The sequence below is a fragment of the Geotrypetes seraphini genome, chromosome 16 (genome assembly GCF_902459505.1).
Source record: "Geotrypetes seraphini chromosome 16, aGeoSer1.1, whole genome shotgun sequence".
Classification (NCBI taxonomy): Eukaryota; Metazoa; Chordata; class Amphibia; order Gymnophiona; family Dermophiidae; genus Geotrypetes; species Geotrypetes seraphini.
Genome location: NC_047099.1, coordinates 7,416,508 through 7,488,596, shown reverse-complemented (window position 1 = coordinate 7,488,596; position 72,089 = coordinate 7,416,508). Strand labels below are relative to the sequence as shown.

Here is a 72,089-nt window from a genome sequence, read left to right as displayed (position 1 = left end):
TCCAATCCTTTCTTGAACCCCAGTACCGTACTCTGCCCTATTACGCCCTAAAACCGGAATCACCCCCACCTTCCAGACCTCCCTGGACCTTACCTAGTGGTCTAGTGGTCTTTCGGGGCAGAAGCGATCTTCCTACGCTCCTGCCCCATGCAGATCACTCATACAAAATGGCTGCCGTGAGTTCCCATCATAGTCACCAAGTAAGGTCCGGGATGCCGGGGGGAAGGTGGGGGTGAGTCAGAGACGGCCCAAAAGTTATTCACGAATTTTCAATATTCGCGGGCCGGCTCTGCCCCTCACCTCCGCAAATATTGAGGGAGGAGTGTATCTCTGATCCTGAAAACTCTGTGCATGTATCATTGTAACCCATTCTGGGCTCCTGGGGAGGACGGACTATAAAAAGGAATTAATAAATTTATCGTCTCTTTTCTAACGACATTTGATTCACAAAATCATCTAGTATCCCAGATCATCATGTTTAACACACGTATGAACCACAATTTCATTGTATTTACTATGGAAATGCTCTTGGCAATGTTCAGCTACAGCTATAATACGATGAGATATCTTAACTTTCCTGGCTGCTCTTCTAGGGTTTGGAGATTCATTTTATATGTTATCACAAGGTTATGCAAATCAATTCACTGCTTAAAAGATTGCACAGCTGCTTTCAAGACTGAGGACAGTAGATCTGGCTTTGTGCAGCGAGGGAGACACTGTTGAAATACTTATCATTTTTAGAAAAATGATATTTTTCCTACAGGTACTTTATATCTTGATGGGCTTTTCAGGTAAGTATCTTCACAGATCACTACAAAAAAAAAGCAGAAATCATTTCACAATTTATGGTCCTAATGGTTTCATCTTTTTTCTTTAAACAGGCGTGCGGTCAGCTGTGGTGCTTGAACAGTCAGACGCAGAACTTAAAAAGCCCGGAGACTCTTTCAGACTGTCCTGCAAAGCCTCAGGGTTCACTTTTAGTGATTATTGGATGGCGTGGGTTCGGCAGGCTCCTGGGAAAGGACTGGAATGGGTGGGAGAGATCAATCAGAATTCAGGCACTATCAACTATTCACCGACAATGCAAGGAAGAGCCACAATCTCCAGAGAGAACGGCAAGAGCATGCTGTATTTGCAAATGAGCAGCCTGAAATCCGAGGACACGGCCTTGTATTACTGTGCACGATACACACTGACAGGAAGTCTATGAGAATCCTGGCAAAAACCTTTCAACACAGAAACTGCTCTCTCCTGTGTTAAGCTATATTTATTTATTAGGATTTCTTTACTGCCTTTGTCAAGGAATTCACTCAAGAATAACAAAAATATTACTGTATATGCTTAGTTAAAGACAATCAGGTAACAGCAATTAAGAAACTCTCTGAAAGGTACTTTAAAAAAAGCTGAAAATGATCAGACTTCATACACTGTGATCCCCTCTTCCATGACCTAAAATGATTCACTTGGGATTCACTTGGGATTCACATTGGCTCCCTATTACTCATCGTATTACTTTTAAAATTTTACTTTTAGTTTTTAAAACATTGCTTACAAATGAACCTCAATTCATCAATAGATTACTCATTCCATATAGCACTTCACGCTCTTTAAGATCCACTGATCAAAAACTTCTAACAGTTCCATCACTAAAAATCATTGGAACTGGTCGCACTGACATCTTCTCTGTTATAGCCCCACAATTATGGAACAGTTTGCCCCAGTATCGTAGAGTAGAAAGCGATCTAAAACAGTTTAAAAGCAGTTTAAAGAGTTTCCTTTTTAAAGATGCGTTTGATGTGTAAATTTAATTAAGGATTTTTATTAAAATCTTTCTTTTTTATCTTTTTATTTCCCTATGATTTCCCTTACCTGATGTATTTTCCATTTATGTTTTCTTTAATATATACGATTGTAGTTCTACCCTTTCTTTCCCCATGTGTCTGTTAGTTTGTATGACTTTATTTATTATTCTGTATGATGTGTTAAATTTATGTATTCTTTTATAATTAATCTGTTGTACCTATTTTTTTTATCTGTAAATTGCTTAGCAATTTAAATTAAGCGATTCAACAAGTTAAAAATAAACTTGAAACTTGAAACTTTAAAGCTGTTAAAAAAGCTCCTGGACCGGGAAGGGTGTTTTTGAAGACTAAAAGGTTGAAAATGAAGCCTTTAAATGGTCCAGGAATGGTGCTTTATTTTCTAAAAGGATCACAGCAAGTATTCTTCTTTTTTTTTTTTTTTTTTAAGTTTTCACATTTACAGATCAAGTAAACACTTATACAGAAAGTTGGTTAGACACAACAATTCTCTCAAGGTATAAACCTTAATACCTTGAAGGTCCTTAAAAGGAAATAAAATTCAAAGGACATTAATAATTTCATCTAACACAGCTCAAGTCCTCAACATAAGATCCAAGATTTCTTATAAGCGAGAAAAGAAGATAAATTATAATTAAGAAATATGCTAAACATAGTGCTGATAGAAAAAAAGTTATTATGAAATGGATGATAGGATCAATTAAATTGGGAATATGAGTTGAAAAAATTGTTTTGAAATATTAAGCATTAGAGTACCAGCGGGTAGATTTTTATGCTGATGAAAGAAGGAAAGGGGCTTTGGAGAAATTCTCTGTGGAACTCTGAGGCTTTTCCTACCCTTGGACTCTATTTAAATCTGGTGGCAATGATGATATTAATAAGATTAATATTGGATTTTGATAGGTGATTTCTCCTATTTTGTAGTAGATATATAGGGCCTCTTCTACTAAACCGTGCTAGCGGTTTTAGTGCCTGGAGCCACGCTAAATGACCCATGCTGCTCCCGACGCTCATAAGAACTCTATGAGCGCTGGGAGCAGCACGGGCAATTCAGCGTGGCTCCCCGCGCTAAAACCACTAGCACGGTTTAGTAGAAGAGGAGGATAGAGTCACTTGGACACTGCTGTGAACTTCACAAAAAGGGTGCCAGTATTAATAACTCTGTATTGTAACACCACCATAGAGCTCCGTGTATTCCAGTATAGAGCCCATGTAGTGCAACATCTCACAGAAGCTCTTTGTAAATCTGTATAGTAACATCTCTACAGAAGCTCATGTAGTATAACACCTTTGCAGAAGCTCATGTAAACCACTCAGAATTGACTCCCCAGTCATTAGTAGCGGTATAGCAGCTCTCAATAAATGTAAACATTATATTTACCATCACAATAGGATTTCCATTGAGATTAATTTAATTAACTTATATAAAAATATTCTGTGATACATCTAAGTAGTTGTGGGAGCCCTTTTACTAAAGCTTAGACTAAAAACTAAACTAAACTAAAACTTAGTTTGTTTGTTTTTAGTTATATTTTTATTGAAAATGGCAAATGGTCCAGACAAGTATAAACCGGGTCATCAACCAATTTGGAGCTCGACTCGGTTAACATTAAGAATAAAAAAAATACAGGAGAATAAAGTGAAGGAAGTCTAATTTGGAAAGGCAGAGAATTAATTTCCAAAATAGCATGCTAATAGACATTCTTGTGTGTTAAGTCTCACATGGCGCTTGGTAGAAAATAAAACACGTGGAGGGGGCATAATCAAAAGAAACGTCTAAGTCCTTTTTGGGCCTAATTTGCTAGTCGCCCAAAGTCGGCAGTGACTACAGTCCATTCCCAAAAAATACGTCCAAAATATTTTGTTTTATGGCCAGACCGCTAAGTCGTTCATCTTTATACCCCATTCTCGTCCAAAAATTTGTCCAATTCAAAACCGCCTAGAACTAAGAACTTTTGGATGTGAAAGGGATCAGCAAAGTGATGGACTGGACACCCAGTCATGGCAACACAGTAGTGGCGCACCTTACAGGGCACTGCTGTGAACTTTACAAAAAGGGTGCCATATAAACATCTCACCACAACTCCCTTATAGGTCATGGTGAGCCCCCCAAATACCCCCAAAACCTACTGTAGAACCACCTGTCTACAACCCCAATAGCTCCAGACTACTTAAGCCACCTCTGTGCTGCTCTACTAGGCTTTCCTATGCCAGGTGCTGATGTTCTGGAGGCAGGTATGTAAATTTTTTATTACGATTTTTTGGTGGTGGGGGGGGATCAGTGATCACTGGGGGAGTGTTTGTGGGTCTGTTCCATGTCTCTACAGTGGTTATCTGGTCACTTTGGATACCTTATGGGAACTTAGACCTGGTTTTCAATCGCCTAAGTTGCTACGTATAAGTTCCATCTAGGCAGCCTCGTTAAACTTTCGGTTATACTTGCAGTACGACTAAGTCTAGGTTGGCCCATGTCCCGCCCAAATCCCACCCTCACCACTCCTCCTAAAACGCCCCTTTTAACTCTGGGCGTACGGCAGCACTGAAAAGGCCTAAGTCATTTTGAGATACATCTAAAACCCGGTTCGATTATCGGCACTTGGACGACTTGTCTTACTGATCATCCAAGTGCCGATTTAGGCCGGTTTTTAGACGTATATCCGTTTCGATTATGAGCCCCAAAGCATTTAACTCACATTAATTCTGTTATTGCGAACACTCCCCTTATTACTTGTATCATGTCAAAGAAAGCTTCTCTCTGGAGTTCATAAGACGTAACACATATAGGCAACCTGTGATGAGGAAAAAGCAAATGTGCTAAATAAATACTTCTGTTTGGTGTTCACAGAAGAAAAACATGGAGAAGGACTGCAATTGGTCAGCAAAGTTACACCTGAGAATGGAATGGATACTGCACCGTTCACGGAAGAAAGTGTCTATGAACAACTTGAAAAATTGAAGATGGACAAAGCTATGGGACCGGATGGGATCCATCCTAAGATATTGAGGAAACTCCGGGAGGTTCTGGCGGATCCTCTTAATGATTTGTTCCGCGGGACTGGAGAAGAGTGGATAGGGTCCCTTTTCACAAAAGTGGTTGTAGAGATGAAGCGGGAAACAACAGGCCGGAAAGCCTCACTTTGGTTATTGGAAAAATAATGGAAAGGATAGTGAAATTATTTGAATCTAATGGATTACAAGATCCGAGGCAACATGGATTTACTAAAGGTAAATTGTGCCAAACAAATCTGATTGAATTCTTTGACTGGGTGACCAGAGATATGGATCAAGAACATGCGCTAGATGTAATTTATTTAGATTTCAGCAAAGCTTTCGAAAGGGTTCCTCATAGGAGGCTCTTAAACAAACTCTGTGGGCTGAAGTTAGGGCCCAAAGTGGTGAACTGGACTAGAAACTGGTTGACAGACAGATGCCAGAGGGTAGTGGTAAATGGAATGCACTCGAAGGAGGGTCAGGTGAGTAATGGAGTGCCTCAAGGCTCGGTGCTGGGACCAATTCTGTTCAATATGTTTGTGAGTGCCATTGCTGAAGGGCTAGAAGGTAAGGTTAACCTTTTTGCTGATGATACTAAGATTTGTAACAGAGTAGACACCCCAGAGGTAGTGGAAAACATGAAAAAGGATATGCAAAAGTTAGAAGAATGGTCTAGCATCTGGCAAGTAAAATTCAATGCAAAGAAGTGCAGAGTGATGCATTTGGGGAGTAGAAATCCGAGGGAACCGTAAGTGCTGGGAGGTGAGAGGCTGATATGCACGAATGAAAAGAGGGACCTTGGGGTAATTGTGTCTGAGGATCTAAAGTCATCAAAACAGTGTGATAAGGCAGTGACTGTAACCAGAAGGATAGTAGGCCATATAGAAAGAGGAGTAACCAGCAGAAGAAGGGAGGTGCAGATGCCCCCGTATAGGCTGTTGGAGAGGCCGCACTTGGTGTATTGTGTTCAGTTTTGAAGGCCGAAGGATAAAAAAAGACTTGAAGCGATCCAGAGGAAGGCGATGAAAATGGTAAGGGGTTTGAACCAAAAGAAATATGAGAAGAGACTGGAAGACCTAAATATGTATACTCTGGAGGAAAGGAAGAACAGGGGAGATACGATACAGATGTTTAAATACTTGAAAGGCATTAATATAGAACTAAACCTTTTCCAGAGAAGAAAAAATGATAAAACTAGAGGGCATAATTTGAGGTTACGTGGAGGAAGACTTAGGGCAATGTTAGGAAATTCTTCTTCACGGAAAGGGTGGTAGATGCCTGGAATGGAGAGGAAAACGGTGATGGAATTCAAAAAAGTGTGGGATAAAAATAGAGGATCTCTAATTAGAAAATGAAGGATGCAAATTAAAGAACTAAGGTCGGTATTGCACAGACCTGCACAGTCTGTGTTCCATATGTGGTATTTCGGTGTAGGATGGCCTGGGGTGGGCATCAATGGGAACTCCCCTAATATGGAACATGAAGATGTTACTGGCCAGACTTTATGGTAGATATCCTGCAAACAACAGGAAGATTGGATAGGCTAGTGTGAGCTTGGACAGCAACTCCAGCATTTTGAACCTAGGACAATACCAGACTTTACAGTCTACGGCCCAGAAATATCAAAGAAGAGACAAGTTAATCTAATCATCTAGCCAAACTGATCTTCTCAAAACGCAAATCTGACCATGCCTCCCCACTCCTTGCCAAACTTCACTGGCTCCCAATAATCTCCAGAATCCATTTCAAATGTTCCTGCCTGGCTTTTAAGATCATTCATGGCATCCTCCCTCCTCTTATCCCACTGTCTTTCAACTCCTCCAGTCCCGACTCCTCCAGAACTGCCCAAAGGTATAAACTAGCCTTCCCCTCCCTACGCGGCATCTACTTTGCAGGCAAACTGGGAAAATCCCTTCTCTTCAAAATCACAGGTCTTTGGAATGACCTCACCTCCCCGTTGCGGAACCTGAGCTCCCTTCAGTTATTCCGCAAACAACTGAAAACCTGGCTTTTCAGCAAATTGTAACTCTATCCTTCCCCCCTTTCTCTCCCCCCTTCTACACATAAGTTCATGTAATCCTTTTTCTTCTTCTCTACCCACTATTTTTAAGTTCTTGTAAACCGTGTCCTGCATCCAGAAAGTAATTCGGGGGAAAGAGGATGGTGCAAGCAACAGGCAAGAGAAGTTGCTCGTACTAGTGAAGATCTACAGAGGTATGGGGGGAGGGATGGCACGAGCATGGCTTGGTGTGGCAGGGCAGGGAGCAGAGGCGCCAGTAGAGGTACTCTTAGAGGTGACTGGGGTGGTCCGCATCCCTTTACTATGTATGCATAGTGTCTATACTGTTGAAACACTATATGCATTTCTCGCATACCGCAGGGTGGGAATTCACCGGGTGGTGTAAGTGCTCACTCCAAAACACAACCCATGACCTCTGAAAGATGAGCACAGGGCTTTTACCTGGTGAGCCACAGCGCTTCCTTTAGGGTGTGAGGGTTCCTACCATGAGAGCTTAGTGATCCTAGTCATGTGAAGGTGAAAATACCTGAGAAAATCATAGCTTAGCAGATCCATAAGCTATCATATCAGATGTGAGGAAGAAAGATGTTAGCGGAAGCTGCTGCAACTCAAAGGGTAAATGCCCTGTTCCTATCTTCCAGAGGTCATAAGTTCAAATCTCAGCACATTCTACCTTGCAGATGCATCTTGATGATCTCACAATGAGGTCATTATTTTGCAGGTGCACACCTCCATTTGCAATGAAGTAGAAGCTATGCTATGGTCCGAATCTGTTTTTAAGCTTTTGCAAATGAAGTTATGTATGCAATCTATATTTTTTTCCGTGTGCTTTCTCTGTTTTCAAGACTGAGCTGATTGGAGCAATGTTTAGTTAAAAAAAAAGGTAGCTTTTTGCAAGAAACCTAAAGCTGTGTTTTTCATGTGTTGTGCTTATGTTAATGGATGTTTTCCTCTAATTAGCAAATAATATTGCTGTTTGTCCACAAAAATAGTAGGTTTTGCATGCAATATATCTGTTTTGATGTGCCCTGTTTATGTGGTGCCTTATTAAATGTATTTTGAGCTTAATAAATCAAAAATAAAAAAAACAGAAAACTATTTATCAGATAGCATTAAGGACGTCCAAACTGTGCCAAAGTTCCGTACATAGAACTCAGGTCTATCTGAAGCCCAAATTATGCTGAAAAGTAGACCTGGTTTTCATTCACCTACAATGTAGGCATGAGATGGATACCCTAGGTCGCTCAGAATTATGTATATGAATCAAAGCACATCTATATTGAAGCCTCGCCCAAACCACGCCCATTCTATGCCCTATTGAGTTAAGCATGAGTTTTAAACATGGGCGTCCATAAAATTGTGGATGCATCTATAAAGTGACATCCACGTTCTTTGGATGCCTAAGTGCCAATTATCACTCGTTAAGGCTCTTTAATGGTTCATTATCCACTTACTTTGGACGCCTAAGTCATGCTCAGCATTAGGCTTGATTGAGGCAACCTTTATAGAATCAGGACCTAAGGGCCCCTTTTACAAAGCTGTGGTACTGATGCTGCCACAGCAACACACTGAAGCCCACAGGGATTGAATGGAGTTTGGTGCATTTACCTGTGGCAGCATCACTACCACGACTTTATAAAAAGAGCTCCAAGGGGAAAAAGCCAACTTTAACTTCCATGGTCCCATTCTCCAAGACTCCAAGATTCTTATTATAACATGCTTTTTAGAGTAATTTTAAAAGTTCTCTCCATCCAACATTGCTCTTGAGTGCTATATGAAGTTGTTGTTAACTTATTCCATAGCAAATTCTTCACCAACCTTTGATTCAAGAAAGACCCCTTCATTATTGTATACAGTAAGTTTCAAGTTTATTAAAAATTTGATTAATCGCTTATTCAAAATTCTAAGCGATGTACAAAACAGTAAAATTACAAATTTATGGGGGAAACAAAACAAACAAATAAGACTAACCTGACAAAACATATTAAACAAAAGGAAGAAATGGGGAAAGTTATCATTTTATAAGCAGGTATCAGGAACATTTTCTAATTTAAACTAATGATGGAAATTCCCTTAGAAGCCAAATAAATGCATTTCAAACAACACCTGGGCAATTCTCCCCATCACGCAATTTGAATGAAAGCAGGTTTAATTGATCAAAATCCATCTTAAACCTAACTTTCAGAGCCTTTTATCTATCATCGCATGCAAATTCAGAAACACATTTCCTGTTAAATATGTTGGAGGTGTCTTTGAATTCAGACATCACTGGAGCTGGAGACTGGCATTGTTTACTGAGCCCAGCAGAAAACAGCACGAATGGGGAACTTGAAAACGATGCTTTTGATTGGTTGCGTCTATTTCTTTACACTTTGCACAGGTAAGCAGCGACAATGGGTTATTTGGCTTCAACTTCAGAAATGAAGCACAGCTAGAAACTAATATATATTTTAAATACAAAAAATTGTCCATGTTTGCAGGTGTCAAGTCTGACTCTGAAGTTCTACTGGTCCAGTCAGATCCAGAAGTGAAAAAGCCTGGAGAGTCTGCCAAGCTGTCCTGTAAAACCTCTGGGTTCCTTCTCACCAGCTACTACATGCACTGGATTCGCCAGTCCACGGGAAAGGGACTGGAGTGGGTAGGATGGATTGATCCAGCAGATGGAGAAACAAAGTATGTGGAGGCTGTTAAAAATAGATTCATCATCACCACAGACAATCCCAACAATATGGTTTATTTGGAAATGAACGATCTGAAGACTGAGGACACAGCTGTTTATTACTGTACGAGAAGCACAGTGGTAAACTCTGACCCTGCATCCTGCCACAAACCTTCCAGTTTAAATCTAGCTCACGGCACTAGGGGACAGAAGAACACAGAGGAGTATTTTCTGTATATTCATGAGCTCCCCAAATTGTCTTTATTAACACTTGACTCTTGTGGCTTTTTTTCAATTATGTGTTTGATATTTGTTATTAGGGATGCCAACCAGATACGAAAAGAGGAATATGCCATCAACACTCAAGGCCAAACAGAGTCATGACTAAACCGCTTTTACAAAGTGTTATCCCCATCCTATTGTTCTTTCCACCTCCCCCCTCCCCCTTTTACCTCTCTTTTAATTTATTTTATCTTGACGTATTTTACTCCTCCTTACCCACGGACCCCTTTGTCACCATATGACTTTGTCTGATCTGTCCTTGATATTTTAACTATGAATGCCTCCCCTTTTTTATTTATATTTTTTCTTCTTTTTAAAATTTAGCATTGTAAGCCGTCTAGATAATCATTGATAAGACGGAATATCACGTATGAAATAAACTTATTTTATACATCCCTGCTGCTAGAATTCCAAAGGTGGTCATCCAAATTAATGAAACAATAAACTAGAGTAAAGACACATTATTGATTTATTTCCAGGCACAACCATTAAAAGTCTTTGGCGAATGTGTTTTTTTATTGTCATATCTCTACTGTTAAGAAAGTGGCTCCTAAAACTCCTGTTTGGCCATACAGTTGGAAATATTTTTCAAAGATGAACATTACCTGCGGCGGGCTTTCCAACTCGATTTTTATAGGAAGCTTTTCAAAACCCAAAGGAGAACATGCCCGGGAAAATAAAAACATCTGGTAACCCTAGGCATAGTATACCAGCACCTAACATTATGTGCCCACTGGTGCCTAAGTGGAGTTAGGCGCTGATAGGAGCAATTCTATAAACGGTGTCTACCTTTCATTGACCTGTGGTAGGAGGTGTTTTCAACGGCACCTATCAATTTAGGCACCGTTTAAAGAATCAGGTCTTTCCTGTGCTACACTGAGTCATTCAGATGGAGGGTCCCAGGTACATAATGGCCCCAACCCCATAATTATAGAAAACAGAGCATCCAAGTTCACACTGAGGGCCTGATTCTATCCATGATGCCAAAATAATCAGCGTCATTCCGCACAGTGCTCAGCATGATTCCATAAAAGGCTCCCACTATATTCAGATTCATGCTTAGAAACATTGAAACATGATGGCAGATAAAGTCAAATGGCCCATCCAGTCTGTCCATCTGCACTAGCCATTATCTCTTCCTCTCTCTAAGAGGTCCCACGTACCTATCCCAGGCTTTGTTGAAATCAGACACAGCTTCTGTCTCCACCACCTCTACCGGGAAACTATTCCACACATCTACCACCCTTTCTGTAAAAAAGTATTTCCTTAGATTACTCCTGAGCCTATCACCTCTTAGCTTCATTCTATGCCCGCTCATTCCGGAACTTCGTTTCTCATGAAAAAGACTCAACTCATGTGCATTTACTCCACGTAGGTATTTAAACATCTCTATCATATCTCCTCTCTCCCGTCTTTCCTCCAAAGTATACAGATTGAGATCTTTAAGTCTGTCCCCATACGCTTTATCATGAAGAACACACACCATTTTAGTAGCCTTCCTCTGGACCGACTCCATCCTTCTTATATCTTTTTGAAGGTGCGGCCTCCTGAATTGTACACAATATTCTAAATGAGGTCTCACCAAAGTCTTATACAGGGGCATCAATACCTCCTTTTTCCTACTGGCCTTATCTCTCCCTATGCAACCTAGCGTCCTTCTAGCTTTTGCCATCACCTTTTCAACCTGTTTGGCCACCTTATGATCATCACATACAATCACATCCAAGTCCCGTTCTTCTGTTGTGCACATAAGTTCTTCACCCTCTAAACCAGGGGTGCCCACACTTTTTTGACTCGCAAGCTACTTTTAAAATGATCAAGTCAAAATGATCTACCAACAATAAAATTAAAAAAAAACACAATGCACACTGTACGCATAGAATTGTTAATTATCATTCCTATTCCAAGGTTTTTTCAAAGAGGTCAAAGCAGATGACTCTATGCACTGTCACCTCAGTAACAACCATACAAAAATAGACAAATACCCACCCCCCTCCCTTTTTACTAAACCACAATAGCAGTTTTTAGCGCAGGGAGCTGCGCTGAATGCCCAGCGCTGCTCTCGACGCTCATAGGCTCCCTGCGCTAAAAACCACTATTGCAGTTTAGTAAAAGGGGACCATAAATAAAATATAGACAGCAGATATAAATTCAGACACATTTTGATCACTAAATTTAAAATAAAATCATTTTTCCTACCTTGTCTGGTGATTTCATGAGTCTCTGGTTGCATTTTCTTCTTCTGACTGTGCATCCAATCTTTCTTTCAGCCTGTATGCTTCCTCTCCTCCAAACCTCATTTCCTCCCCCAACTTTTTCTTCCTCTCTCCCTGCCCTTTCTTTCTTTCTCTCTTCATGCCCCCTTTCTTTTTTCCTGTTTCTCTTGTTTCCTTCTGTCTCCCTGCCTGCGCCCCTTTCTTTCTTTCTCCCTGCCCTTCCCCAAGCCACTGCCGCTGCCATCGGGGAACAGGACCCAAACCGCCACCAATGGATAACAGGCCCCAAAGCCGACGCCACCCCATGCTCTCCCTGCTTCGGGCCGACCAGCATTCCTCTCCCCGACGTCAATTCTGCCGTCGGAGAGGAAGTTCCGTCCAGCCAGGCAGTGATTGGCTGGCCCGAACTTCCTCTCTGACGGCAGAATTGATGTCGGGGAGAGGAAGACTGATCGGCCCGATAGATCGCCAAGGCAAAGTAAGTCCTGGGTGATCGACTCACTTTACCTTGGCGAGCTATCCGTCGAACACAATCGACCTATTGGGCACCCCTGCCCTAAACTGTACCGTTGCCTCTGGTTTTTGCAGACGAAATGCATTTCTTAGCATTAAAATTTTAGCTGCCAAATTTCAGACCATTCTTCAAGCTTGGCCAGGTTTTTCTTCATGTTATTCACAACATCCGGCGTGTCTATTCTATTGCAGCGTCTTCCCTATTGAAAATATCAGCAGTATTTCTTTCAGATTTTCTGCCAGAACAAAACTGGTGCAAAAGTAAACAAACAGACAAACAAACATATCTGTCCTTTGGAGAAGTATGAGAATCTGCCCTTTCAAGTGAATCCAAGATGCAGAAATTGCTGGATCCGCCATCATTCCTAATTCTGTGTAGAACCAAGCACAGTGTTTTGTGGTGGGTGTAACCGAGGCTGGAGAAGAGTTGCTAGCATTCACCGTCTCCTCGGTTATCAATTTCTGCTCTGTCAACCACAAAACATGAGGGAAACACATCGTAGACAACTAACTCAAAATATTTAATATCACTAAATCCCACCCTCTACTCAAGAAACCTCCATTCTCTCATCTCTATTACCCTATTTATAATTCTGTCTTCCTAACATTACTATAATGTAGTATATTCATTCTGTAATTTGAAATATTGTAAGTCGCCTTGAACCTGTTTAGGCATAGCGTGACTCAGAAATTCCGGATTAGATTAGATTAGAGATAGGTTGTCATTTGAAAAGAATGTTGTCCGCTACTAATAGTTTGCCATCTTCTTACCCTGTTTGTAGGGTTACCAGATTTTACTCTCATAAAACCCGGACCCCTAGCCCCGCCCAGTTCTGCCCAGCCCCACCCCTCAACCTGTTCTCGTCCTCGGGACCGTGTCAGGAGGGCATCTGCATAACCACAGATGCAGCGCGATGATGTCAGACACATGCCCACATGTGTGTGATGTCACTGCGTTGCATGCACAGGTACCCTCCCTGAGGTGGAAGCTTTTCGAAACCTGGACAAAGTGCCAGGTTTTGAAAAGCCGGGTAAATCCAGTTGTCTGATAACCCTATTTCTTTGCAATGAAAGTGTAGTAGTGTACACTCTTCCTGATATAGCACAGGTGCTTGTGCATGTGCAAAGCATTGTGTGTGCATTCCCTATTGGGAGAGAGTGGGCATCATGTACAAAAGGAGTGTACTTGTTAAGAGCATTCAGTCAGGGAGAAAAAAATCCAACCTAAACACCATGAACATTTACTGGCTGCCCAACCCTACTCCATCTTATATCTACAATGAGATTGAAGCCCAGCAAACGTTTACATATAGGTGCCTTTTTGAAGTTTTCATATAGGCAGAATGTGATTTTCTGTTATTAAACCCAGTATCAGGTCAAAACCGCGGAAGACAAAGGCACGCGCCGACAACTGAGTGCTTCTGCGCTGGAGGCATGCGACGAAGAAAATAACTGTTTTTAGGGGCTCCGACGGGGAGCCCCCCACTTTACTTTATACAGATCGCGCCGCATTGTGGGGGTGTTGTGGGGGGTTTGGGGGTTTGTAACCCCCCCACATTTTACTGAAAACTTCACTTTTTCCCTAAAAACAGGGAAAAAGTTAAGTTTACAGTATAATGAGGGGGGTTACAACCCCCCAAACCACCCACAGCGCCGCCGCGATCTGTATTAAGTAAAGTGGGGGGCTCCCCAACAAAACCCCCCGTCGGAGCCCCTAAAAACTGTCATTTTCTTCGGCGCGCGCCTCCGCCTTGCGCTCAGTTGTCGGCGCGTGCCTTTGTCTTCCGCGGTTTGTCTATGAACCATTAAACCCCAATGATTGTCAAGGGGGGGGTGAGTCTAAAGGTGTTTGAATTGCACAGAGGAGATACAAATAAATCACCTTAAAGGATATAAACAATGATCATTTTATTCTTTTAAGAGCTAGCAGGATTTTCAGGCACTAGAAACATAATTCTTGGTTTGTCACATGATAACTTGAGTGGAAATGTGGGTACATACCAAATTTCAGAGTTATTGATGTTATTATATGATTTACCATGTCGTAATGCAGTATTTCCTTCCCCAAAGAAACACAGGAAGAAGCTACCACATAATAGAGACACAGTCAAATGGGAAAGTTTTATAGTACAAAAAATATAGGTACTCGTTGGATCAAACTCTCTAAATGTGCTTAAGTCCTGTTAGTGCAATACTGAAATTCATATACCAGGGAGATAAAAGAGACTTCAAGTGCTCAAAGATGCTGAACATTTTTTAGTCAGAACAGCCACTCGTGACCAACACTAGTCTCAAAAAAAACCTCCCCTTATGGTACTAAATATCAAAGAACCTCGCTACTGATCAAATTATATTTCAATTTTATTCAATTTACTATCCAATATTCAGTAGTGAGTATAATCCATGACCAATTATGGAAAATTGCAGAAAGAGGCTTATTTAGGTTGAGCAGGAAATTATCAGTCCTCTCTATGGAGCTTCCCTGTTTCAGCAGCAGGGTTATTTCATATTTATAGTAACATAGTGGATGACGGCAGATAAAGACCCGAATGGTCCATCCATTTTGCTCAACCTGATTCAATCTAAAAATTTGTTGTTGTTTTTTTCTTCTTCTTCTTCTTAACTATTTCTGGGTAAGAATCCAAAGCTCTGCCCGGTACTGTTCTTAGGTTCCAACTACTTAAGTCTCCCTCAAACTCACTCCAGTCCATCTACACCATCTCAGCCATTGAAGCCCCTCCCAGCCCATCCTCCACCAAACAGCCATATATAGACACAGACCGTGCAAGTCTGCCCAGTCCTGGCCTTAGTTCTTCAATATTTACTATTATTTTCTGATTCTAGATCCTCTGTGTTCATTCCACGCTTTTTTGAACTCCGTCACCGTTTTCATCTCCACCATCTCTCTCGGGAGCGCATTCCAGGCATGCACCACCCTCTCCGTATACAAGAATTTCCTTACATTGCTCTTGAGTCTACCACCCCTCAGCCTCAAATGGTTTTACCATTTTCCTTTCTCTGGAAAAGATTTTGTTCTACAGTTATACCCTTCAAGTATTTGAACGTCTCCCCTACCCTTTCTTTCCTCTAAGGCATACATATTCAGGGCTTCCAGTCTCTCCTCACACATTTTTTGGCGCAAACCTCCTATCATTTTTGTCGCCCTCCTCTGGACGGCTTCAAGTCTTTTTGTGATATGGTCTCCAAAACTGAACACAATACTCCACGTGGGGCCTCACCAATGACCTGTACATAAGGGGAGTTTTTTTGAAACTAGGGATAGCTCATGAATGGCTGTTTTGACTAAAAAACATTCAGCACCTGTGAGCACTTGAAATCTTTTTTCTCCCTGGTATATGAATTTCAGAATTGCACTAACAGGATTTAAACACATTTAGAGAGTTTGATCCAACAAACACCTATATTCTTTGTATTGAGTTGTCATAGCTTGACAGTAGTAAATTTTGAAAGTTTTATAGTAAACCGTCAATCTCATCTGTGAATGTGAATATACGAGTCTTCCTTTGACCTGCCCAGTTCCACTTCAAGACATTTCAAGGGTAAGTTATGCAAATTCATAGGCAAAACTTCTTGATTAAAAGTCAGGCGCATCCTTGGAGCTCAATGATCACTGGAGTGACAGAGATAGTTTATGGCCTAGAGAAGAATTTTGGTGCTGGAATTGTTTCATTTTTTTGGATTCAATATGAAGCTTTTGTTCGGTTGTCTGGTTTTCCTGGCAGCCTATCCAGGTAAGCGAATTACAGGAGAAAAATTAAGTGTCCACGAAAGCGAATAATTGCAGAATTTCTAATTAAAATTTGATTTGTTTCTTCCCTCCCACTCCCCAGGTGTCCAGTCCAATGTTCAACTAATTCAATCTGGGTCAGTAATTAAGAAGCCTGGAGAATCTGAGACATTGTCCTGTAGAACCATCGGATACACTTTCACCAGTTACTGGATTAGCTGGGTTCGTCAGGCTCCTGGGAAAGGTCTGGAGTGGGTTGGAGCCATTGATCCTGAAGATGATGACACAAGCTATGCCCAGTCTTTTCAAGGAAGATTTAAAATCACTGTGGACACTTCTAGCAGCTCGTTGTATCTACAAATGAACAGTCTGAAAACCGAAGATACCGCCACATATTACTGTGCGAGAGACACAATGAGAATCAGGAAGCTCAAAGCAATACAAAAACTACTGTTATTTACAACAGAAAGGTAGTTCTCCGCTGAACCAAAAGGGGGCAGCATCAACTTGTAAAACACCATCTCTCTTATAATTGTGCTATCAGTTCCAAGCACTCTGCTTAATTCATTTATAAATTAATCAGCAATCCAAAGTGAAAGCTAGCTGGAACATAACACTTATTCCTGACTTCTTGTATAGATTCTTTATAACCTTGTCTGAAGTGACAGATAGAATCCTAAACAAGAGCATAGATAAGGTTACCACATTTTAAAAAGGAAAACCCCAAACACATGACCCTGTCCCATACCACCTCCAGCCCAGCTCCCAGAAACCCTCCTCTCTTTGTAATGAGCTCTGGCTGCATCTGGAGGGCCTGGAGCATTTGCAGATGCTTGTGATGTCATCCATGCATGCTCAGAGGTCCTCCAGATGCAGCCAGAGCTTGTAGGGGCTTTCCAAAATCCAGACAAACGCCGGGTTTTGTAAAGTTCAGTCCTCTAAAAAGAGGACATGACCGGGTTTTCCCAGACATCTGGTAATCCTAGGCATAGAGAAGGTAGCCTGTAAGTTTTGCACAGAGCAGGACAGGGCTTTTGTGAGGGGGTACGCAGGGATACTTTCCCGTTGCTTGATAAAAATGACCTATGTTCCTTAAGTATTAACAAAAAAGCTCAGGTTCTGCACAATTAGGGCCTGATTCTGGGAAACGCGTGTCTCGATGGCAGGCAATGGCAAGCGTCTTACCGCTGTCTGGCAGCCAATCAGGATGCATGTTTCTTAGGTGGCCGACGATACCGGCATCCTGTACAGAATCAAGCCCTCAATGCCGACTGTTCATGGATTTTGTGACTGATTGCAGGGAAGCTTGGCTACTGTAGGGTGAGTCCCTATTTGAGTTCCGGCACCTTTTATGCCAGAAAAAATGCACTGGGCAGGACCGACAGTAGCCATCTGCTGGATAGATTAGATGGACCCTACTGGTCTTTATTTGCTCTATGTAATATGGTAGTGTCCAACATTCAATGAAAGCGTAGCCTTCAGGGCAGAAAGGAGGATAAATTTAGGGAAGGGGATCTTTAGTGTGGGCAGACTTGAGGGGCTAAGGCCCTTTTCTGCCGTCATTTTTCTATGTTTCTAAAGATACATAATGATAATCTTTAACTTTATATCAGGAATGTTTTAATAAGGTATCCTAAAAACTATTAATACAAACAAAACTACGTGAGTATCATTGAAAAGTAATGGCAAAATTACAAAAAGAAATCAATATAGGACCAAATGTTTTCCAGATGCGGGAAATTGGTACAACTAGAGGACATACATTGAGGTTGAGGGGTGGCAGACTTAAGAGTAACCAACAGGTCTACAGCAGTCGGATTTTAGGATCATGAAACCTGATGCAAAATAGCCAAGTAAACGTTAGTGAATCAGTCTCTTGGCTATTTTGCATGGGGTTTTACAAATTTGCATGGCCGGATTGTAAAATGGGCAATCAAGGGAAAAACATGTGGTGGGCCGTTTTGTGAATCGGGTCGGTTAGCAGCGATCATTTAGTGATGGTTTTGCGACGATCGCGGACTTTAGTGAATCGGGGCCTATGTTCCCTCACAAATACCGTAGCTTACCTTTTCATTCATATAACTTGTTCATTAAACTGAACCACTTATTTTCTTCACAGGAAACCTGCAAGGGTTTATTTTATTTTATACTTAACATTTATCGTGCTTTGCCTCTCGCCCTTGCATCACCTGGAACAACTCCACTCTGATACCCCAATACCAAATGTTCAGCATAGGAGTTACACTGGATGCTGGTCTGACTCTATCAACTCAAATTTCCAAGGTAGTATCTTCCTCCTTCTACTACCTAAGACCCATTTGCTGTTACTTCACCAAATCTGACTTCACCCAACTGTCCCACCTGGACTATTGCAATGGTCTTTACACTGGTCTGCCAGCCAAAGAGCAAATCCAACTGCAGAGAGTCCAAAATGCTGTAGTGAAGCTCCTAAAGAACATTGGCCTTTTCAACAATATCTCCCCAGCACTGAACTAGGCCAACTGGCTCCCAATATACCAGCGCAACATCTTCAAGCAACTAGTTTGGGCATTTAAATGCTTCCACGACATGATACCTGACTATGTAGCGAGGGAACTCCCACTATACCATTCCCAGTGGACCCTCCGATCGCAACTGGAATTCAGACGGTCTAACCCTCCAGCAAATAGCCTCCACGTAGAGACAGTCCAAAATCAATCATATTCCTACAGCATACCCAAATTATAGAATTAACTCCCTCCTGCCATCAGGGCAATTGATAATCTCTTGCCCTTCCAGAAAGCAGTAAAGGCACTACTTTTCAAGAGCTGGTACTCTCCTGATCTCAAACTTTTAACAGACCAAGCCTCAGAGCACCTGAGCCTGCCTTTCAGTTTTTCTCCTGTCCACTGAAGACATAGAAACATAGAAAGATAAGGGCCATAGCCCATCAAGTCTGCCCACACTATTTACCCACCCTCTTAAGTCTACTGACCCCCTACAGTATAATTGTGATTATACTGTCACTCTACTGACCCTCTCATTCAGTCCTAGTGACCCTATCCCTTGGCATGACCTCGCAGGGATCCCACATAGGTATCCCATTTGTTCTTGAAGTCTGGGATGCTGCGTGCCTCGACCACCTGCACTGGAAGCTTGTTCCAGTGTTCAATCACTCTTTCCGTGAAGAAGTACTTCCTGGCGTCTCCACGAAACTTCCCTCCCCTGAGCTTGAGTGGATGTCCTCTTGTGGTCGAGGGTCCCTTGAGAAAAAAGATATCATCTTCCACCTCGACCCGTCCCGTGATGTACTTAAATGTCTCAATCATGTCTCCCCTCTCCCTACGCTCCTCGAGAGTGTAGAGCTGCAATTTGCTCAGTCTTTCCTCGTACGGGAGACCCTTTAGCCCCGAGACCATCCTGGTGGCCATCCGCTGAACCGATTCAACTCTGAGCACATCCTTACGGTAATGCGGCCTCCAGAATTGCACACAGTATTCCAGATGCGGTCTCACCATGGCTCTGTACAATGGCATCATGACTTCAGGTTTCCTGTTGACGAAGCTTCTCTTGATACAACCCATCATTTGCCGTGCTTTAGATGAAGCCTTCTCCACTTGAGTGGCTGCTTTCATGTCAGCACTGATGATTACTCCTAAGTCTCGTTCTGCCGTAGTCCTGGATAAAGTTTCTCCATTCAGGGTGTAAGTTCTGCAAGGATTTCCATTACCTAGATGCATGACCTTACATTTCTTGGCGTTGAAGCCCAGCTGCCAGATCAAGGACCAACTTTCTAAAGTACGCAGGTCTTGCTCCATAGCATTTTGAAGATTATAGCCGTTTACTATATTGTATAGTTTGGCGTCATCAGCGAATAAGGTTACCTTGCCTTGAAGCCCTTGAGTTAGATCCCCAATGAATATGTTGAAGAGGAGTGGGCCCAGGACCGAACCCTGTGGCACTCCGCTGATCACCTCCGACATTTTAGAGAGGGTACCGTTGACCACCACCCTCTGAAGTCTGCCACTGAGCCAATCTTTAACCCATGCAGTTAGAGTCTCTCCTAATCCCATCGATTTCATCTTGTTCAGCAGCCTGCAGTGTGAGACGCTGTCAAACGCTTTGCTGAAGTCCAGGTACACGACGTCCAAGGACTCTCCTGAGTCCAGTCTTCTTGTTACCCAGTCAAAGAAGCTGATTAGGTTGGACTGACATGACCTACCCTTGGTGAATCCATGTTGGCTGGGATCCCGGAGATTTCCCTCGTTCAGGATCGTATCTAATCTATACTTAATTAGTGTTTCCATGAGTTTACACACTATTGAGGTGAGGCTTATCGGTCTATAGTTCGCAGCCTCAGCCTTGCAACCCTTTTTATGTAGAGGAACGACGTTGGCGTTTTCCAGTCCAACGGAACTTTCCCTGTACTTAGTGAGAGATTGAAGAGCACTGCCAACGGTTCCGCCAAGACATCTCTCAATTCTCTGAGCACTCTTGGGTGTAAATTGTCCGGTCCCATGGCCTTGTTTACCTTTAGCCTTGCCAGTTCATTGTAGATATCCATCAAAAGAAAAAATTACAATACGAAGTAAAATTAACCCTGATAATTTTTTGTTACATTTAAAACAAAACTTACCTGACTCTCTTCTTGATTTTAATGTAGAAAGGTCTTTGGAAATTGGATATAAAATTTTGAATCAATTTTTGACTCACTAGCACCCATTAAAACAAAGGACGTTTCTTATAAACAAAAAGCACCTTGGTACTCTGAACATCATCGCCGATTAAAGCAGATGTGTAGAAACTTAGAAAAAAAATGGAAGAAAAGTAATTTAGAGATAGATAAGATAAAGTGGAAAAAGAATATAAAGGAATATAGTTATGAGATCACTAAAGCTAGGAAAATATATTTCGGTAACAAAATTAATACAGCAAAAAATCAAAGTAAGGCATTATTCTCATTATGGAAATCAATAACAACAATACCAGAACAAATGAATAAATCAATCAAGCCTTCTGTAGATGAATTAGCTACATTCTTTAATGACAAAATTATAAAAATAAGGTCATCTTTTCCCACTACCTCTATGCCTTCTATTCTTTCATGCACTGAAAAATTTCCTAATGAAATTCCAGTTGATAGATACTGGCATATGTTTGATGCCATAACAGAACACCAACTTGTATAATTTTGTACTAAATTTAGTTTTAAAAAATGCTTGCTAGACACTGTCCCTCCATATCTGATTAGTAATGTTTCTTCTTTTGTTAGTCCTTGGTTTACAATGTTGTTTAACTATATCCTTTCCAGGGGTTTTTTTCACATTAGACATGGGATGAATTGTACTTAATCCATATTTGGGACTAGATTCAGTACTGACCTCTAACTAGCAAATATACTGTTATTAACAAAGATTATAACAAGTAACTAGCAAAGATTATAGCAAATAACTAGCAAATATACCGTTATTAACAAAGATTGTAGACGCCGTTTCAAAACAATTATCAGAATATTTGGATAAATTTTCTATACTTCTTCCATTTCAATATGGTTTTCTTTCACCCGAATCATAGTACAGAAACTCTTCTTATTTCACTGGTTGCAAATTCATGGCCACTATGCTATTTTGTTACAATTTGATCTTTCGGCTACTTTTGATGTCATGGATCATGATATCCTTATGGAACTATTGAACAATATTGGATTAAGTCAGAAGTATTTAACTGGTTTAATGGCTTTTTAAAATTAAGATCATATCAAGTTCATGCCGAGAATAAATATTCTTCATCCTGGACACCTGTTTGTGGAGTGCCCCAAGGTTCCCCATTATCTCCCATATTATTCAATGTATATATGACAACATTGAAATATTTGAATTTATCTGCCTCAGAATCGATTTATACATATGCTGATGACATTTTTATTTTACTTGAAGTCGATCCATCATTGTCAAATTTAACAGCTGACATTAATTCTTGTATTCTACGACTCCAAGGGTGGGCCTCTTCCGTTCTTATGAAGTTAAATGCCACCAAATCCAAACTTTTGTGGTTTTGGACTTCTCAAAAATGCATTATAAGAGCACAAGAATTTCTGCTGTTTCCATCATGGGAGTAACGCTGTGGAACAAATTAACTGGACCACTGAAGGCTTTATCTGATATTCAGATGTTTAAAAAAATACATAAAACTACTCTATCTCTAGAAGCTTTTCAATAAATGATACGTTGTTTAATGCTGGTTTTAAGCCGAATGATTCTGTGAAACTGAAGGGAGATAGGTTCAAAACGAATGCAAGGAAGTTTTTTTTCACCCAAAGGGTCGTGGACACTTGGAATGCGCTACCGGAGGACGTGATTGGGCAGAGTACGGTACAAGGATTCAAACAGAGACTGGACGGATTCCTGAGGGATAAAGGGATCGTGGGATACTGAGAAAGCTAACCAGAAAATAAGTATAGAAACCCGACCAGGTCGTGCATGTGCAAGACCGGAGGGCTAGGACTTTGATGGGAAGATAGGACGCAATAGGAAACCAAGGTGGCATGGGGGCCCCTTCTGGTGATTTGGACAGGTCGTGACCTGTTTGGGCCGCCGCGGGAGCGGACTGCTGGGCAGGATGGACCTATGGTCTGACCCGGCGGAGGCACTGCTTATGTTCTTATGTTCTTATGATTTTTTATTAAGGGGTCCTATTATCAAGCTGCGGTAGGGGTTTAATACCGCGCGTTAAACTGCCTGCCGCGCTAACCACTAACACCTGCATTGAGCAGGCATTAGTTTTTTAGCCGGCCGCAGGGGTTAGCACATGATGAAATGTCCGACGCGCTAACCCCGCTAGCGCAGCTTGATAAAAGGACCCCTAAACCTTGGTTTTAAGATGTAACTATTCATTTGTACTTTAAGATATGTGTATAAGTCATGTTTGTTTTACTCAGACCCGATCCTACCAAGAGTGTGAACTCTTCCCCCTCTGCAATCCGCTATGAAGATCGACTGTCGGCTCCGGGCGGCTTTCCCGCTGAGGAGAGAATCCTGCATTCACCGTGGGCCTCATCTGGGGCAGCCTCCTTGGAGCGGCTGGGGCACGGGCAGTGTGTCTGGGAGGGAATGCATGGATGGGAGAACATCGCAGGGGAGGAGACATAGGCATCCTGGGACTGTCGGCCAAGTCTCTTCCCTGAAGAAGCCCTTTCTGGAAACGTCAATCGCTCCTCCTAAACTTACTTGCTCCACTTCATCACTGACGCTGACCCATTCTGCTTCTATTCCTTTCTCTCCTCTCCTCTACCTTCCAAAGTATTTAGATCAATGCTATCTTTTTAAAATGTTTATTTTATTTTTATTTTTCCTCTAACTCTACTTTTCACTTCTCTATTATCCTCCAGGTACTTTAGTTAGATTGTGAGCCTTCGGGACAGTAAGGGAATTTTCCAAGTACCTTTCTTATTTCTAATCTTAATGTATATTTTCTGTAAACCGCTTAGAACCTAACGGATGTAGCGGTATATAAGAAATGAATTACATTACATTACATTTATTTATGTTATTTTTGTAATGCTGCTTTGGAATAGGCGGTTGACAAATTTTTAAAATAAATGTACACTTTCCCCTCCCGATTCGCGGTTTTAGAACTCGTAAGAACATAAGCAATGCTGGGTCAGACCTGAGGTCCATCGTGCCCAGCAGTCCGCTCACGCGGTGGCCCAACAGGTCCAGGACCTGTGCAGTAATCCTCTATCTATACCCCTCTGTTCCCTTTTCCAGCAGGAAATTGTCCAATCCTTTCTTGAACCCCAGTACCGTACTCTGCCCTATTACGCCCTAAAACCGGAATCACCCCCACCTTCCAGACCTCCCTGGACCTTACCTAGTGGTCTAGTGGTCTTTCGGGGCAGAAGCGATCTTCCTACGCTCCTGCCCCATGCAGATCACTCATACAAAATGGCTGCCGTGAGTTCCCGTCATAGTCACCAAGTAAGGTCCGGGATGCCGGGGGGAAGGCGGGGGTGAGTCAGAGACGGCCCAAAAGTTATTCACGAATTTTCAATATTCGCGGGCCGGCTCTGCCCCTTACCTCCGCAAATATTGAGGGAGGAGTGTATCTCTGATCCTGAAAACTCTGTGCATGTATCATTGTAACCCATTCTGGGCTACTAGGGAGGACGGACTATAAAAAGGAATTAATAAATTTATCGTCTCTTTTCTAACGACATTTGATTCACAAAATCAACTAGTATCCCAGATCATCATGTTTAGCACACGTATGAACCACAATTTCATTGTATTTTCTATGGAATCAATTCTCTTGGCAATGTTCAGCTACAGCTATAATACGATGAGATATCTTAACTTTCCTGGCTGCTCTTCTAGGGTTTGGAGATTCATTTTATATGTTATCACAAGGTTATGCAAATCAATTCACTGCTTAAAAGATTGCACAGCTGCTTTCAAGACTGAGGACAGTAGATCTGGCTTTGTGCAGCGAGGGAGACACTGTTGAAATACTTATCATTTTTAGAAAAATGATATTTTTCCTACAGGTACTTTATATCTTGATGGGCTCTTCAGGTAAGTATCTTCACAGATCACTACAAAAAAAAAAGCAGAAATCATTTCACAATTTATGGTCCTAATGGTTTCATCTTTTTTCTTTAAACAGGCGTGCGGTCAGCTGTGGTGCTTGAACAGTCAGACGCAGAACTTAAAAAGCCCGGAGACTCTTTCAGACTGTCCTGCAAAGCCTCAGGGTTCACTTTTAGTGATTATTGGATGGCGTGGGTTCGGCAGGCTCCTGGGAAAGGACTGGAATGGGTGGGAGAGATCAATCAGAATTCGGGCACTATCAACTATTCACCGACAATGCAAGGAAGAGCCACAATCTCCAGAGAGAACGGCAAGAGCATGCTGTATTTGCAAATGAGCAGCCTGAAATCCGAGGACACGGCCTTGTATTACTGTGCACGATACACACTGACAGGAAGTCTATGAGAATCCTGGCAAAAACCTTTCAACACAGAAACTGCTCTCTCCTGTGTTAAGCTATATTTATTTATTAGGATTTCTTTACTGCCTTTGTCAAGGAATTCACTCAAGAATAACAAAAATATTACTGTATATGCTTAGTTAAAGACAATCAGGTAACAGCAATTAAGAAACTCTCTGAAAGGTACTTTAAAAAAAGCTGAAAATGATCAGACTTCATACACTGTGATCCCCTCTTCCATGACCTAAAATGATTCACTTGGGATTCACTTGGGATTCACATTGGCTCCCTATTACTCATCGTATTACTTTTAAAATCTTACTTTTAGTTTTTAAGACATTGCTTACAAATGAACCCCAATTCATCAATAGATTACTCATTCCATATAGCACTTCACGCTCTTTAAGATCCACTGATCAAAAACTTCTAACAGTTCCATCACTAAAAATCATTGGAACTCGTCGCACTGACATCTTCTCTGTTATAGCCCCACAATTATGGAACAGTTTGCCCCAGTATCGTAGAGTAGAAAGCGATCTAAAACAGTTTAAAAGCAGTTTAAAGAGTTTCCTTTTTAAAGATGCGTTTGATGTGTAAATTTAATTAAGGATTTTTATTAAAATCTTTCTTTTTTATCTTTTTATTTCCCTATGATTTCCCTTACCTGATGTATTTTCCATTTATGTTTTATTTAATATATACGATTGTAGTTCTACCCTTTCTTTCCCCATGTGTCTGTTAGTTTGTATGACTTTATTTATTATTCTGTATGATGTGTTAAATTTATGTATTCTTTTATAATTAATCTGTTGTACCTATTTTTTTATCTGTAAATTGCTTAGCAATTTAAATTAAGCGATTCAACAAGTTAAAAATAAACTTGAAACTTGAAACTTTAAAGCTGTTAAAAAAGCTCCTGGACCGGGAAGGGTGTTTTTGAAGACTAAAAGGTTGAAAATGAAGCCTTTAAATGGTCCAGGAATGGTGCTTTATTTTCTAAAAGGATCACAGCAAGTATTCTTCTTTTTTTTTTTTTTTTTTTAAGTTTTCACATTTACAGATCAAGTAAACACTTGTACAGAAAGTTGGTTAGACACAACAATTCTCTCAAGGTATAAACCTTAATACCTTGAAGGTCCTTAAAAGGAAATAAAATTCAAAGGACATTAATAATTTCATCTAACACAGCTCAAGTCCTCAACATAAGATCCAAGATTTCTTATAAGCGAGAAAAGAAGATAAATTATAATTAAGAAATATGCTAAACATAGTGCTGATAGAAAAAAAGTTATTATGAAATGGATGATAGGATCAATTAAATTGGGAATACGAGTTGAAAAAATTGTTTTGAAATATTAAGCATTAGAGTACCAGCGGGTAGATTTTTATGCTGATGAAAGAAGGAAAGGGGCTTTGGAGAAATTCTCTGTGGAACTCTGAGGCTTTTCCTACCCTTGGACTCTATTTAAATCTGGTGGCAATGATGATATTAATAAGATTAATATTGGATTTTGATAGGTGATTTCTCTTATTTTGTAGTAGATATATAGGGCCTCTTCTACTAAACCGTGCTAGCGGTTTTAGTGCCTGGAGCCACGCTAAATGACCCATGCTGCTCCCGACGCTCATAAGAACTCTATGAGCGCTGGGAGCAGCACGGGCAATTCAGCGTGGCTCCCCGCGCTAAAACCACTAGCACGGTTTAGTAGAAGAGGAGGATAGAGTCACTTGGACACTGCTGTGAACTTCACAAAAAGGGTGCCAGTATTAATAACTCTGTATTGTAACACCACCATAGAGCTCCGTGTATTCCAGTATAGAGCCCATGTAGTGCAACATCTCACAGAAGCTCTTTGTAAATCTGTATAGTAACATCTCTACAGAAGCTCATGTAGTATAACACCTTTGCAGAAGCTCATGTAAACCACTCAGAATTGACTCCCCAGTCATTAGTAGCGGTATAGCAGCTCTCAATAAATGTAAACATTATATTTACCATCACAATAGGATTTCCATTGAGATTAATTTAATTAACTTATATAAAAATATTCTGTGATACATCTAAGTAGTTGTGGGAGCCCTTTTACTAAAGCTTAGACTAAAAACTAAACTAAACTAAAACTTAGTTTGTTTGTTTTTAGTTATATTTTTATTGAAAATGGCAAATGGTCCAGACAAGTATAAACCGGGTCATCAACCAATTTGGAGCTCGACTCGGTTAACATTAAGAATAAAAAAAATACAGGAGAATAAAGTGAAGGAAGTCTAATTTGGAAAGGCAGAGAATTAATTTCCAAAATAGCATGCTAATAGACATTATTGTGTGTTAAGTCTCACATGGCGCTTGGTAGAAAATAAAACACGTGGAGGTGGCATAATCAAAAGAAACGTCTAAGTCCTTTTTGGGCCTAATTTGCTAGTCGCCCAAAGTTGGCAGTGACTACAGTCCATTCCCAAAAAATACGTCCAAAATATTTTGTTTTATGGCCAGACCGCTAAGTCGTCCATCTTTATACCCCATTCTCGTCCAAAAATTTGTCCAAGTTACAACCACCTAGAACTAAGACCTTTTGGATGTGGAAGGGGTCAGCAAAGTGATGGACTGGACACCCAGACATGGCAACACAGTAGTGGCGCACCTTTTAGGGCACTGCTGTGACCTTTACAAAAAGGGTGCCATATAAACATCTCACCACAACTCCCTTATAGGTCATGGTGAGTCCCCCAAATACCCCCAAAATCTACTGTAGAACCACTTGTCTACAACCCCAATAGCTCCAGACTACTTAAGCCACCTCTGTGCTGCTCTACTAGGCTTTCCTATGCCAGGTGCTGATGTTCTGGAGGCAGGTATGTAAATTTTTTATTACGATTTTTTGGTGGTGGTGGGGGGGGGATCAGTGATCACTGGGGGAGTGTGTGTAAGTCTGTTCCATGTATCTACAGTGGTTATCTGGTCACTTTGGATACCTTATGAGAACTTAGACCTGGTTTTCAATCGCCTAAGTTGCTACGTATAAGTTCCATCTAGGCAGCCTCGTTAAACTTTTGGTTATACTTGCAGTACGACTAAGTCTAGGTTGGCCCATGTCCCACCCAAATCCCACCCTCACCACTCCTCCTAAAACGCTCCTAGTTCGATTATCGGCACTTGGATGACTTGTCTTACTGATCATCCAAGTGCCGATTTAGGCCGGTTTTTAGACGTATATCCGTTTCGATTATGAGCCCCAAAACATTTAGCACACGTTAATTCTGTTATTGCAAACACTCCCCCTATTACTTGTATCATGTCAAAGAAAGCTTCTCTCTGGAGTTCATAAGACGTAACACATATAGGCAATCTGTGATGAGGAAAAAGCAAATGTGCTAAATAAATACTTCTGTTTGGTGTTCACAGAAGAAAAACATGGAGAAGGACTGCAATTGGTCAGCAAAGTTACACCTGAGAATGGAATGGATACTGCACCGTTCACGGAAGAAAGTGTCTTTGAACAACTTGAAAAATTGAAGATGGATAAAGCTATGGGACCGGATGGGATCCATCCTAAGATATTGAGGAAACTCCGGGAGGTTCTGGCGGATCCTCTTAATGATTTGTTCCACGGGACTGGAGAAGAGTGGATGGTGTCCCTATTCACAAAAGTGGTTGTAGAGATGAAGCGTGAAACAACAAGCCGGAAGCCTCACTTTGGTTATTGGAAAAATAATGGAAAGGATAATCTAATCTTGTAATCTAATGGATTACAAGATCTGAGGCAATGTGGATTTACTAAAGGTAAATTGTGCCAAACAAATCTGATTGAATTCTTTGACTGGGTGACCAGAGATTTGGATCAAAGACATGCGCTAGATGTAATTTACTTAGATTTCAGCAAAGCTTTCGAAAGGGTTCCTCATAGGAGGCTCTTAAACAAACTCTGTGGGCTGAAGTTAGGGCCCAAAGTGGTGAACTGGACTAGAAACTGGTTGACAGACAGATGCCAGAGGGTAGTGGTAAATGGAATGCATTCGAAGGAGGGTCAGGTGAGTAATGGAGTGCCTCAAGGCTCGGTGCTGGGACCAATTCTGTTCAATATGTTTGTGAGTGCCATTGCTGAAGGGCTAGAAGGTAAGGTTAACCTTTTTGCTGACGATACTAAGATTTGTATCAGAGTAGACACCCCAGAGGTAGTGGAAAACATGAAAAAGGATATGCAAAAGTTAGAAGAATGGTCTAGCATCTGGTAACTAAAATTCAATGCAAAGAAATGCAGAGTGATGCATTTGGGGAGTAGAAATCCGAGGGAACCGTAAGTGCTGGGAGGTGAGAGGCTGATATGCACGGATGAAAAGAGGGACCTTGGAGTAATTGTGTCTGAGGATCTAAAGTCATCAAAACAGTGTGATAAGGCAGTGACTGTAACCAGAAGGATAAAAGGCCATATAGAAAGAGGAGTTACCAGCAGAAAAAGGGAGGTGCAGATGCCCCTGTATAGGTTGGAGAGGCCGCACTTGGTGTATTGTGTTCAGTTTTGAAGGCCGTATCTGGCGAAGGATAAAAAAAGACTTGAAGCAATCCAGATGAAAGCGATGAAAATGGTAAGGGGTTTGAACCAAAAGAAATATGAGAAGAGACTGGAAGACCTAAACATGTATACTCTGGAGGAAAGGAAGGACAGGGGAGATACGATACAGATGTTTAAATACTTTAATATAGAACCAAATCTTTTCCAGAGAAGAAAAAATGGTAAAACTAGAAGGCATAATTTGAGGTTACGTGGAAGAAGACTTAGGGCAATGTTAGGAAATTCTTCTTCACGGAAAGGGTGGTAGATGCCTGGAATGGAGAGGAAAACGGTGATGGAATTCAAGAACACGTGGGATAAAAATAGAGGATCACTAATTAGAAAATGAAGGATGCAAATTAAAGAACTAAGGTCGGTATTGCACAGACCTGCAGTCTGTGTTCCATATGTGGTATTTCAGTGTAGGATGGCCTTGGGTGGGCATCATTGGGAACTCCCCTAATATGGAACATGAAGATGTTACTGGCCAGACTTTATGGTAGATATCCTGCAAACAACAGGATGATTGGATAGGCTAGAGTGAGCTTGGACAGCTCATTTTGAACCTAGGACAATACCAGACTTTACAGTCTACGGCCCAGAAATATCAAAGAAGAGACAAGTTAATCTAATCATCTAATCATGTATTTTTTAATGGATATAACTTATGAGCAGACTGGATAGACCGTTCAGATCTTTATCTGCCGTCATATACTATGTTACTATCCAGGTGTGTTTGGAAATTCTTTTCGATCAGGCCTGTGGCATCCAAAATGATGGGAAATTTTCTTATTTTTTTTTTTAATTTTATTTCGTTTTTAATGCCGACAAAAAGTACAATACAATTTACATACAAATAATAATAATCAAATAAGCACTTATAAACAATCAGAATCTATACACAAGATAAATATTCCCTCTCCATCCATCATTACCATCAGGAAAAATACCAAAACAAAAGATATACCCCCCTCCCGCTATGGACGCGCTAGCGTTTAGTGCGTGCTAATTTGATTAGCACGCGCTAGTCGGTTAGCGCACCTTAGTAAAAGAGGGGGCAAGTTTTCTGCTCATAAAAAAATGAATGTAGTATACTTCGTTATATTTGAATCTTAAGTGTATTCGATCCAAGTTACCTATTTCTGATTTTGCATGAAGAACTTGGTTTGTGTAGCGATGCCTATTATAGCAGTGCTCATGTCAATCTCACAGATTCATGCAAAGCGGCATCAGATACATGGGAGGGGTTTTGCTATTTAAAGGTGATACCGAAGGACAGATTTCCATCAGCTGTTGATGTCCCATTCTTATCATTTTCCTTTGGTTTACATAAAGAGCGTGATATGGAAGTCTTTTTGTTGGGTTGTTTTCTGTTCTTTTTTTCACAAGGTAAAGTTGTCTTTTTTCCTCCACACTGCATACAGCTGCAAGCTCTTTGAATTAACAGACTAGAATGAAATCTTAACAGAATATCTATTTATCTTTTCTAGGTGTCTTTTCTGCCGTTATCCTGACGCAGTCTGATGCTGAAGTTAAAAAACCTAGAGAGTCTCTCAGGCTGTCCTGCCAAGGCTCAGGGTTCACATTCACTAATTATTCAATGGCTTTTGTCCGGCAACTTCCTGGGAAAGGGTTGGAATGGGTAGCCACAGTTTCTCGCCCAAGTGGAACAAAACAGTTATATTCCCAGTCTGTTCAAGGAAGATTCAACATCTCTAGAAATAATTCCAACAATATGGCATATTTGCAAATGAACAGCCTGAAGGCTGAAGACACTGCAGTTTATTACTGTACAAGAGAGACACGGTGAGAATCAGGAAACACAAAGCAATACAAAAACAGTTCCCAGCAAAAATGCAGGTTTCCACTGCACCAAAAGGGGGAAGCATTAACTCAAAAAATATTAACTCACGAATCTAATAATGCTCTTGACTCCATAGATTCTGATTACCAGATTTCAAAAGAGTCAACAACAAATAATGAAGGTTTATTGCTTTGTTTCTTTTTTTTACAATATTAATATTTATTTCTTTTTGGAAAAATTCACTCAAGGCAATCTACATCATCATCATAATAATAATAATAATAATTTTATTTCTTATATACCGCTATATCATAAGTTCAAAGCGGTTTACAACAAGTTACATACAATGAGAGTAAGAGATGAATAAGCTGCACATAGACAATTGCAATAGTAAAAAATATTGAGATATTAACTGAACACAAACTTTACCCCTGACTTCTTGTATCAACTCTGTATGAACATTACCATTTCATGATTGCACACGCCACATGGCAGACAGACAACTAATTATAATATTCACCCTTGTTGTTGTTAGGGGCCATTGACTTGTGCTTGAGTCCTAGCAACTCGATGAATTGCGGATCTAAAAAGAAATCGGTTTTGTGCTAGTCCGGAAAGGTCCTCCAGCATCATCCCCATGGTTGTTTTCAACGTGTCTAGCCATCTGATTGCAGGTCGCCCTCTTCGCCTGGTTCCTTTGATCTTCCCAAACATGATGTCCTTCTCCAGTAATCTCTTTCTTCTGAAGGTGTGACCAAAATAAGACAGTAATAACATCATTATTTGGACTTCTAGTGACATAGCCGATTTGATCTCTTCCAGAATCGATTTGTTAGTTTTTCTGGCGGTCCATGGCACCCCTCACTCTTAGGTCCAAATAAAAGGGCCCTTTTATACAAGCTACAGCAAAAGTGTCCTTAGCACACCCTTGATGCAAGTCTTTCTTGCACATTAAGACCACTTGTGTCGTAGCTGGAAAATGGCACACTTTCCCATTTTCCGAATTAATGGCCATCTAATCATTGCAGTTGCTTGTTTGCACATTCTTCAACTTCTACGTTGGATTTTAGTTCGATTTTATTGACATTGTTCTCATCCATATTTGAGCCTTCTTATCTTGCACCCTCATAGTTTGGGACCCCTGAGGAAGGCTTGTTTAGCTGAAACACAGACCGAGTTGGGTCCGTACCATCGCTTATTTATATGGATGAGCGTGCATTCTTCAGATGTTGGATTGAATAAACACCTGCATTGAGAACATCCATTCCACAGCTTAGTTTTGGTTGTTTGGTTCATCTGGGAGTAATATTGTGGAATGCATCGCCATTGGAAATGAAAATCCTTTCTAGTCTACTTCAGTTCAGGAAAATGGTTAAAACTTTCCCCCTCTTTTATGAAACTGTGATATCAGTTTCTGGTGCGGGGAGTCGCACTGAATGGCTCATGCTGCTCCCTACACTCATAGGAACTCAATGAGTGTCGGGAGCAGCGCGGGCCATTCAGCACGGCTCCCTGCGCTAGAAACTGCTATCACAGTTTTGTAAAAGGAGGCCTTTGTTATTTAAGAAATGGTTTTTGTAAGTGACTGAGTTTGGGAAAACATTACTTATATGATGTAGTTCTTGTTTTTGGGTTTTTTAATGATGAGTGTGGCTCCTAATGACATAATCATTTTAATATGTTTTGTTTGTGGCACTGCTGTGAAAATCACAAAAAAGGTGCCACATAAACATCTCACCAGAACTCCCTTATAGGTTATGGTGAGATCCCCAAAACCCAATATACAACCCAAATAGCCCTTATGACTGCAGGTGGCACCTATATGGCAGTACAGTAGGATTGATGTAGTGGATAGAGTGGCTTATGGCCTGGGTCTTCCTCTCTATGGTTCACTAGCCCACCTCCAGACTACTTAAGCCACCTCTGTGCAGCTCTACTAGGCTTCCCTATGCCAGGTGCTGATGTTCCAGAGGGAGGGAGGTAAGTACATTTGTATTCTGAACTTTGAGGGGGTGCAACGGGGTCAGTGAACATGGGGTAGAGTGTGGGGGGCACTTATATGTGTCTTTACATCATCTAAGTCACAACGTATAAGTTCCGTCTAGGCAGTCTCGTCAAACCTTCGATTATCCCTGCAGGACAACTAAGTCTAGGTCGGCCTATATCCCACCCTAACCACTCCTCCAGCACTTGGATGACCTGTCTTTCAGATTGTACAAGTGCCAACCTGGGTAGGTTTTTAGACGTATTTCAGTTTCAATTATGAGCCCCTTAGTGTACAGCAATGCCTCACATGCTAACTGATTGGCACTGTCATGCCCACTCTCTGGCCCTGAAATAATTAAAAAAAATTTTCTACCTCACAGTGTTTGCACACAGAGAGACAAATTTACCACAGGATTCCAGTGCATTCTGGCACATTATATCACAATGTACTGAGGGTAAGTCCTAAGATTGTGGGGGTGATGGGAGGAAAGATTTGGTTTTATTTCACATATGTGAGAGTGGCTTGGATTCAGGGGAAGGGCTTATAAAATAATGGGGTTGAGGGTTGAAGGACGTGATCGGAGGTATCAGGAGGGTCAGAGATGCAATTGAAGGTTGTCAGAGGGTAGGGAATGCAAGTGGGAATATCAATGAACAATTTCTTCTCAGCAAATGTCAACTGGAGTGAGCTTTGACGGAGACTTCAGTAGCTGGAACCTAAGCACAGTACCAGGCAGAGCTTTGGATTCTTGCCCAGAAATAGCTAAGAACATAAGAATTGCCGCTGTTGGGTCAGACCAGTGGTCCATCGTGCCCAGCAGTCTGCTCCCATGGCAGCCCTTAGGTCACAGACCAGTGCCCTAACTGAGTCTAGTCTTACCTGCGTACATTCTGGTTGAGCAGGAACTTGTCTAAGTTTGTCTTGAATCCCTGGAGGGTGTTTTCCCCTATAACAGAAGAAGAAGAAATAAAATTTAAATTGAACCAGGTTGGGCAGACTGGATGGACCATTCGGGTCTTTATCTGCCGTCAACTACTATGTTACTATGTATTAGTAAAAATACAGGAACAAACAGCTGAGTTTATAACTGTTTCTTAAATTGAACCCAGTTTTCACACAGTTGCAATTTAGATGTCTGTGGGGGATCAGATTGGGGGGAGGATTAGGATGGAGGAGTAGATATATGAGGGGGGAATGTTATGCTATGTTATATCAACCTTATCAGCTCAGGGTGGATTACAATTAACAAGAGATTGGGCCACACTGACTGAGAATTACAGTAATAAAGCGATCAGTAATAGCAGAGCATCTTCAGGATCAATTTTCAAATGATTATTTTGAAACCTCATCCGACAGACCAGGTTTACAAATGAAGAACACTCTGAGCTTTCCTTAAGTCATGTGAGGGCAGGGGAGGGACACTGCCTTGGCAAACATGTTTTCCCTTATCACTTTATTTGGTTTGGTCCTACACTGTGTCACCTGCTACATTACATAGTGAACGCACCTTGCTTGCTCCTCCCCTTCATTTACATGCTTGTAACCATTTATGTAACATAAATAATTATACTGGTTATATGCAAACCACTGAATAGATCATTCCACATCTGACTGTCTGTTGCTCATTAATTTGCATAAGGGGATTCTCCTGCGTTCAAACCTCTAACTTGAAGCAGTTAATACATTCAAATTTCATGGACATATGCAAAAAGACAGCTCTCACTTCCTTCTTAAAGGATCCGTGTCTGAAAGAAATCACGGTCAATTGATTAAACTCACTATTGGCCCTGTCAAACTCTGGTATTTTCCAATGTTCTCCTCTGTACAGATCGCTCTTCTTTTCACCGGACTGTCATGTGCGTAAGATACAGTATTTATATCCCGTTGAAATTCTGTAGTGGCAGTCAAGCTTTTTTTAAAAGTTTTGGGGGTACTTTGTCTTCTAGGTATCAAATGCCAGATTACTCTGACCCAGACTGGCGGAGGATTGGGGAAGCCAGGAGAATCTCTGCAGTTGAAATGCGCTGTTACTGGGTTTGATGTTAACAGCTACTGGATGGCGTGGGTCCGGCAGGCTCCTGGGCGAGGACTGGACTGGGTCGCTTATTATTATAAAGGCTCCAGCACTCAGTATTACTCTACAGCAGTTCAAGGAAGATTCACGGCTTCTACTGACAGTTCAAATTTATATCTGCAAATGAACAGTCTGAAGACGGAAGACTCTGCGGTTTATTACTGTTGCAGAGTCACAGTGACCAAAAACTCATCTGGCCTGAAGCAAAAACTTTCAGTTCAGCAGGAGAAAGAGAGAGACAGAGAGGAACTGGATGCGAGTTCCTTCTTGCATCAGAGTTGTGGCTTAGCTTGGTTTTGTATCAACGTGCAAAGACTGTAAAACATGAAATACGTTTTTAATACTCACAATACAACACATACAAAATGTTACCTGGCCATCAATGCAGTGCCAGATGGAACTCAACTCTTTTGTAGGGTATTTATTTTACCTGTTTGTATGTTATAAGATCTGGAGATGGATTTGAGGGTATTGCAGTGATGTGTATTTTGATATGTTTATTTTATTATGTATGCTGCTTGTGAACCATCTACGTATTCAGATGGTGTATAAATTTTTAAAATAAATAAATGACATGCATCCAAGTATTTAAACTTACAGAAATAAATAAACCTGTTGCAGGAACAAATAAGTCCAATTATTTCCACTGAAAGAACTTGTTTTCTTTGATGAAATCTGACAATTGTGATCACCCTGCTATACGTTCAATCCCACACCAACACACAAAGTACAACAGTGGTTCCCAACCCTGTCCTGGAGGACCACCAGGCCAATCGGGTTTTCAGGCTAGCCCTAATGAATATGCATGAGAGAGATTTGCATATAATGGAAGTGAGAGGCATGCAAATCTGCGCCATGCATATTAATTAGGGCTATCCTGAAAACCCGATTGGCCTGGTGGTCCTCCAGGACAGGGTTGGGAACCATTGAAGTACAATATATTAGGAAGAAAAGAGTTTATTTGGAATAATTTTACCCAATATAATGGTTTTAGAGAAAGACACGGGGACAAATTTTTCCTCATCCCATCCCGGCGGCTGTTTTTCCTGTCTCTTCCACACTCCTGCAAGCTCTGTCTTCATCTGTACAAGCCTCAAACACTTTAAAATCATAAGTGTTCCGCTGGGAAACAGGATCATAACGTGATCAAATTTGAACTGATACCGGGAGTGACATCGCAAAAGAAATCTACTGTAGAAGCATTTAATTTTAGAAAGGGCAGCTATTATAAAATGAGGAAATAGTTAAAAAGAGGCTAAAAGGATCAGTTGCAAAGATTAGGACTGTAAACCAGGCATGGATGTTATTTAAAAATTCCATTGTGGAAGCCCAGACCAGATGTATTTCACGTATCAGCAAAGGTAGAAAGAAGAGGAAACGAGAGCCGGCGTGGTTAAAAATTGACATGAAAGAGGCTATTAGAGTATAAAAAAACCATCCTTTAAAGAATGGAAAAAGGATCTGAATGAAGAAAATAAGAAGAAACAAAAGCACTGGCAAGTTAGATGCAAAGCACTGATAAAGGCAGCTAAGAAAGAATATGAAGAGAAACTTGCAAAACAGGCAAAAACATAACAATTTTTTTAGGTACATCAGAAGCAGAAAACCTGTGAGGGAATCTGTGGGACCGTTGGATGATCAAGCAGCAAAAGGGGTGCTCAGGGAGGATAAGGCCATAGCAGAAAGACTGAATGAATTCTTTGCATCGGTCTATACGGAAGAAGATGTAAGAGATCTACCTGAACCGGAAATGGTTTTCAAGGGTGATGATGCGTAGGAACTGAAAGAAATCTCGGTGAGTCAAGTTAAAAAGTGATACATTGCCTGGACCAGATGGTATACATCCCAGGGTACTAAAAGGACTCAAACATGAAATTGTTGACCTGCTATTAGTGATCTGTAACCTGTCACTAAAATCATCTGTAGTACATGAAGATTGGAGGGTAGCTAATATTACGCCGATTTTTAAAAAGGGCTCCGGGGAGATCTGGGAAATTACAGATCGGTAAGCCTCACTTCAGTGCCTGGCAAAATGGTGGAAACAATTATAAAAAATAAAATTGTGGAACACGTAGACAAACATGATTTAATGAGATGGAGTCAGCATGGGTTCAGCCAAGGGAAATCTTGCCTCACAAATTTGCTTGAGTTCTTTGAAGGTGTGAATAAACATGTGACTAAAGGTGAGCCAGTTGATGTAGTATATCTAGATTTTTAGAAAGCTTTTGACAAAGATCCTCTTGAGAGGCTCCTGAGAAAATTAAAGAGTCATGGGATAGGTGGCAAAGTTCAGTTGTGGTTTAGGAATTGGTTATTGGATAGAAAACAGAGGGTACGGTTAAATGGTCATTTTTCTCAGTGGAGGAGAGTAAACAGTGGAGTGCCACAGGGATCTGTATTGGGACCGGTGCTATTTAACTTATTTATAAATGATCTGGAATGATGAGTGAGGTGATTAAATTTGCAGATGACACTATGGGCTCTTTTTACGGAGGTGCGTTAGGGCCTTTACGCGCGCAATAGCGCACGCTAAAATGTCACATGCGCTAGCCGCTACTGCCTCCTCTTGAATAGGTGGTAGTTTTTCAGCTTGCGTGCGCTAAAAATGCTAGAGCACCTTCGTAAAAGGAACCCTAACTGTTCAAAGTTGTTAAAACGCATGTGGATTGTGAAAATTGCAGGCAGACCTTAGGAAATTGGAAGACTGGGCGTCCAAATGGCAGATGAAATTTAATGTGAACAAATGCAAAATGATGCACATTGGGAAGAATAACCTGAATCACAGTTACCAGATGCTAGGGTCCACCTTGGGGGTTAGAGCCCAAGAAAACGATCTGGGTGTCATTGTACACAATACGATGAAAATTTCCACCCAATGTGCAGTGGCGGCTAAAAATCAAACAGGATGCTAGGAATTATTTTAAAAATGATGGTTAACAAGACTAAGAATGTTATAATGCCCCTGTATTACTCCATGGTGCAACATCACCTCGAGTACTGCATTCAATTCTGGTCTCCTTATCTCAAGAAAGATATGGTGGTGCTAGAAAAGGTTCAAAGAAGAACGGCCAAGATGATAAAGGGGATGGAACTCCTCTCGTATGAGGAAAGACTACAAAGGTTAGGGCTCTTCAGCTTGGAAAAAAGATGACTGAGTGGAGATATGATTGACGTCTACAAAATCCTGAGTGGAGTAGAACAGGTACAAGTGGATCGATTTTTCACTCTGTCAAAAATTGCAAAGACTAGGAGACACTCGATAAAGTTACAGGGAAATACTTTTAAAATCAATAGGAGGAAATTTTTTTCACTCAGAGAATAGTTAAGCTCTGTAACATGTTGCTAGAGGATGTGGTAAGAGCGGATAGTGTAGCTGGTTTTAAGAAAGGTTTGGACAAGTTCCTGGAGGAAAAGTCCATAGTCTGTTATTGAGAAAAACATGGGGGAAGCCACTGCTTACCCTGGATTGGGAGCATGGAATATTGCTACTCCTTGTGTTTTGGCCAGGTACTAGTGACCTGGATTGCTACTGGGCTTGATGGACCATTGATCTGACCCAGTAAACTATTATGTTCTTATAGGAATGGGGCAGCGACAGGGACATCGGCAAAACTCACGGGGATGGCATGGGGAAATTGAGTTTCTGCGGGGACGGAGAAAAATTTGTCTCCGTGTCATTCTCTAGTTTTAGCCAGTTCAATAACCACTAAATTGAAAGTTACTAGAAAGCGAGAGGAGTTGCTAAAACAATCCAGAGGCCTTTAGCATTTCTCTTTAGAAATATAAACGTTTCAGAATTTGTCTATTTGTTCCAGACTAACTTACCACCTCCCGTCCCCCCTCCCCCCCCCCCGATTGACAAAACCACAGCACGTTTTTTAGCGCCGGCTGCAGTGGTAATTCTTTGAGCGTCTGAGCTGTTACCTCCGCAGCCGGCACTACAAATCATGCTACGGTTTTGTATAAGGGAGGGGGAGGGGGGTAATGAACTGCACATACTTTCAGTCATGTAAATATATGCAGCAGGATTAATTCTAATTGATTGCAATTGTTTTCGGGCACTTTGTAGAATTAGAGTGTATTTAACGACTGCCCCAGGGGGCGTGGCTTACTCACTGCATATGAGTTTGTGGACTTGGAATCACAGTTCCTTCAGTCCTTCCTGCAATATGCAAATCTGACATTTCCCCCTCTTTACTCTTATCACATATATACCTATAGGTCCCTTCTGTCAAGTAGGATCCGCTATTATAAGAGCTCTAGCCGAAGCTTCTATCAAATGCTATGCTGTTTTTACTGGAAATCTTCATTTTTCTCACTGGACTCTCCAGTATGTTCATTTTTAAATTAATTTTCTGTTTTTTTGTAGATATTGTAGTTATTATATGTGATCTTGGTCATATTTATCTTGTCTCTTTCCCAGGTGTCTGGTCTCAGATCATTTTGACCCAGTCTGGTGCCGAAATGAAAAAACCCGGGGAAACGGTGCAGCTAGAATGTGCTGTCACTGGGTTTAATGTGAATCACTGGTGGACAACTTGGGTTAGACAGGCTGCTGGGAAAGGACTGGAGTGGTTGTCTTCTGTTGGAGCTCCTTCTGACACAAAGCACCATTCCTCTACAATCCAAGGGCGGTTCACGGCTTCCAAAGACAGCTCCAATTTCTACCTGCAAATGAACAATCTGAAAATGGAGGACACTGCAGTCTATTACTGTGCCCGAGGGTCACAGTGAAATGAATCTCATGTCTAATGTGACAAGAACTCATTGGCTGTGTGCATTGAGGCAGCAGTGTCTAAAGGGGGCGCTCAAGCTACATAAATGAAAACTCCCAAACAAAATCAAATATAAATGAAGGTCTAATAGACTTTATTAATATTGCAATCATAGTAACATAGTAGATGACGGCAGATAGAGACCCATCCAGTCTGCCCAACCTGAAACTCTCCCCAGCCCATCCTCAACCAAACGGCCATATACAGACACAGACCGTGCAAGTCTGCCCAGTACTGGCCTTAGTTCAATATTTAATATTATTTTCTGATTCTAAATCTTCTGTGTTCATCCCACACTTCTTTGAACTCAGTCACAGTTTTACTCTCCACCACCAACCTCAAATTATGTCCACTGGTTTTACCATTTTCCTTTTTCTAGAAAAGATTTTGTTCTACGTTAATACCCTTCAAGTATTTGAACGTCTGAATCATATCTCCCCTATCTCTCCTTTCCTCTAGGGTATACATATTCAGGGCTTCCAGTCTTTCCTCATACGTCTTCTGGTGCAAGCCTCCTATCATTTTCGTCACCCTCCTCTGGACCGCCTCAAGTCTTCTTACGTCCTTCGCCAGATATGGTCTCCAAAACTGAACATAATACTCCAAATGGGGCCTCACCAATGACCTGTACAGGGGCATCAACACCTTCTTCCTTCTACTGGCTACGCCATTCTTTATACAGCCCAGCATCCTTCACTGGATATTCATTGGACTTTATTTATTCTGCATTTGGGCACATTTTTCACCTTAATGAGAGACACAGTACGCTGCAAGGGAGCCTTGTAAATCAAATAGTCTATTGCCTATTAAACATATCATCTCTCTGTTGTGCAAGGCAGCACGTTATCTAGCGTAATCTAGGTATAGTGCAATAGAGCATATGCACCCAGCCAGTCTAAGCAACTCTTGTTTAAAGCATAGCTAATTATTTCCTCCAGTTAGACACACTAATAAGTGATAGGTGCATATTCTAAATCAGTGGTCTCAAACTCCAACCCTTTGCAGGGCCACATTTTGGATTTGTAGGTACTTAGAGGGACTCCGAAAAAAATAGTTAATGTCTTATTAAAGAAATGACAATTTTGCATGAGGTAAAACTCTTTATAGTTTATAGCTAAAGAGACATATGATCAAGAAACTGTTTTATTTTACTTTTGTGATTATGATAAACATACCGAGTGCCTCAAAATAGTTTAAGTTTATTAGGTATTTATATACCGCCTATCAAGGTGATGAATGTTACGCCGATCTTCAAGAAAGGTTCGAGGAAACTACAGACCGGTGAGTCTGACCTCAGTACCGGGAAAGATGGTAGAGGCGCTGATAAAGGACCGCATCATTGAGCACCTTGACGGACACAATTTGATGAGGACCAGCCAGCACGGCTTCAGCAACGGAAGATCTTGCTTGATGAACTTGTTGCACTTCTTCGAGGGAGTAAACAGGCAAATAGACAAAGACGACCCGGTCGACATTGTATATCAGGATTTTCAGAAGACATTCGTCAAAGTTCCGCATGAACGACTACTTTGAAAAATTGTGAGCCATTGAATCGAGGGTGAAATACTCACGTGGATTAAAAACTGGCAGGCGGATAGGAAACAGAGAGTGGGAGTAAATGGACAATTCTCGGACTGGAAAAGTGTAACCAGTGGAGTGCTGCAGGGTTCGGTGCTTGGGCCCATGCTCTTCAACATATTTATAAACGATCTGGAAATTGGCACAACGAGTGAGGTGATTAAATTTGTAGACGATACTAAATTATTCAGAGTAGTGAAGATGCAGGAGGATTGCAAAGATCTGCAAAGTGACATAAACACGCTTGAGAAATGGGCCGCAACATGGCAAATGAGATTCAATGTGGATAAGCGTAAGGTTATGCATGTCGGTAACAAAAATCTTATACATGAATACAGGATGTCCGGGGCAGTACTTGGAGAGACCCCCCAGGAAAGAGACTTGGGAGTACTGGTCGACAAGTCGATGAAACCGTCTGTGCAATGCGCGGCGGTGGTGTAAAGGGTGAACAGAATGCTTGGAATGATTAAGAAGGGGATCATGAACAGATCGGAGAAGGTTATCATGCCGCTGTACCGGGCCATGGTACTGCGTCTAGCACTGGTTGCCATAAATTAAGATATCCAGGAGGTTAATGAAAAACTTGATCTAGTTTATCAATGGCTTAATACGAATAAACTGTCACTTAACATCAAAAAATCCAATATTATGTTATTCCCATGGAAAGAAAATTCCACTCTCATAGCCCCTATTACAATAAAAAATGTCCCTCTACAACCAGTCAACAGTATAAAAATTTTAGGGGTAACTTTTGATAACAAACTCAATTTTCATGATCATATCAGTACTATCGTTAAAACAACCTTCTATAGATTACGTAAGATTCGAGCAATTTCTAAATTTCTATGTCCGAAATCCCTAAACATTTTGATTCACTCTTTGGTGATTTCCAAACTAGATTACTGCAACGCACTTTTTAAAGGAATATCATTGAATGAAATTAAACGCCTTCAAATCATTCAAAACGTCTCTATTAAGCTTATAACCAAATCCAGGAAATTTGATCACGTTAAACCTCTTTTGAAAGACGCACACTGGCTTCCAATCACATATTGAATAACATATAAATTTTGCTTGCTCACTTTTAAAACTCTTCTCAATAAAACGCCGGCATTTATATATAAACTACTAATCCCGTACTTTCCATGCAGAACCTTAAGATCCAACGAACAAAATTTACTGACTATTCCTTCCCTCAAGATTATTGGCACAAGACGGCAGTTTATTTTTTCTGTAACTGCTCCACAGATTTGGAATGCACTACCAATTTATATACGAAATGAGCATGATTTGGAAAAATTTAAAAGTATTTTAAAAACATTTCTTTTTAAAGATGCTTTTGATGTTTAATCTATTACTCAGTGACTATTGATTGTGTTTTTTGTTTCTTTACTCATTTCCCTCATGTGTTTTCCCTTTTTTGTTCTGCTTTTCTATCACGAATTGTATTTCATTCCCCTTCATTACCTATTGTTATGTATATATTTGACTATGTTAATTTAATGTTTTTATTTAAAGTTTGTAATGTTTGTTTCCCTTTGAATGTATTTTAAATTGTACATCGCTTAGAATCACGATTAAGCGATTTAATCAAATGAACTATTAAACTTGAAACTTGAAGGACACGGTACTACTCAAAAGGATCCAGAGAAGAGCAACTAAAATGGTTAAGGGACTGGAAGAGTTGCCGTACAGTGAGAGATTAGAGAAACTGGGCCTCTTCTCCCTTGAAAAGAGGAGACTGAGAGGGGACATAATCGAAACATTCAAGATACTGAAGGGAATAGACTTAGCAGATAAAGACAGGTTGTTCACCCTCTCCAAGATAGGGAGAATAAGAGTGCTGGGTTTTGAAAAGCTGTCTGGACTCAAAAGGAGGACATGTCCAGGGAAATCTGGACGTCTGGTAACTCTATATACATATATATACAGTATATATATTCCCTGATGTTCCATTCCTTCCATTGAAACATCAAGGAATCACAGGAGTCAAAATCTTAAGTCTATCTTTGGAATGATCTCCCCTTTATTTTGAGGAGCTCCAGTTCGTTTCAATTTTTCCGTAAATCTTTTAAAACTACGATGTTCGCCAAATAGTTTGAAAATTAATTCCTCTGAAATTTGCTACTACCCTTTCCAGTTTTTATTTATCTTTGTAAATTTTTCCTTAACTACTGTAAACCGAGTCGAGCTTTCTTAGAATGATGACTCGGTATATAAAGTTAAGTTTTAGTTTAGTTTAATTTGAATTCTGCACTTGACTGGCAGCCAGTGTAGTTCTATCAGTAGCAGACTAGCCCTCTCAAATTGGGCCTTACGGAAAATCAGTCTAGCCGCTGAACCGTGTGATATTGCAATATAAAGAGTTGCAGTAATCTAGATTTGGAAGTAGAACTGCTTGAGTCACTGTCCAAAACTGGTTGGGCTCAGGATTGATTTTATCGTCCTCAACTGCCTCAATCTGAAGAAAAATCTTTGGAACAGAGATAATCTGCTTGACCTTGGTGAGATTGGAATCTAGAATTACTCCTAATACTTTTGACGTTTTATTAATCATGAGCTTCTTACCTGAGGATAGGGTTAAAATCAGACCACAAAGAGCAAAAACAAACAGCAATTCTATAATCACAATTTAAAGTCAGCCTGTGGCAAGAGTTGTTTCAGTAGTCATCGGTACAGAAACTCCATCAGCACTTTTGATTGTTTCTGCTACTTCCTTTCTGAAGAACTTGGCTTTCACAATCCCAATCATTTTTGCCTTTACCCGAAACCATGTAACCATCAATGAAGAAAGTTGGTTTGTCTGGGTTTTAGCTAATAGTGGCTTGAACCAAAATGTTCGTCATGTGGATTGGCGCTACCTGTGATTCTATAAACCATAACTAACTCTGTAGGAAATTTAGAGAATTTCGCTAAACACCAACCTATTTGGCGCTGATTTTTATTAGGTGACATATGTAGAATTTGTACTGGTGGCCAAGGAAAGACTAAAACGGTTAAGGCTCTTCGGCTTGGAAAAGAGACGGGTGAGGGGAGATATGATCGAAGTCTACAAAATCCTGAGTGGAGTAGAATGGGTACAAGTGGATCGATTTTTTACTCTGTCAAAAATTACAAAGACTAGGGGACACTCAATGAAGTTACAGGGAAATACTTTTTAAACCAATTGGAGGAAATTTTTTTGCACTCAGAGAATAGTTAAGCTGTGGACCGCGTTGCCTGAGGATGTGGTAAGAGCGGATAGCGTAGCTGGTTTTAAGAAAGGTTTGGACAAGTTCCTGGAGGAAAAGTCCATAGTCTGTTATTGAGAAAGACATGGGGGAAGCCACTGCTTGCCCTGTATTGGTAGCATGGAATATTGCTACACCTTGGGTTTTGGCCAAGTACTAGTGACCTGTATTGGCTACCGTGGGAACGGGCTACTGGGCTTGATGGGCTACTGGTCTGACCCAGTAAGGCTATTCTTAGGTTCTTATGAAGGTATGGCAGTGGTGGGATGAAAGCAATCAAGATCCGGGTACTGGGCTTGCTCTAGTGTGCTGGAGGATGTTGTTCTTGGGGGTGGTTGCAGTCCAGAGAGAAAAAGGCAGGGGAAGGCAGAAGAATGGTGGAAGTTGTGGTTGTGACTTCAGTGTGTCAACATGAACCCAGAGCAGTGGTATAGTAACGGGGGAGGGGCGACCCGGCCGCTGTCTTGGTGGGGCGCCAGCACATGTCCTCTTCTCTGCCCACTCTGCTTTTTCCTGACCCCCCCCTCCCCCGCTGCATTTTACAGCGTATAAGTTCCATCTAAGCATTCTCATCAAACTTTTGATTATCCCTGCAGTACAACTAAGTTTAGGTTCTGGGCGCACAGCCGGATTCAGAGGCCTCAAAAGTCTCTGGATACATCTAAAATCCCATTTCGATTATCGGCACTTGGACGACCTGTCTTTTAGATCGAAGTGCCGACTCGGGTAGGTTTATAGATGTAGTTTTGTTTCGATTATGAGTCCCATAGTATATAGTTAACAGGTTACAATTTGCTATAATGTCAGTACAAGTTTACATCACAAGTTATTATCCTGGAAAACCCCCAGATTCTCTGAGCATAAAAGAGAGCCTTTGAATTCCAAAAATACATTTTCATGTCATTATTCAAATCTTGTTTGTAAGGTGACACAAGAATGCTGGAAGGCTATCTTAATTCTTAAACAAGAAGTCTTGGATTTGGCAGCTTCATTCAAATTGCTTTATCCATGTAATTGTTTGATACGTCTGGGTGGTCTCAGCTATGTTTTCTTTATTCCCGAGCAGTTGAAATCTTTTATTGATCTCAAGAAGATTGTTTAAAGTCAAGTGTAAAATGGTCAATTAAGAGGCTTGTCGCTAGAACTGTGCGAATGCTATAGTGTTTTATTTTTGATTTCTTGAATTGATATTCCTTATTTTTGAGTCCACTTCCCCTATTTTGTGGACTATACAGGAGATAATTGTTTATTGGGAGGGAGGAGTTCTCTTTGTTAATCTATTATTTTCCATGTTTCTGTAACAAGGGTAATCTTGTGTAATTTTCATTAGAAAATGAATAAATAAATAACTTAACACATTCTAGGCTCTAATACTAATATAGTTTACCAGTTACCATAGCTATCCTTACAGTACAGGTTTTTCAGTACAAGGTTTATCCTAATTGACACACATAGAGTTTACAGGTTGGATTTGCCAAAGTTACAGTGCAAGATTTTACAATACAAGTTGGAGGAGTGAGAGATTAGAGACACTGGGCCTCTTCTCCCTTGAAAAGAGGAGACTGAGAGGGGACATGATCGAAATGACTTAGTAGACTTAGTAGATAAAGACAGGTTGTTCACGCTCTCCAAGGTAGGGAGAACGAGAGGGCATTCACTAAAGTTAAAAGGGGACAGATTCCGTACAAACGTAAGGAAGTTCTTCTTCACCCAGAGAGTGGTAGAAAACTGGAACGCTCTTCCAGAGTCTTATGTTCTAAGTTTTCCTTACGTGACACATAATGAGTTCTGGTATCAATATACATTTCTTTGTGATCCATCGGTCAAGGGCAGGGGGGTTAGATGAAGTCACTTTAGTGGTGAATTTGACCAGTGTTCTTCAGTTTTTCTGCAGACACCAGTTCTTGCCATACTTTCACCAACACTTCACAAAGTTTTGACTCAAGCGTGAGTGTTCACGGTGCCTACATTCAAGACAGACTCTTAATAAAGGCACGCGTACCGAAACACTGCCAGTGTCGAGTCTTTGAGCTATTGTGACAAATTCACCAATAAAGTGAATTCTTGGACTATATACCCTTGGCTGAATTTCTGAATATCAGTTTGTCTCATTTATTCTAAAGAGCTCATTGGCCTGCATTGAAAGTGATGTCTCTTTGACCTTTTTTTTTTTTTTTGTTCCTATGCAAATGTCAGACTCTGCTCCCTATTAAAATAGAGGCGACACTTATTTTACAGATTCAATCAACTACATTGATACACCGAGAAGAATTCCTTCATTTTAACTGTTTGTTTTTAATCATGAAATGGTTTATTTTCATGTCATTGATGGCCATTCCCTTAGGTAAGTGTTCCTAGATCGGATGTCCAAGTTTGTTATGTTTTATTCTGAGTTTATTTGCAAAGAATATTCTTTTTTTTTCAGGTGTCCTCTGTCAAGTGACATTGGATCAGCCGGCTTCGGAAATCGTGAAGCCCTCACAGACCCTCAGTTTGACCTGTAAAGTCAGTGGGGTTTCCATCCAGGACAGCAACTATGCGTGGAACTGGATTCGGCAGCTCCAAGGAAAAGAACTGGAATGGTTGGCCCGCATATACTATGATGAAAGGACATGGTATTCACCTTCTCTCCAAAGTCGGTTAAAGATCTCGAAAAATACCGTCAGTCCCAAAAACGAGTATTCCCTGCAACTGACAGGCATGAAAGCTGAAGACACGGCCACATATTACTGTGCGAGAGACCACAGTGTGAGAAAGGAAACCAGGACTCACACAAATACCAGACAGGGCCACGCTGATTTCTCTGCCCTCATCAACTGTTTTAACCAGCCTCTGGGGAACTATGATTTTATGAAATAACAAGTCTTCTCAGTACATCTAATGCAAATCCAGTTTTATAATGTAGTGAACAATAGCTTGAGCAAGTTCTAATTAATCCAACAGATTTAATATCAGCGCTTAAGGCTTCCTTTTTTACTTCTTTACTTCAAGTAAAATGGCAAAAGGCATTTCTAAAAAAAAAAAAAAAAGGGGGGGGAGGGTAAAAAGTAAAGTTCCAACATTTAACACCTTGAGGTTGTGGAAAGGGTTTTTATTAAACACAGGCCACTGTGGCCCGTATTTGGTAAATGGTGCCTAAATCAACCTGCACCTAGAGAAATGGTCACGTGTCAATCATGCTTAGGCGCTGTTTACAAAATCGCACCTAGCGATGCCTATATAAAAACTCAGACACCTGAAATGTAGGCCAGGGTTTTAAAGGCCAACATTTCGGATGCCTAAGTTTTTAGAGAATTACGTTTAGTCACACTCTGCCCATAAAAGTGCCCACTTAAGCGTTAGGATCTACTACGTGCCATGCAATATGTGACATAGCCAATCAGCAATAAAATTCATTGGCTAACATCCCCCTCACCACCCCTTTTATAAAGCCACGGTAGAGGATTTTAGGACAAGCTGGTGAGATAAAAGCTCCAACGCTCATTCAATTCCTATGAGCGTCAGAGCTTTTACCTCACCGGCCTGCTCTAAAACCCTCTACCACAGCTTTGTAAAAAAGGGGCCTTCGTGATACTGAGGGATAACTTTCTATTTCAAAACTATTCCCCCTTTTAACGCCAGCCGGCACGCCGAATGCTCTGTGGGAAAAGCACAGTTACTTACCGTAACAGGTGTTATCCAGGGACAGCAGGCAGATATTCTCACATGTGGGTGGCGACATCCACAAAGCCCCGATGCAGACAGCTTCCTAAACTGATTTCCTTGCAGAACTTAGAAATTTTGCGACTGCTGCTCCGCGCATGCGTGAGTGCTTTCCTGCCTAGCATTTCTCCTCAGTTCAGATAGCTAGCAGAGAAGTCAACCAGGGGAGATGGGTGGGTTATGAGAATATCTGCCTGCTGTCCCTGGATAGCACCTTTTATGGTAAGTAACTGTGCTTTATCCCAGGACAAGCAGGCAGCATATTCTCACATGGGGGTGACCTCCAACCAAACCAAAATGGGATGTTGGCAACTTAAGAGAATAAATTTTGCAATACTGTATGCCAAAATGGCCATCCCGTCTGGAAAAAGTATCCAGACAATAATGAGAGGTGAATGTATGAACCAAGGTCCAAGTGGCAGCTTTGCAGATTTCCTCAATGGGAGTAGATCTAAGGAAAGCTACTGATACTGCCCTGGCTCTGACTTTGTGGGCTGTGACTCGACTCTGTAGATGCAGTCCAGCCTGAGCATAGCAGAATGAAATGTAAGCCGCTAACCAGTTGGAGATGGTGCACTTGGAAATTGGATGTCCCAACTTGTTTGGATCGAAGGAGACAAAAAGTTGAGGCGCAGATCTATGTGGTTGAGTGCGTTGCAAGTAGAAAGCTAAAGCACACTTACAGTCCAGAGTATGCAGAGCTGTTTCTCCAGGATGAGAATGAGGCTTTGGAAAATACACTGAAAGTACAATTGATTGGTTGAGATGAAATTCTGAAACCACTTTAGGTAAGAATTTAGGATGAATACGAAGGACCACCTTGTCACGATGTAATACTGTGAAAGGTGGGCCCACTACTAAAGCTTGTAACTCGCTGACCCTGCGAGCAGATGTAAGAGCAATGAGAAAAACTACTTTCCAAGTGAGATATTTAAGATGAGCTGTATCCATTGGTTCAAAAAGAGGCTTCATCAATTGAGCAAGAACAACATTGAGATCCCAAACCATTGGAGGAGGTTTGAGAGGTGGTTTGACATTAAAAAGTCCTTTCATAAATCTGGAAACCACAGGATGAGCAGAAAGTGTTTTCCCCTCGATAGGCTGATGAAAAGTAGCTATTGCACTAAGGTGGACTCGAATGGATGTGGATTTGAGGCCTGATTGAGACAAATGAAACAGGTAATCCAAAACTGAAGACAAGAAGGAAGATTGAGGCTCCTTGTGATGAATGGTGCACCAAGTAGAAAATCTAGTCCATTTCTGATTGTAGCATTGTCTAGTGGTAGGCTTCCTAAAAGCCTATAAAATGTCCTGTACAGATTGAGAAAACTGTAGAGTAGCAGTCAGGTTAAGAGGTACCAAGCTGTCAGGTATAGAGACTGCAGGTTGGGATGAAGCAGAGACCCCTGACTTTGTGTAAGGAGAGAGGGAAATACTGGTAGAAGTATTGGCTCCCTGGTGCTGAGTTGAAGTAGAAGGGAGTACCGGGGTTGTCTGGGTCACCGAGGAGCTATGAGAATCATGGTGGCATGTTCCTGTTTGAGTTTGACAAGAGGTTTGAGAATCAGAGGAAATGGAGGGACTGCATAGAGAAACTGATTCGTCCATTCCAGAAGGAAAGAATCTGCCTCGAGGAGATGAGGAGAGTATATCCTGGACCAGAACTAAGGCAGTTTGTTGTTGTGGAAAGACACAAAGAGATCTATCTGAGGAGTCCCCCACTAAGAAAAAATGTGATGAAGAGGCAAGGAATTGAGGGTCCATTCGTGAGGTTGCAGAAGACGGCTCAATTTGTCCGCCAGTTTTTCTCTCCTTGAATGTAGACTGCATTCAGGAAGGTGTTGTGATGGATCACCCAGTCCCACACCTTTTGAGCTTCCTGACAAAGAGTGAGAGATCCTGTTTCTCCCTGCTTGTTGACGTAGTACAAATATGGACTACCTGGTCATGAAGGAGATGCTGGAAAGCTTTGAGAGCATTGAAGATTGCTCTGAGTTCCAACAGATTGATGCAAACTGATGATCCAAGCTGGACCAATGGCCTTGAGTACGAAGACCGTCGAGATGAGCCTCCCAAGCGTAGGTCGAAGAATCTGTCATGAGGACCTTCTGATGAGGGGGCATTTGAAACAGTAAATCTCTGGAGAGATTGAAAGAGAGCATCCACCAGTGGAGAGACTGTCTCAACGAAAGAGTGATTGTAATGTGTTGAGAGAGTGGTTCGCAAGCCTGTGCCCACTGAGATGACAGGGTCCACAGAAGAATTCTGAGGTGAAGTCTGGCAAATGGAGTCATGTGAACTGTCGAGGCCATGTGACCTAGGAGGACCAAAATGTGTCTTGCTGAAATTGTAGTCAAGGAAGACACTTTGTGGTAGAGACGAATGAGAGCATCCTGACGTTGTTGAGGAAGGAATGCTCTGAGTCGGACAGTGTCCAGGACAGCTCCGATGAACTGCAAATTCTGAGAGAGCTGTAGCTGGGATTTGGGAAAGTTGATTTCGAACCCCAAACTTTGTAGGAACCACACAGTTCATTGGGTCGCTACAATAACCCCTTGAGATGTTGAATCCTTGATGAGCCAGTTGTCCAGCTACGGAAACACGTGGAGCCCATGGTTCCGCAGAGCTGTTGCTACTACAACTAGGTACTTGGTGAACACTCTTGGAGATGAAGCCACGCCAAAAGGTAGCACTCTGTACTGAAAATGCAGATTTGCTACCCATAATCTGAGGAACTATCGAGAGGCTGGATGGATGGGAATGTGAGTGTAAGCCTCTTTGAGATCTAGAGAATATAACCAATCGTTCTGATCCAGAAGGGGGTATAGAGATGTCAGAGACAGGATTCAAAATTTCTCTCTGACAAGAAATTTGTTGAGGGCTCTGAGTCCAAAATAGGTCGCAGATTGTCCGTCTTCTTTGGAACTAGAAAGTAACAGGAGTAAAAACCCCTGCTCTGCTGTTCCAAGGGAACTTCCTAAATGGCATAGAGATGGGGCATAGCTTGAGCTTCCTGAAGAAGAAGGGCAGTCTGGGATGGATTGGAAGGATACTCTCTTGGCGGCAAATCCAGAGGAACCTGGATGAAATGAAGAGAATATTCTTCCCTGATGATGGACAGCACCCAGAGGTCTAGCATAGACCGTTGAAAAACAAGACTTCTTGGCTCCGCGGAAAACTGAGAACTGAGGAGACGCGCACCATACGTTATGTGGGAAGGCACTCACGCATGCGCGGTGCAGTAGTCATGAACTTTCTAAGTTCTGCAAGCAAATCAGCTTGCGAAGCTGTCCGCATCGAGGCTCCATGGATGACGTCACCCATGGATGACATATGAGAATATGCTGCATGCTTGTTCTGGGATAACTATAGCTATGTGATACTGGGCCGGCAAGCACTAAAAACCTCTTGCGTGGTTTTGTAAAAGGAGGGATATGTTACTTTACCAAGGGGAGGGCTTGTGCACACCACAGCAACTCCGCGATGAACAACGATTAGATAAATTTAAGACAGGCCTAAAAACTTTCCTATTCCGCGATGCGTTCGCTAACACTTAGACACCTCATCTCCCATTTTCTTACCAGCAACAAACCGCTTTGGTAAAGCGACCCCACCCACTATGTCTTATCCCAACCCCACTATCCCCTTCTTCTTCTCAAATATGTAACTTTTCCCCTCCTCTCCCCTCTCCCTCACTCTCTAGTATGTCTTGTAATTGTTATTCATGTTCACACAATATTTTTAATATGCTAATTCTATTTTAGTCTTCCTATCTTTTAAATTTATTGTCAACCGGCCAGATATTAATTTGATAGTCGGTATATTAAAATTAATAAAACTTGAAACTTGAAACACAGTTAATCCCACCATCACCTCAAATAAATGTCACTCACCAGCACTTCAGTAACCATAGATATATATTTGAAACATAGGGTATGACCCCGTCTATTTCAAACACAGATTACTCAGATCCAATGATCAACATCAAGATGATTCAGATCCAATGATCAACATCTATTGACAGTTCCTTCTCTTAAAATTATTAACACTCATCGACAGTACATCTTCTCAGTTACAGCTCCTCAAACGTAGAATTAGCTTCCAATCCATTTATGAAAAGAACGTTCACTGGATAGATATAAGAGCAACTTAAAAAGTTTTCTTTTTAAAGATGCTTTTCATCTTTAGTTCAGTTAATCAGGCCTTCATCATTTCATTTGATGCTTCCTCTGTCGTCTGCCTTCTGTTCTCTCCATTTTCTTTGGGTTTTTCCTACCATTACTGTTGTTCTTCCCCTTCTCGTCTTCTTTCTTTTCTAATATTGTATTTCCTTCCCTCCTCTCCTTTTTGGAACAGTAAGTCTTCTGTGAATTTGTACTTCATTTATCTGGTCCCCTTTGAAGTGTGATTAAGCGTTTATCAAATTTTAAATGAAACTTGGACAGGGCTGGAAGTTAATTTTTTTGACTTCTCTATTGATAGGGTTACCAGATGTCTGGATTTCCCCAGACATGACCCCCTTTTCAAGGACATGCCGGGGGTTTGGATGGCTTTTCAAGACCCCTCCTACCCAATGAGAGCAGGTAGTGGGGACCGGGGCTAAGGTAGGATTGGGGGCGGGACTGGGGCATAACAGGGCAGGGATGGGTGGAACTAAGTGGACCTACGGGTCCGGGTTTTGCTAAAGTAAAAATCTGGTAACCCTATCATTGACAAACACAACATTCCACTGTGATTCGATAAATCTGTTGAATCTACTTTCCCCAAAATGCACAAATGGTTATGTAAATTCAGATGTTTATAATGATGAAAATACCTTCTCCAAGTCAAATTGTGTTCAAATATTGGCCAAATTGCCCAGGGTGCCTTCTCTTTTTCCTGATCACAAGGAAATTATGCAAATTGACAAACTAATACTATTTCCTTCTTTAAATATTCAATTTCCTTCAAAGGATTCTGCAAAAAAGCTTAAAAATTCTGAGGAACAACAGTTCATCCCTCTTAAAAATCATTCTTCTTTCACCGAGATGAAGCTTGTGCTCAATTTATTGCTTTTAATTACAACATACAGGGGTGATCATTTTCTCGTGATGTGTACTATTTTTTCGTTAATCGATTTAGTTCATAATCATTTCTTTCTTTGTGTTTTTCGGCAGGTGTCTTTTCCCAAATGCAGCTACAACAATCAAATCCAGAGGCGAGGAAACCTGGAGAGTCACTGACACTTTCCTGCAAAGGGTCATGAGTTACTTTCAACAAGATTGCGATGTCCTGGGTTTGACAGGTTCTCCAGTGTAAACAGCGATGGAAGCATCATCTACTATGCCAGTGATGTGAAAGGCAGATTTGCCATCTCCAAGATGATGGCAACAGTGTGTTGTATTTACAAATGGACAGCCTGAAAGCAGAAGATACTGCGGTGTATTACTGTATAGCAGGTCACAGTGGTTTAAAAAACATGTTGATGATTTCCTTATGATCGATTCGAAACTTGCTTTCTGAGCTGGTTTCAGTCCTTGTGACAAAAAAACACAAGACCAAAATCCACCACAAGCAAAAGTCTGCCACAAGGCAACAGCGATGGTGACCCTCAAATTGGATAGCAAAAGTCACTTTTAAAAGCCTTTATTAGTTTCTGGAATAAAGGCTTTTAAAAGTGATTTTTGCCATCCAACTTGTGCAGTCCTTAAGCTCATTGAAGTTATATCATACATTTTCCTTGAACAATTTTCCACTATTTGTCTGTTTAAATTTATCTTAAATTGCATAGTCACAGTCAAGATCTATAGTCCGGTGAAAACAAAATGTATTTCTACATTATACAATTAAAATATAACCATTTTTTCACTCACATTCACCAAGCAGCAGGTCAGTATCAAATAGAAAATGTTCAAAATGTTTTTAGAGCAACATTAAGTTTCAAGTTTATTATGGTTAGCGCACCTTAGTAAAAGAGGGCCTTGGGTAATCCATTTAAATCTCAAAAGCATCCTTAAAGAGAAAGGTTTTAAGGTTTTAAAGTAATTAGAGTTAGTTTCCAGTCTTAAAGCTAAGGGGAGGGCATTCCATAGAGTGGGAGTGTGTCATAAAATAACTGACGAACAGATGGAACCGAGAATATTCTAAAGTCAGTGAAATAATCAAAACAGTTTGGTTAATCTCTCTCATGCATATTCATTGTGGATATCCAGAAAACCTGGCCTGCCAGTAGATCTTGAGGACTTAGGCAGCCCTGACTACCCTATTCTCTCCAATATTAAGATTCTAAGGGTCAATTTACATCGTTAATTATTTCTGGAGGCACAAATCAACTCTGTTGTTAAAAAGTGTTATTTTCAGGGCCTACTTTACTTTTAATGCATTTAGACTGTTGGTGCAATCTTTGATTCTGAGCACCTTAGACTATTGCAACTTGATTTATTTAGCCTCAAGTGAGAAAAACTTTAAGAGGCTACAACTTATCCAGAACACCGCTGTCAGATTGATCTTTAACCTTAAGAGATTTGATCATGTCTCAGGCTATTATCAGAAACTTCACTGGTTGCAAATTGAATCAAGGATAATATTCAAACTATATCTCTGAGCATATCATCTTTGCAAATGGTAGACGCCTTGTCCGAGAAATTAGATTCTTTGCTTTCCCCCACTGTAAATGGTTGTCGGTATAAGAGACTTTTCAGTCAAATTTTGGCTTACCAGGCTGCCCTTTGGGATGAGAGCTTTGGTAAGTTGATTTCAGAAAATTATTTTTAAAAAACATCTTTTTAAGAAGAACTTTTAGCTACTTAATTGTCAAAATTCCTCCTTTTCTCTGAATACTTTTTATTATAGAATTATCATACCAATGCGTATGCGCAGTTCTCTTTCTTGACATGATAGAAACCTTCAAAATCCTGAGGGGCATAGAGAAGGTGGACAGGGACAGATTCTTCAGACTGTGGGGAACCACAAGTACAAGGGGTCACTCGGAGAAATTGAGAGGGGACAGGTTTAGAACAAATGCGAGGAAGTTCTTTTTTACCCAGAGGGTGGTGGACACATGGAACACGCTTCCGGAGGTTGTGATAGGCCAGAGCACACTACAGGGTTTCAAGGAAGGTTTAGATAGGTTCCTAAAGGATGAGGGGATTGAGGGTTACAGATAGATGTAGAGCAGGGGTCTCAAAGTCCTTCCTTGAGGGCCGCAATCCAGTCGGGTTTTCAGGATTTCCCCAATGAATATGCATGAGATCTATGTGCATGCACTGGTTTCAATACATATTCATTGGGGAAATCCTGAAAACCCGACTGGATTGCGGCCCTTAAGGAGGGACTTTGAGATCCCTGATGTAGAGGTAGGTTACAGAAATGGCCAGGAACCACTTCACAGGTCACAGACCTGATGGGCCGCCGCGGGAGCGGTCCGCTGGGCGTGATGGACCTCTGGTCTGACCCAGTGGAGGCAACTTCTTATGTTCTTATGTTCTTGTAAGCCGCACTGAGCTATGAGGTTGTAGCGGTCTATAAGTGTACTGTCACGTTATGTTATATAGTCCACCTAAAGTTAGGCACTGATATCAGTATGATTCTATAAAAGTTAGGGGCCCATTATATAATTAATGCAAAAAATGGAAACTTGGCCATTTTACTACTGTGGTAAAAATAGCTTTAGTGTGTGGAATAAACCCATGTTAGGGTGCGCTCAGGCTTAGTAAAAGGACCTCTTGCTTAGGCAAAATTCATATGAGCCACTTATGAGAACTATCCTCCTCTTTTACGAAGATGCGCTAACTGATGAGCGTGTGCTAAACGCTAACACGCCCACAGACTAACATGCATGCATTAGCGTTTAGCATTCACTAATTCGATTAGCACCTTAGTAAAAGAGGGCCTATGTTTAAATTTTTTTGAGGGAAACACAGCGCTGCATTGGAGCATAATTAGGATTCAAGGTAAGAAAATCTATTGGAGTTTTTTCCACGTGCAATAATGAGGTTGATAGTCACATTTTTGGGAATGTAGAATAATTGGACACACGGTTTTTCTCCCCCTTTATACATTTTTTAAATTTGTGGTAACATTTAGTACATTACCCCCTCCCCCTTTTTACTAAACTGCGATAGCGGTTTTTAGCGCAGGGAGCCGCGCTGAATGACCCACGCGGCTCCCAAAGCTCATAGGCCCTCTTTTACTAAGGTGTGCTGAGTAGCGCACGCTAAAGTTTCCAAGTTTATTATGAAATTTGATTTATCGCCTATTCAAAATTCTAAGCGATGTACAATTAATAAAGAATTACAGAGTCGGGGGAAACAGACATAACTAACAAAAACGAATTCTACTAAACATATTAAAATTCAACATATGCATACAAAGTCAAACATAAGGAGAGTTAGAGAAGAAATACAATTAGGTTGTAAAAGAAACAACGCTAATGCGTGCATGTTAGTCTATGGATGTGTTAGCATTTAGCGTGCGCTAATCAGTTAGCGCACCTTAGTAAAATAGGGGGATAGAGTTCCTATGAGCATCTGGAGCAGCGCGGGTCATTCAGCGCGGCTCCCTGCACTAAAAAAACGCTATCGCGGTTTCGTAAAAGGGGGGATCAGTTTTGAAAGGCATAGAGAGAGTTCGACTTCACATCAGCAACTTCAGGAAACAAACACAGAGACAGCTAGGGTTTGAGAAAGAGACTCAAACCCTCTCCTGTCCCCTCCTTCCCTACCCCGTACCACCCCACCCTCCCTTTTTAAGGTTTCTTTTACCATTTAAAAAGTTGCTTCCCTTTGAATATGCAAATTAACTGAATGCAGCTCCGGTTTTAAAAGTGTCGGATTCTCAAACCTCATCACTCAAGGGTAAACCATTTTTACTGGAACATACTCGTAACATAGCTTTGTGTACAATTTTAGTTTATCCAGCATTAATATGAGAACTTTAATAAATATTTTGTTACTGATGGTCATTTTAAATGGTAAGGATTTTCTGGAGTCAGAAACATTTGATTTTTTTACTATTACTGCCGTTATTATAATGCTTATTTGATCTCTTTTTAATACATAGGTGTATTTTGCAACATTGAATTAGTTGAGTCTGACCCAGCATTTAAAAAGCCTGGAGAAGCTCACAAGTTGTCTTGTAAAGCCTCCGGGTTCACCTTTAGCAGCTATCCTATGAGCTGGATCAGGCAGGCTCCCGGGAAAAGACTGGAATGGATCGCCTTCATTCACACTGCTTCAAATCCCATCTATTACGCGGATTCGGTGAAAGGGCGTTTCACTATCTCCAGAGAGGATTCGAGCAGTACAGTGTACTTACAGATGAATAATCTGAAAACTGAAGACACGGCCATGTATTACTGTGCAAGGAGAGACACAGTGAGAAGGAAGCAGTGCGACTCCATACAAAAACCACTTTTGGCAGTGATTAAACATCCGTATTTATCACCAGAGGAAACAGTGAACAACAAGAATCCATTATGTCTACAGAGTCAGATTCTATTTACAAGTTAATTATTGAATAATGAAGAGGTAATCCACCATTTTGATAGGAAAGTTCTGGAGCTCATTTTCAAAAAAGAAAGATATATAAAAAAACGGTACTTGGACATTTTAATTACCAAAACATCCAAGTGCCGATTTTTGATACGTCATGCTCCATCCCTGGCAGTGTTCAAATCTAAGCTAAAGGCTCTCTTTTACAAAGGTGCGCTAAGCGTTTTTAGCGCACGCTGATTTAGCACGTGCTAATCAATTTAGGGCACACTAAATATTAGTGTGCGCTATATGCTAACGTGCCCATTATAGTCTATGGATGTGCTAGCGTTTAGCACGCACTAATATTTAGTGTGCCCTAAATCGATTAGCGTGCACTAAATCAGTTAGCGCGAAACTAAATTGGCTACCGCACCTTAGTAAAAGGACCTATAAATCATGACTCTCCCACACACACCCAGTGGTCACTGACCCCCCCCACCCCCAAAGATATCAATAAAACAGTGCATAACTGTCTCTATAACAGCAACACTTGGTAAGGGAAATCCTAGCAAAACAGCAAGCAGGTGTCTGGATTAACCTGGTGGGCAGTGCAGTGAACCATAGAGAGGGGGATCCACACCCAAATCCCACCCGACCCACTACATTTATGATGGAAAGTGTGAGCCCACCAAAACTCACCCCAAATCCTACTGTACTGGAGAGTGTGGTGCAGTGGTTAAAGCTACAGCCTCAGCACCCTGAGGTTGTGGGTTCAAGCCCATGCTGCTCCTTGTGACCCTGGTTTATTAGATAGATTGTGAACCCACCAGGATGGACAGGGAAAATGCTTGAGTTCCTGAATAAATTCATGTAAACCATTCTGAGCTCCCTTAGAGAACGGTATAGAAAATTGCTGGTGGTACCCCTGAGCAAGTGCTCAGCCTACACCACCTACTTTGTCCCAAGTTTGACACTAGTTTGAAAGACTGGGTATGAGAATGTGGAGTAGGCCTCAAAAGTTGCCCTATGTTTGATGTTTTAGTTTAAAATACTGGCGATCAGCGATAATGTGGACTAGGACATGGTTGATTAATTTTCTTATATGTTTTGTTGTTCCTTATATGGAATTTGTATTTTTGTGGTCATTCATGAATGTTTGTTACTAAGGCATTGTAATGAATAATCAAATAAATACAGAATTAAAAAAAAAAGTTGCCCTATGTCAAGATGCCACTATATACTCTAGAGAGTGGCAAAATTAATGGCGCTGGCTGCGGTCCGGCTTGTGGAGGCAATCTGGTTGTGACGTATTCGCGCGCATGCGCACTCCTTCGGCCACAGACCTACAGCGCACGGAACACGAAAATAGGACTGCGCATGCGCGAGTTAGCCTTTTATTATATAGGATATAAGACATGAAATAACTAGTTTTGTTTTTTGTATATATCACCCATGATTTGTACAGTTGGATTGTTTTATGTCCTAGATAACACCTGTATATCTTGTTAATTATCATATTAAATTAATAAAATACTGGAACTTAGAAAACAAAAAGAAACGTTTGGTGATCCAGTGTTTATCCCCCAAAACACCTGAAGCAATGAAAGAATCAATAAATTGACCCATCTTCTAAAAGCAATGAGACCACTGAAAGAAGCACCACATCAGTTAAATTCTTTCAAACATTTAGATTTCGTAAGACAATTATTGTTGGTTGCAATGCCCTGTATAGCACAAAAATGCAAAGACCCTATATTACCTTCACAACGTTTATGATTGGTTAAGGTCTGGCAGATTGCTGGAATGGAAAAATTTAGCTGGCTTAACAAACATAAGTTATGGAAATACAAGTAATTTTGGGCTCTTCTCTTTCAAATTCTCAAAATATTAATATACTCTCCTGCAAACTACTGAAGTGTCTTTTCTCTCTCTCTCTCACTCTCTTACTTCACACTATATTCTAGGTCTCTGGAACAATGATGTTCTAAAGTTTTCATCTGACCTTTTCACGGTCCACTTATTGGTTCTTTGAGCTTGTTGCTTGATTACTGATTCTGTTTTAGTGTTTTTACACTTATAATTTTGTACGTGTATTACCACTTGAATAATTCTATAAACATAATTGTAGTTGTTTCTAAACCTGAATATTTGAGATATGTGTTATAAATGACAATTTTGCATGTAATGCTTTTATATTTCTCAAACTACAATAAAAAATATTTGAAATAAAAAAAGAAAGCACACATCAAATTCTGAAGACCTCAACAAATCAGCAGTTCTATTTACCAGTGAAATAAAAAAAAGTCTTCCTTTTTGAAAGCTAAACCAAAGTACTTGAATTCTATAAATGAACAATCCACAATATATATAGAAAACATCATATAGCTGTAAAGAAAGGGCAGTAACTACAGACAAACACCAAAAGATATCCAAAAAATGTGGAGGAAAAGAGACCTCAGAACACTTAGGCCGTCTTTTACTAAGGTGCGCTAATCGATTTAGCGAGCACTAAACGCTAACACATGCATCTTAGTCTATGGGCACGTTAGCATTTAGTGCGTGTTAATTTGACTAGCATGCGCTAATCGGTTAATGCACCTTAGTAAAAGAGGGGGCTAGTAGTCCTTTTACTAAGGTGCTAATGCATTCATAGGATATAAGAGACACGTTAGCCTTTAGAACACGCTAAATCGGTTGGCGCATCTTAGCCCCAATAATTCAGTCCAAGAAGTTAGGCCCCATTTATTGAATTGTGCCTAATGGCGCCTAAATCAAGTTAGGCATCACTAGGCTTCTGCAACTTAGGCACTGGTTTCCTTGGCCAGGGTTTTCTTGGTCTAAAATGCCAGCAGCCAAGGTAGGTGCCTATCAGTGCCCAGCTTATTCCGCACCCAAATTCTGTCCCTAACCACGTCTACTTTTTGGGTAGGCGAGGTAGGCATCTCGGCCTACGTCGCAATTATTGAGTTAGGCACCTACCCTACAATCATTTTTTAATTGGTTTTTAGTTGGTTTTTAATGGTGCTGTTCAATTTTAATGGTGCCAATTTAGGTGCCTTACTATGGGTGTCTTTTATGAAATTAGGCCCCTTTTGCCCCAAAATATTATATACCACAATTTATAGAACAGAAAAAAAAGTTTGAACCTACCAAATATGCAAGTAAGAGATTTTACAAAAGCCATGTAGTTCTTCTGACTTTATCAGCAAGATTCAATTATTTTATACAAAAACTGAGGTGTGCTTTTTATAAAAAATTTTCATTGCACATTGCTACAGAAGCCCCTGCAACTCTGTATAGAGCCCATGTATTGGAACACCTCACCAAAGCTCTTTGTAACTCTGTATTGTAACACCTTTTACAGAAGCTCATGTCAACCACTCTGAATTGACTCCCCAGTCATCAGTAGCGGTAGAGAAGCTCTCAATAAACTATTTTCAGTGGATACATTTCTCTTATAGAAACTGTTTGAAAGAGGTTCAGCCAAGTAGACGTTGCTCCAGCTGCTTGAATTAATTTCCCAAGTTTTGCAGGCGTCTAATAAGTCACTCTAGGAGAAACGATTTCTAAGCCTTTGGATTTCCCAGCTAATCTCAGCGATCATTACAAAACTTAACCTGTCAGCTTCCTTTTCCATCTGCTGAGGACATGCTCTTGTTCTCATACTTAACTAATCAGAGGATGCATATGCAAATAGACTCATTATATTTCCTCCATAAATAATCTACTTTCCCTAACACAGTCTAAGTGCCAGCTGTAACTTTCAGAGGAGCTTTTCTGCTCTCCCAGAGATGAAGTCGTTGCTGTACTTTCTTCTTTTCTTTGTGACTTTTACAAGTAAGAAATTCCCAATCTGCCTGAAATGATTTTTGATATAAATATCTGTATTTGTAGTCTTAATCTTTTCTCTGTGTCTGTTCGATTGCAGGAATTAAGTCCCAAGAACAATTGATTCAGTCAGATGCAGAAGTGAAAAAGCCTGGACAGTCCCTGACACTGACCTGTCAAGCCTCCGGATTCACTTTCAGTAGCTACTGGATGAACTGGGTTCGACAGGCTCCCAACAAAGGGCTGGAGTGGGTCTCTGCTATAAACCAAGGTGGGGGTAGTACATACTATGCCGATTCAGTGAAAGGCAGATCCACCATCTCCAGGGACAATAATAAGAACATGCTGAATTTACAAATGAACAGCCTGAAAACTGAAGACACCGCCATGTATTACTGTGCAAGAGACCACAGTGAGAAAAGACCTAGGGAGAGTTCTACATAAACCTCTGGAACATCTTAAACGAAAATCCTCCTTCTGACAGCTTGGGGGCAGCAACATAAAAATAATATTACATTACATTACATTTGTGATTTCTATTCTGCCTGTGCCTTGCGGTTCTAAGCGGATTACAGTTAAAAGAGATCAGGACATTACCGAGAGAATTACATAACAATGATTCAAGTATATTACATCCTGTGGTATAGAAATACAATTATAGGATATCTGAATTTAACGATAGAATAACTCGAAAGGGATCAAGTAGTTACAGGTTCAGTGGGGAAAACAATATAGGCCACTGAAGAAAGATACCTAACTTTGGGGGAATCAGTTAAATGGATACCTAAGGGAGATGCTTATTTAGGAGAAGGTTAAATGGATACATATGGGAGATGTCATCATCTCATAAATGTTACAATCCAGTCCAGTAGCTTACAATGCTGCTATTGCTACCACTTATCATTCTTATATTGCTCCTAGACACTTGCAGCGCTGTGCACTAAACACAGTCCCTGTTCGACAGAGCTTATGATCTAATCAAGACAGAGAAAGACAAGGAAAGGATTGCTCTAACCCCCTCTTTTACTAAGGTGGGCTATGCTTTTTAGCGCGTGATAAATATTAGCGCACACTAATCACGCGCTAAAGACTAACGCGTGCATGCTATCTTATGGACGCTAAAACGCTTAGCGCACCTTAGTAAAAGAGGGCCTAAGGCAGTGGTTCCCACACCTGGTCTTGAAGGCACCCCGGCCAGTCAGGTTTTTGGGACATTCATAGTGAATATTCATGAGAGAGATTTGCATGCGGTGGAGGCAGTGCATGCAAATCTCTCTCCTGAAAATTCATTGAGCATATCCCGAAAACCTGACTGGCCGGGGTGCTTCCAGGATCAGGTTTGGGTACTGCTGTTCTAAGGAATTATAAATAAGGGAATGCTCCTCTTTCTGAGCAGCTCCACAAGGCGTGATTTGGTCTTATCCATCCTGCAGTGAGTTTTCTAATGCATTTATTCTCAAACTGCACCATTTTGAACTTCAAAAGATTCTAGATGTTTTCCTAGAGATTTATAGTATACTAGTCTTTAAGTCCGTTACATTAACGGGTGCTAGAATAGATGTCTGTCTTTCTTTCTCTTTCTCTCTTCTTGGCTGCTTTCTGTCTGTCTGTCTTTCTTTCTTTCTGTCTCTTTCTTTCCACCACCCCTTCCCTGCTCTCCCTGTCCAGCAGCGGCCCTTCTCCCTTCGTTTAATCGGCTCCTTGCAGCTTCCCTTATTCCTTTGTCTTCAGTTCCAGTGCCAGAGGAGTGATGAAGCCACGTCCCCGGAGCAGCAGCGCGGCTGCACGAAGCGGCGTCTTCGCAGCTGGAGCGATTTGCCATCTCTTCCCCCTTTCTCGCGTCTCTGGTGCTGGTGGTTTTTTGTCTTCTCCCTCCCCCTACATCGCGCTGTAAGCTGTTGCAAGCCTCCCCAAGCGCCTCAAGTTGCCGTGCGCCGTAAATAGAATACGGCCACAGAAGGACACAGCACGCTGTCAGGGATCACAAAACCCTAAGTGCACATGCGCGCTTAGGGTTTTATTATAAAGGATGTAAGAACAATGGCATAGTAAGGGGGTGGAGGGGGGCAGATCGCCTCAGGCATTATCTTGATGAGGGCGCTGGCACCTCTCTATCCCCATGGTACGCTCATGTGTCCTCCCTTCCCCATCACCCATACCTCTTTAAAATCTTCGCCAGCATGAACAACTACTCTAGCCTGCTGCTCGCGCCGGCCTGGCTCCCTCTGACATCACTTCCGGGTTGTGGGGCCAGGAAGTGATGTCAGAGGGAAAGCCAGCACAAGCAGCAAGCTGGAGAAGCTGCTCGTGCTGGTGCAGATTTTGACAGGCACTGGGGTGGGAAGGGAGAGCGCAAATGTGGGGTGGAAAGGAGGGCACGGGGCGGTGCCACTGCCCTGAGGTTCTTTGAGCATATAGAGATAAGCCATGAGGGGGTCCTCAAACAGATAGACAGACTAAAAAGCGACAAATCACCGGGCCCGGACGGAATCCACCCAAGGGTTCTAAAAGAGCTAAGGAACGAAATAGTGGAAACTCTCCGACAAATTTGCAACTTGTCCTTGAAAACTGGGGAGATCCCAAAGGACTGGAAAATAGCAAATATCACACCTATCTTTAAAAAGGGATCAAGGGGTGACCCGGGAAACTACAGGCCAGTAAGCCTGACTTCAGTCCCAGGCAAGATGATGGAGGGACTGATAAAGGACACCATCTGTGAACACATAGAAAAAAATGGACAACTAAAAGCGAGCCAGCATGGTTTCTGCAAGGGAAGATCGTGCCAAACAAACCTACTGCACTTCTTTGAAGGGATAAACAGCCAGATGGACAAAGGAGAACCCATAGACATCATCTATCTCGACTTCCAAAAGGCCTTTGACACGTTGCCCCATGAGCGGCTTCTTAGGAAGCTGTGGAGCCACGGGGTGGAAGGGGACGTACACAGATGGAATAAACACTGGTTGGCAGACAGAAAGCAACGGGTTGGAGTGAAGGATCACTACTCGGACTGGCGCAAGGTCACGAGCGGTGTTCCCCAGGGGTCGGTGCTCAGACCGCTGCTGTTCAATGTATTCATAGACGACCTAGAAGCGAGGACGAAGTGTGAAGTTATAAAATTTGCGGATGACACCAAACTCTGCAGGAGGGTTAGAACCACGGAAGAATGTGAAGACCTACAAAGGGACCTAACCAAACTGGAAGAGTGGGCAAGCAAATGGCAAATGCGCTTTAATATAGAGAAATGCAAGGTCATGCATTTAGGGGAAAAAACCCCGATGTTCAGCTACAAAATGGGGGGGGGTCAGTGCTAGGGGATAGTAACCTTGAAAAAGAATTGGGTGTGCTGGTAGATACTACAATGAAACCAACGGCACATTGTGCAGCAGCCTCCAAGAAAGCAAAGAGAATGTTGGATATTATTAAGAAGGGCATTACAACCAGGACGAAGGAAGTCATCATGCCGCTGTATCGTGCGATGGTTCGCCCGCATCTGGAGTACTGTGTCCAGTATTGGTCACCGTACCTTAAGAAGGACATGGCGATACTTGAAAGGGTCCAGAGAAGAGCAACGAAAATGATAAAAGGTATGGGGAACCTTTCATATGCAGACAGGTTGGGAAGGCTGGGGCTCTTCTCCCTTGAAAAGAGGAGACTCAGAGGAGACATGATAGAGACTTTCAAGATCATGAAGGGCATAGAGAGGGTGGAAAGGGACAGATTCTTCAGATTATTGGGAACCACAAGCACAAGGGGGCACTCAGAGAAGCTGAAAGGGGACAATTTTAGAACCAATGCTAGGAAGTTCTTTTTTACGCAGAGGGTGGTGGACACCTGGAATGTGCTTCCGGAGGTTGTGATAGGACAAAGTACACTAAGGGGGTTCAAGGAAGGATTGGATAAATTCCTGAACGATAGGGGGATTGAAGGATACAGATAGAGGTAGAGATAGGTTTTAGACAGAATATGGATAGAAGGATAAAAAGGGATTAGAGAAGGATCACATTACAGGTCATGGGCCTGATGGGCCGCCGCGGGTGCGGACTGCTGGGCACGATGGACCTCGGGTCTGACCCAGCGGAGGCAACTTCTTATGTTCTTTTTTTTTTTTTTTAATTTATTTATCATTTTAATGCATCCCTATATACAAAGATGTTTAAAGAAATACAGAAATATAATATTCTCTTAGTCATATTACAAACTAAGAATTGAAATTTAAACATCAAAAATAAATCATCTAATACAGTCCACAACTTAGGGAGAAGAGACAAGATGAAAATAATTACCCCTCGGGAAAGGGGAAATATACAAAGGAAACTATAACGTTAAGAAATAGAGCAGTCAGATCTTAACCTATCCAAAATAAAATTAACCGCATTATTAACCTGTATCATTCGGGCTGTATGGGGATACCTTTACCTTCAAGGAAAAAGCCTAATTGGGCAGGTTCAAAAAAATATATATTTACTTCCCTGATAGGAAATGAAACATTTACAAGGAAATCGCAACTGAAAACTTGCCCCCAAAGCAATCACCTTTGATCTATATAACAGAAATTCTTTCCTCCTAGATTGCGTCCACCTCGAAACATCAGGAAATATATATACCCTTTCCCCCAAATAGGAAATCTGCTTTAAATTGAAATATAATTTCAGCAACATCTCTTTATCTTGAAGAAATACCAACGAGACCAATAAAGTTGCTCTTCCCTGAATTTCAATATCAGAAGACTGCAGAATAGCAGAAACATCTAATTGAACATTTTCATCTGCTATAGCTTTTTCTTTCTGCACTTGTTTTATATAATAAATTCTTTGTATTGGGGGAAGACTTGCTTCAGGTACATTTAAGACATTCAACATAAAGTTCTTAAACAGTTCTTGAGGAGACATAAACTTGGCAACCGGAAAATTAAGAATCCTCAAATTTAAGTTCTTCTGCTGGTTTTCCAGGTTTTCAATCTTCCTCAAAATCATCATTTTATCTGTTGTTTGTTTGGTAATTAAACTCTTAGTCTCTGCTGTTACTTTTTCTAAATTTTTTAAATCCACTTGGTGTTGCTGGGTAATAGTCTCTAAGGAGCTTATCCTGGAGGTAGAATTCTGAGTTATAGTAACAAAGTGGTGAAGATTCTCAATTGCAGACCAAATAGAATCCAGGGTAACAGCCTGTGGTTTCACCAACGGTCCGAGGAGGGATATACCAGCCGACTTGGGTACGGCTCCTGCTCCAGCGATGGAAATCTGGGCTCCTGCAACCTCCTCACCGCTGGTCACCGAAGGCTCCTCTCCCCCAGAACGCTGCTTCTCCGACGTCAAAACCAGCGTATCTGCTGCATGTTTCACTTCCGGGTCGGCTTCGGAGAGAGAACAAGCCTCCCCCCACATGCCGGGGGAGCCCTCTTGCCAGTTCCGCTGCGACGAAAATTCTCCGGGAAAGGGAGGGGTGTGCGGTCCTCACGGGCTCAGCGAGAGTGACATCTCGCTGCTCAAGCTGTGGAGTTCCCGTTCCACAGCAGCGGAGGCACCCGATGTGGAAGGAGGGACTGTGAATGCTGTTATCACAGTCTGCCTCGGCGTCGAGAAGCCCGGGGTAGGTAGAGGGATACCCCTCGGTTTTCCTCTTCTTTTAGGCATAGGAAATATCGTTGTTGTAAGTGATAAAAAGAAATTTTTCTCCTAGCAGAGGGAAGTGCTCCTCTCAGCTTCCTGCTCAACTCCTTATGTTCTTATGAGCTTGTTGCTTGATTACTGGTTCTGTTTTACTGTTTTTACACTTATAATTTTGTCCGTGTATTACCACTTGTATAATTCTATAAACATATTTGTAGTTGTTTCTAAACCTGAATATTTGAGATATGTGTTATAAATGACAATTTTGCATGTAATGCTTTTATATTTCTCAAACTACAATAAAAAATATTTGAAATAAAAAAAGAAAGCACACATTAAATTCTGAAGACCTCAACAAATCGGCAGTTCTATTTACCAGTGAAATAAAAATATGTCTTCCTTTTTGAAAGCTAAACCAAAATACTCGAATTCTATAAATGAACAATCCACATAGAAAACATCATATAGCTGTAAAGAAAGGGCAGTCACTACAGACAAACACCAAAAGATGTCCAAAAAATGTGGAGAAAAACAGACCTCAGAACCCTTAGGCCCTCTTTTACTAAGGTGCGCTAATCGATTTAGCGAGCGCTAAACGCTAACGCATGCATCTTAGTCTATGGACACGTTAGCATTTAGTGTGTGTTAATTTGATTAGCATGCGCTAATCGGTTAATGCACCTTAGTAAAAGAGGGGGCTAGGTAGTCCTTTTACTAAGGTGCTAATGCATCCATAGGATATAAGAGACACGTTAGCCTTTAGCACACGCTAAATCGGTTGGCGCATCTTAGCCCCAATAATTCAGTCCAAGAAGTTAGGCCCCATTTATTGAATTGTGCCTAATGGCGCCTAAATCAAGTTAGGCATCACTAGGCTTCTGCAACTTAGGCACTGGTTTCCTTGGCCAGGGTTTTCTTGGTCTAAAATGCCAGCAGCCAAGGTAGGTGCCTATCAGTGCCCAGCTTATTCCACACCCAAATTCTGTCCCTAACCACGTCTACTTTTTGGGTAGGCGAAGTAGGCATCTCGGCCTACATCGCAATTAGTGAGTTAGGCACCTACCCTACAATCATTTTTTAATTGGTTTTTAGTTGGTTTTTAATGGTGCTGTTCAATTTTAATGGTGCCAATTTAGGTGCCTTACTATGGGTGTCTTTTATGAAATTAGGCCCCTTTTGCCCCAAAATATTATATACCACAATTTATAGAACAAAAAAAAATGTTTGAACCTACCAAATATGCAAGTAAGAGATTTTACAAAAGCCATGTAGTTCTTCTGACCTTATCAGCAAGATTCAATTATTTTATACAAAAACTGAAGTGTGCTTTTTATAAAAAATTTTCATTGCACATTGCTACAGAAGCCCCTGCAACTCTGTATAGAGCCCATGTATTGGAACACCTCGCCAAAGCTCTTTGTAACTCTGTATTGTAACACCTTTTACAGAAGCTCATGCCAACCGCTCTGAATTGACTCCCCAGTCATTAGTAGCGGTAGAGAAGCTCTCAATAAACAATTTTCAGTGGATACATTTCTCTTATAGAAACTGTTTGAAAGAGGTTCAGCCAAGTAGACGTTGCTCCAGCTGCTTGAATTAATTTCCCAAGTTTTGCAGGCGTCTAATAAGTCACTCTAGGAGAAACGATTTCTAAGCCTTTGGATTTTCCAGCTAATCTCAGCGATCTTTACAAAATCTTAACCTGTCAGCTTCCTTTTCCATCTGCTGAGGGCATGCTCTTGTTCTCATATTTAACTAATCAGAGGATGCATATGCAAATAGACTCATTATATTTCCTCCATAAATAATCTACTTTCCCTAACACAGTCTAAGTGCCAGCTGTATCCTTCAGAGGAGCTTTTCTGCTCTCCCAGAGATGAAGTCTTTGCTGTACTTTCTTCTTTTCTTTGTGACTTTTACAAGTAAGAAATTCCCAATCTGCCTGAAATGATTTTTGATGTGAATATCTGAATTTGTAGTCTTAATCTCTTCTCTGTGTCCGTTTGTTTGCAGGGGTCCAGTCCCAAGTACAATTGATTCAGTCAGATGCAGAAGTGAAAAAGCCTGGAGACTCCCTGAAACTGACCTGTAAAGCCTCTGGATTCACTTTCAGCAGCCATGGCATGCACTGGGTTCGACAGGCTTCCGGCAAAGGACTGGAGTGGGTCTCTGCTATAAGCAACGGTGGGGGTAGTACATACTATGCCGATTCAGTGAAAGGCAGATCCACCATCTCCAGGGACAATAATAAGAACATGCTGTATTTACAATTGAACAGCCTGAAAACTGAAGACACCGCCATGTATTACTGTGCAAAAGACCACAGTGAGAAAAGACCTAGGGAGAGTTCTACATAAACCTCTGGAACATCTTAAACAAAAATCCTCCTTCTGACAGCTTGGGGGCAGCAACATAAAAATAATATCATTAATGTCATCATCTCATAAATGTTACAATCCAGTCCAGTAGCTTACAATGCTGCTATTGCTACCACTTATCATTTTTATAGTGCTCCTAGACACTTTGAAGCGCTGTGCACTAAACACAGTCCCTGTTCAACAGAGCTTATGATCTAATCAAGACAGAGAAGGACAAGGAAAGGATTACTCTAACCCCCTCTTTTACTAAGGTGCGCTATGCTTTTTAGCGCGTGATATTAGCGCAAACTAATCACGCGCTAAAGACTAACGCGTGCATGCTATCCTATGGACGCTAAAACGCTTAGCGGACATTAGTAAAAGAGGGCCTAAGGCAGTGGTTCCCAAACCTGGTCTTAGAGGCAACCCGGCCAGTCAGGTTTTGGGGACATTCACAGTGAATATTCATGAGAGAGATTTGCATGCGGTGGAGGCAGTGCATGCAAATCTCTCTCCTGAAAATTCATTGAGCATATCCCGAAAACCTGACTGGATCAGGTTTGGGTACCGCTGTTCTAAGGAATTATAAATAAGGGAATGCTCCTCTTTCAGAGCAGCTGCACAAGGCAGGATTTGTGCTTATCTGTCCTGCAGTGGATTTTCTAATGCATTTGTTCTCAAACTACACCATTCTGAACTTCAGAAGATTCTAGATGTTTTCCTAGAGATTTATAGCATACTAGTCTTTAAGCCTGTTACATCAACAGGTGCTAGAATAGATGTGTGTCTTTTTTTCTTTCTCTCTCTCTCCTTGGCTGCTTTCTGTCTGTCTGTCTGTTTTTCTTTCTTTCTTTTTCTCTCTTTCCTCGGCTGTCCGCCACCACCCCTTCCCTGCTTTCCCTTTCCAGCAGCAGCCCTTCTCCCTTCGTTTAACCGGCTCCTTGCAGCTTCCCTTATTCCTCCGGCTTCAGTTCCAGTGCCAGAGGAGCGATGAAGCCATGTACCCGGAGAGGCAGCGCGGCTGCACGAAGCGGTGTCTTCGTGGCTGGAGCAATTTGCTATCTCTTCCCCCTTTCTCGCGTCTCTGGTGCTGGTGGATTTTTTTGTCTTCTCCCTCCCCCTACTTCGCGCCGTAAGCCGTCGCAAGCTTCCCCACGTGCCTCAAGCTGCCGTGCGCCGTAAATAGAATATGGCCACAGAAGGACACAGCACGCTGTCAGGGATCACAAAACCCTAAGTGCACATGCGCGCTTAGGGTTTTATTATAGAGAATGTATGAACAATGGCATAGTAAGGGGGGAGGGGGGCAGATCGCCTCAGGCATTATCTTGATGAGGTCGCTGGCACCTCTCTATCCCCATGCCACGCTCATGTGCCCTCCCTTCCCCATCTCCTCAAACCTCTTTAAAATCTTTGCCAGCATGAACAACTACTCTAGCCTGCTGCTCGCGCCGGCCTGGCTCCCTCTGACATCACTTCCGGGTTGTGGGGCCAGGAAGTGATGTCAGAGGGAAAGCCAGCACAAGCAGCAAGCTGGAGAAGCTGCTCGTGCTGGTGCAGATTTTAACAGGCACTGGGGGGGGGAAGGGAGAGCGCAAATGTGGTGTGGGAAGGAGGGTACGGGGCGGTGCCACTGCCCTGGGCGCCTCATTCCCTCGCTACACTACTGGGTATAAACTTGCAAATGTTTAGGGAGATCTTTTCGGACTCAGTTAATTTTCGCTTTCTGAGAGCAAGGGGTGACCGAGTGTGAGACCCCCTAAATCAGTGCTCCTCAATACTCTCCTGAAAGCGTACCTATGTTTATGTTTATTAAAAACTTTATATACCGCATAATAGCCAAAAAAGAATCCAAGCGGTTTACAATATATAATTCAAAACAATTTTGAAAAGAACTCTATTCAAGGAATAGAAAAAGGAAAGAAAGGAA

General features: G+C 41.4%; 1 protein-coding gene and 3 gene segments (V, D, J or C); all 4 read left to right on the top strand.

Annotated features, from left to right (window-relative positions):
• Nucleotides 1-690: 690 nt before the first annotated feature.
• Nucleotides 691-1,210, top strand: LOC117350396. The segment is given in 2 exon segments: nucleotides 691-791; nucleotides 882-1,210. Coding segments are annotated over 2 exon segments (375 nt in total).
• Nucleotides 1,211-39,827: 38,617 nt separating this feature from the next.
• On the top strand, nucleotides 39,828-40,359 carry LOC117350395. The segment is given in 2 exon segments: nucleotides 39,828-39,955; nucleotides 40,049-40,359. Coding segments are annotated over 2 exon segments (357 nt in total).
• Nucleotides 40,360-47,536: 7,177 nt separating this feature from the next.
• Nucleotides 47,537-62,634, top strand: LOC117350391. Its single transcript, XM_033924668.1, has 5 exons — nucleotides 47,537-47,552; nucleotides 47,634-47,823; nucleotides 54,067-54,204; nucleotides 62,105-62,199; nucleotides 62,291-62,634. Exons 1-5 carry the CDS (start codon nucleotides 47,537-47,539, stop codon nucleotides 62,632-62,634), a joined length of 783 nt encoding a protein of 260 aa, XP_033780559.1.
• A 7,014-nt stretch (nucleotides 62,635-69,648) lies between these two features.
• On the top strand, nucleotides 69,649-70,159 carry LOC117350389. The segment is given in 2 exon segments: nucleotides 69,649-69,724; nucleotides 69,816-70,159. Coding segments are annotated over 2 exon segments (390 nt in total).
• Nucleotides 70,160-72,089: the final 1,930 nt, after the last annotated feature.

What these genes read in the sequence shown, in the direction of transcription:
- LOC117350391 (XM_033924668.1), top strand. An exon ending in GGTTTGACAGGTTCTCCAGT is followed by an intron (nt 54,205 to 62,104) that starts GTAAACAGCGAT and finishes TCCCTAACACAG; the next exon opens with TCTAAGTGCCAGCTGTAACT. An exon ending in TTTCTTTGTGACTTTTACAA is followed by an intron (nt 62,200 to 62,290) that starts GTAAGAAATTCC and finishes GTTCGATTGCAG; the next exon opens with GAATTAAGTCCCAAGAACAA.